The following is a 72,089-nucleotide window of genomic DNA, read 5'->3' as shown; positions in this document are numbered from 1 at the left end:
CCAATGTAGTGTTGCCGCAGCTGGTTTGAACGGTTATAGCAGTTGCTTGTAGGTGCTGTGTTTCAAATCTGTTGAGGAACGAGTGTTTTATACGGTTTTTGATTAGGATACCAGTCCCGCCATGAGCTTTTCCGTCTGGATGGTTTGTTGCATAGAAGGTATATTTTGGTATTTGAAAATTATTTTTTGATGTTAAATGTGTTTCCGAAATCAGCAAAACGTCGATTTCACTTGAGTCTAGGAATAGTTGCAGTTCATTTTTGTGCTTGGAGATGCCGTTAGCATTCCAAAGACATAGACGTAGGGAAGCCATTATTTATTCTCGATAAGCTTCTGGATAAGCAGGTTTTGATTCCGCATCAGTTCGCGCATACAGTTTTGCATGCACGTCATAAAAGTGGTCATATTTTGATTGAGTGAGATCAATAGGGCCTCTAAGCCACTTGGAGTTTGCTGGCCAAGCTCTGGTGCGCTAGGTTGCGGATTCTGTAGATGGTGGAGTGACGGGGTCTCTTTTGCGGGCTCCGTCTGTCCAGTTCGGAGCACACTAGCGAAGGATACACTAGGACTGTATGTAGCAGGCATGTTAGATGATCTAACAGCCTTGTTGATATAGAGAGCTATATGATATAGTGGTCCGATCCTAAGGATTTTCATACTTTATCTTACCCGGGTAATAAAAACCCCAAAGAAAGATTTCATCCCGATACTCTTAAGACGGCTGAGTAAAACGCATACGCACAGACGGACGGACAGATGGACATGGCTATATCAACTCAGCTTCTCAGGTCGTAAACGCATCCTTCTGTGCGTTACGAACATCTGACCAATATTACAATACCCTCTGCAATTGTATAAAAAGTAAATAAAAATGTATCACAAAATATATAATGAATGAATGCATAGCAACTAGAATCACTGTCTGTTCAGCTCTCTAAAGTGGGAGAAATATGTGCATACGAAACCAGATTGAGCAATGGAAAAACAGTTTTAATTGTGGCAATTTATATTTCACCGAATCAATCAATAAATAGCATCACGAAATTCATTCATGAAAATTTATTAAAGTATACACCAGAAGTATCGCGGATACTTAGAAAAGATTACGATAAAGTTCCAATGATTTTAAGTGGCGATTTTAACGTAAATTTTGCATTGGACACAGCGGTTCCTTTAATTGACTTTCTCAATACAACATTCAGTTTAAAAATGTGTAACAATCGCACTGAATCAACAACACGATCAAAACCAACAATTGACGCGGTATTTCAAAGATATGTTGACAACATCGAAACCAAAGCATTTGTATCATATTTTAGATATCATAAGCCACTCGTATCATTTGTTGAAATTGAAAACATTGAAGATGAATAATAATAAAATGAAGAAAATAAAATATGACCTTTATAGCAATATTATAATGAACCTATAATTATCCCGCTCCTAATGCTGCTTTCGTCTCATTCTCTCTCAGTTTGTTTTACGGAAGGTTTCACTTTTATCGTGTCTAACCGTTAGACGCACATTTTTTTTTTTTATTATTTTAACGTTTAACATATATTTGTTGAATCTACTCTTAAATTAGAGCCTAACAACAAGTATGAGATATTTTTTTCTTAATCTAGTACTTAAGATAAATCCTGGGGATATTGCAGGCGGCCCTAGTCACTTGTTATTTGGTTGGTCTGTCATTTCTTTTAAGACGAATTCTATTATTAGTTCGCGTAAGGGAATTGGCAAGAACATTTGGGTGTGCATCCAGTTTCGCAGAATACTTCAGTTGTTGACAACCTATTTCAGATTTTACGCTAGTTATATTTAGATCATTTTGAATGTTGTCGTACCACGGAGCCCCCGTGATTGATCTTAAAATCTTCGACTGCGCCCTTTGTATATTGCCGACATTGCTGGTACTTGCATTTCCACATAGTACAGCACCGTAAATCCAGATGGGTTTCAGTACGGAGTTGTATAGGAGGACTTTATACTCCAGACGTAGAGGGGACCGAGCATTGATGATCCAATGAAAGCTGCTCGCTTTCAGTTTAAGCTGTGACTTTTTTGCTTCAATGTGCTTCCACGGCTTGAGGAATTGGTACGTTATTTAGCATTAGAGCTGGACAGTTTCTTCTGCTAAGCGTATATGTGACATGTTTGCATTTCTGCTCGTTGTCACGGATACGCCAGGTTGCTAGCCATTCCTCTACCACCTTGAGGTGTTCCTCTAATTTTGCAGAGGCTTGTATTGGGCATTTGGATCTGCTGAGGATTGCCGTGTCATGGGCAAAAGTGGACGTTGTAAGTCCTAAACTCATTGGTAAGTCTGCAGTGTACAGTAGGTAGAGCAATGGGCCGAGTACACTGCCTTCCGGTACACCAGCTTTGATTTCAAAATCAGCCGAGACGGAGCCATTACATCTTACAGCGAATTTCCTATTGTTTTTCGGGGAAGCCGAACTGGTGTGAAGGGATTGTGTTCTCCGATGCCAGGAATGAGTTTAGTCGGATCTGCAGGACCTTTTTAAAAAGCTTCGAAAGACATGGCAGCAAACTAATTAGCCTATAGGATGATGGCTGGGTTTTGTCCTTTCCCACTTTAGGAATCATGATGATAGTGGACCTTTTCCATGTTCTTGGGAAGTAGCCAATTCTTATTATAGCGTTGAACAGTTTGCAGATGTATTGTATGGCAATGATAGGGAGTTCCAGGATCATTTTCGGTGTGATTAGGTCATGGCCAGGGGCTTTTTTTGGCTTTATGTGGTTTTTAATAACTGCAGTGATCTCGTCCGATTGGAGTTCCGACTACTCACTATCCGTTAGTGTGCTCGAAGGGGGAAGTACAGATGAGTTTGATGTTGGATTTGGCTGGAAAACCATTTTAAGATGTGTGGCAAATACGGATGCCCTCTCTTCGTCACTGCGGGCCCATCCACCGGTTAGACTCCTTATCGGTGAAATTGTCTCTGTAGGAGCGCTTAAAGTGTGGTGGGCTTTCCACAGAGGATGTTTGGTGCTGGTTGGGCTGAGCTTTTCTATGTATTTTCTTTGAGCCCAGCTTTCCTCTTGTCTTAACGCCTTGGAGAGGTTGCGATTAGCATGCCTTAGGCGAAGTTTTGCTGCTGGTGAGCGAGTAATCTGCCATTCTCTTCTTAGACGTCGTTTTTCCGTTACTAATTGTTCTATCCGCCGGTTCGTAGGCCTGTCAACAGGTTTAGTGTAAGAAGAGGCAGGTGGAGTAGATACTCTTGCTGCAGCTGCCATCATAGACTCAAGTGCAGAGACGCACATATCAATGTCCTCTGCAGCATCCAGTTTCGGCGAACAGTCAATGTGGGCACTCATGTACATTTTAAATTTAAGCCAATTTGTTTTGCTGTTTGTAAGCCTATATGGGCGATCAAGTACTTGAGGTCTTGTTAATAGTGTGAATAGCACTGGAGAGTGATCGGAAGTTAAATCTAGCAGTGTATCGACAGTGATCCGATTACGTGGAATCCTCTTGGTTACTGCGAAATCAATCAAGTCAGGCACTTTCTGTGGATCTGTGGGCCAATAAGTAGGCCTACCCGGTGAGACGCAATCCATCTTATTGAGAGGGTTGACTATTGTGTTGTACAACTGCTTGCCTTTAGGATTTACCAGGCGAGATCCCCAGTGCGTATGTTTGGCGTTATAGTCCCCTGCTGCAATGAAGCGATCTCCCAGTGTGTTAAAGAAATCGGTAAATTCCTTTTCAGAGATTGAGAAGCGTGGTGGGCAGTACAGGGCAACCAATGTAGTGTTGCCGCAGCTGGTTTGGACGGTTATAGCAGTTGCTTGTAGGTGCTGTGTTTCAAATCTGTTGAGGAACGAGTGTTTTATACGGTTTTTGATTAGGATACCAGTCCCGCCATGAGCTTTTCCGTCTGGATGGTTTGTTGCATAGATGGTATATTTTGGTATTTGAAAATTATTTTTTGATGTTAAATGTGTTTCCGAAATCAGCAAAACGTCGATTTCACTTGAGTCTAGGAATAGTTGCAGTTCATTTTTGTGCTTGGAGATGCCGTTAGCATTCCAAAGACATATGTAGACGTAGGGAAGCCATTATTTATTCTCGATAAGCTTCTGGATAAGCAGGTTTTGATTCCGCATCAGTTCGTGCATACAGTTTTGCATGAACGTCAAAAAAGTGGTCATGTTTTGATTGAGTGAGATCAATAGGGCCTCTAAGCCACTTGGAGTTTGCTGGCCAAACTCTGGTGCGCTAGGTTGCGGATTCTGTAGATGGTGGAGTGACGGGGTCTCTTTTGCGGGCTCCGTCTGTCCAGTTCGGAGCACACTAGCGAAGGATACACTAGGACTGTATGTAGCAGGCATGTTAGATGATCTAACAGCCTTGTTGATATAGAGAGCTATATGATATAGTGGTCCGATCCTAAGGATTTTCATACTTTATCTTACCCGGGTAATAAAAACCCCAAAGAAAGATTTCATCCCGATACTCTTAAGACGGCTGAGTAAAACGCATACGCACAGACGGACGGACAGATGGACATGGCTATATCAACTCAGCTTCTCAGGTCGTAAACGCATCCTTCTGTGCGTTACGAACATCTGACCAATATTACAATACCCTCTGCAATTGTATAAAAAGTAAATAAAAATGTATCACAAAATATATAATGAATGAATGCATAGCAACTAGAATCACTGTCTGTTCAGCTCTCTAAAGTGGGAGAAATATGTGCATACGAAACCAGATTGAGCAATGGAAAAACAGTTTTAATTGTGGCAATTTATATTTCACCGAATCAATCAATAAATAGCATCACGAAATTCATTCATGAAAATTTATTAAAGTATACACCAGAAGTATCGCGGATACTTAGAAAAGATTACGATAAAGTTCCAATGATTTTAAGTGGCGATTTTAACGTAAATTTTGCATTGGACACAGCGGTTCCTTTAATTGACTTTCTCAATACAACATTCAGTTTAAAAATGTGTAACAATCGCACTGAATCAACAACACGATCAAAACCAACAATTGACGCGGTATTTCAAAGATATGTTGACAACATCGAAACCAAAGCATTTGTATCATATTTTAGCTATCATAAGCCACTCGTATCATTTGTTGAAATTGAAAACATTGAGGATGAATAATAATAAAATGAAGAAAATAAAATATGACTGTTATGTATGTGACCCATCTCTAAGAAGCTGTTATCGCGGCACTGTTAAAAAGGTCTGTTAACAGCTGCACAGTCAGTCGTTCTACTATGTGCGTAAAGTTAGCCACACTGTTAATGCCGAGTTATCCACAAACCTCTGTTAACCCACTGTTAATTTTTTTGAATTTTGAATTTTCAATTTTCTGGGTAATTATTAACTATTTTAAATGAAATAAAGTTTAATATTATAAAAAATACATCAATCTACTGTTTTTATTCACTTTTGGGGGATTTCGAACATTATATATATATACAATTTGTCTATGAAAATGGGTATTTTACGTATTCGTTTAGCACAGCTCCAAAGGCACAGCTCAATGACAATTAAATGACAGAATTTTCCCCAATTATTCATTTATATCCCCAAGAAATTTCAATAAAAACGTGTGAACAGTTTTCGAGAAAATTGCATTTTTGTTGACCACCCATGTTTTTCCCCATACAAAATATGCGCCAACTTTGACGAGTTGCACAAAATTTCCAAGAACACAGCTCAATGGACATTAAATGCCAGAATGATCAATGGACTTTTAGGAATATGTGCAGAGAGTTTCATTGAGAATGTGTGAACAGTTTTCGAGAAAAATGTAAAAATATATGGGTACCTCGATGAAAAAAACATTTTTTGAGCAAAGACAATTCGCCTCAATTTTCTTCTTCTTCCCCTTTTTATATCCCCATACAAAATATGCCAGAAATATGCGCCAACTTTGGCGAGTTGCACAAAATTTCCAAGAACACAGCTCAATGGACATTAAATGCCAGAATGATCAATGGACTTTTAGGAATATGTGCAGAGAGTTTCATTGAGAATGTGTGAACAGTTTTCGAGAAAAATGCATAAATGTAAGGGTACATATTTGTTCAGCAAAGGCAAGTTGCCGCTCAGTTTTGAATTTCGCCATTCAATAGAGCGAATAGGGGGATCAGGCACATATGGTGCCGATGAAATAATGGGTTTTGCATTGTGGTACACGACTGCAATAAAAACATGTTATTTTTTCTTAATAATAATATTAGATATTTTTATGTAGGCTTTTCTTAAAAATATGAATAAACCTAATGAAATATGGAATTGTTAAATTTGTGTTTTTCATTTAAGGGAGAATTGTAGTAATGTATTTACATATATGTATATATATGTACATACATATGTATGTATGTATGTTTGTGCAAGTGGAAACAAATTTGCTGCAAACAAATAAGACTTGCACCATTGTATCATACTAATAATAGTTTTTCGTAATTTATTTAAATAATTAACAAAACAAATTCAATCGCACTATTGCAAAACAACAGCTTTCTCTATTATGAGAAAGAAATTAGAAGCAAAAAAAGAAAATTTTTATTAAAAATAAACAATCGCCTCCGCCAGGATTCGAGCCTCTACTTCTTTTATACATGCATATAAAAACAATGCGTATAATCAAAAAAATTATAAATTCTCCACTAGGATTCGAACCCATATACATTCTGTATATACGTATCATATATTTTTATATATACTTAATTGCCCTATGAAATTCTCGTTTTTCATTTACTCACAATTAAAAGGTCACTATTTGACTTTTCACCAATGGTTTTATAGGATGAAAAAAAAAAACGAAAAAAAAAAAATATATATATTAATTAATACAAGTATAAAAAAAAGAACGACCCACGCGGGGTACGAACCTAGACACAAATTGTACAGCCTTGGAAACAACTGATTTGCTAGCAGCACCAAACTACTTTCTTTTTTTGGGGTTAAAGAAACCTAATAAGATAATGGTAAAATATATATCTAACATATAAAAACAGCAAAAAGCCGGTGCACAGTGGTATGTGTTCAAGAAACGTCTTTCGAAATAATACTAATAAAAATGATACGAAAAAAATTGTGATTTTGTAAAGGACAACTCTTAACCCCAAAATAAGAAAGTAGGTTGGTGTTGCTAGGAAATCACTTGTTACCAAGGCGGTGCAATTTGTGTGTAGGTTCGGACCCCGCGTGGGTTGTTTTTTTTTTTTATACTTCTACTAATTAATATATATATATATTTGTTTTTTTCGTCTTTTTTTTCTCATCCAATAAAACCATAGGTGAAAAGTCAAATATTGACCTTTTAATTGTGAGTAAATGAAAAACAAGAATTTCATAGGGCAATTAAGTATATATAAAAAATATATGATACGTATGTATATACAAAATGTATATGGGTTCGAATTCTAGTGGAGAATTTATAATTTTTTTTATTACACGCATTGTTTTCATATGCATATATAAAAGAAGTAGAGGTTCAAATCCTGGCGGAGGCGATTGTTTATTTTTAATAAAAATTTTCTTTTTTTGCTTCAAATTTCTTTCTCACAATAGAGAAAGCTGTTGTTTTGCAATAGTGCGATTGAATTTGTTTTGTTAATTATTTAAATAAATTACGAAAAACTATTATTAGTATGATACAGTGGTGCAAGTCTTATTTGTTTGCAGCAAATTTGTTTCCACTTGCACAAACATACATACATATGTATGTACATATATGTACATATAAATACATTACTACAATTCTCCCTTAAATGAAAAAGACAAATTTAACAATTACGTATTTCATTAAGTTTATTCATATTTTGAAGAAAAGCCTACATAAAAATATTTAATATTATTATAAAAAAAAATAACATGTTTTTATTGCAGTCGTGTACCACAGTGCAAAACCCACTATTTCATCGGCACCATATGTGCCATAGTCCCCCTATTCCACTCTATTGAATGGCGAAATTCAAAACTGAGCGGCAACTTGCCTTTGCTGAACAAATATGTACCCTTACATTTATGCATTTTTCTCGAAAACTGTTCACACATTCTCAATGAAACTTTATGCACATATTCCTAAAAGTCCATTGATCATTCTGGCATTTAATGTCCATTGAGCTGTGTTCTTGGAAATTTTGTGCATTCTTCCAAAGTTGGTGCAAAATTTTAGAAATATTTTGTATGGCGAAATAATAGTGGGAAGAAGCAGAGAGCTGAGCAGCGAATCTCAAATTGAGTCGAGCGGATCAAAATCGAGCGGCGAATAGCCATTGCTGGAGCGAAATTTATATCTTCGAGGTACCCTTACATTTATGCATTTTTCTCGAAAACTGTTCACACATTCTCAATGAAATTCTATGCACATATTCCTAAAAGTCCATTGATCATTCTGGCATTTAATGTCCATTGAGCTGTGTTCTTGGAAATTTTGTGCAACTCGCCAAAGTTGGCGCATATTTTAGGCATATTTTGTAAGGCGAAATTAAAGGGGGAAGAAGCAGAGAGCTCAGCAGCGAATCTCAAATTGCGTCGCGCGGATCAAAATCGAGCGGCGAATTGCCATTGCTGGAGCGAAATTTATATTTTCGAGATACCCTTATATTTATGCATTTTTCTCGAAAACTGTTCACACATTCTCAATGAAATTCTATGCACACATTCCTAAAAGTCCATTGATCATTCTGGCATTTAATGTCCATTGAGCTGTGTTCTTGGAAATTTTGTGCAACTCGCCAAAGTTGGGGCATATTTTAGGCATATTTTGTATGGGGATATAAAAAGGGGAAGAAGAAGAAAATTGAGGCGAATTGTTTTTGCTCAAAAAATGTTTATTTCATCGAAGTACCCATATATTTTTACATTTTTCTCGAAAACTGTTCACACATTCTCAATGAAACTTTATGCACATATTCCTAAAAGTCCATTAATCATTCTGGCATTTAATGTCCATTGAGCTGTGTTCTTGGAAATTTTGTGCAACTCGTCAAAGTTGGCGCATATTTTTGGCATATTTTGTATGGGGAAAAACATGGGTGGTCAACAAAAATGCAATTTTCTCGAAAACTGTTCACACGTTTTTATTGAAATTTCTTGGGGATATAAATGAATAATTGGGGAAAATTCTGGCATTTAATTGTCATTGAGCTGTGCCTTTGGAGCTGTGCTAAACGAATACGTAAAATACCCATTTTCATAGACAAATTGTATATATATAGAATGTTCAAAATCCCCCAAAAGTGAATAAAAACAGTAGATTGATGTATTTTTTATAATATTAAACTTTATTTCTTTCAAAAATGTTCATAAATAGCTGAAAAATTGAAAATTAAAAATTCAAAAAAATTAACAGTGGGTTAACAGAGGGTTGTGGATAACTCGGCATTAACAGTGTGGCTAACTTTACGCACATTAAAATACCCATTTTCATGGACAAATTGTATACATACATATATATAGAAAGTTCGAAATCCCCCAAAAGTGAATAAAAACAGTAGATTGATGTATTTTTTATAATATTAAACTTTATTTCATTTAAAATAGTTTATAATTACCTAGAAAATTGAAAATTGAAAATTCAAAAAAATTAACAGTGGGTTAACAGAGGGTTGTGGATAACTCGGCATTAACAGTGTGGCTAACTTTACGCACATTATTGTTAAAGGGTTATACCAAAACTGAATATGTTGAAGAAAATAAAAGAGAACTAAACCAAAGTACATAAATGGGAATATGAATCTAAAGCTAAATACATAAGAAGTAAATATGTAAGGCGTATGGTCATGCTATGGGCTCTTGTTTAGACGCTGTGTCAGCATATTTATGTTATATGGAATTCGTCACATCGACGTTGCAGCTGCACAGATTGTTCTAAGACTTAGTGCGAGGGCAGCTCGTTGAATTGTTTGTTAACTTGCACTCATTGCATTCATCGCTTGGAGCCGGGTCAGCATGTTTCCCATACTGACCGCTAATATACATATGTGCATGCATAACTCACACTCTCTGCCCGTCTTACATTTTGTTACTTTACTTATGTATATATAATGTTTATATTAAACGGCTCTGCCGCTGCGCCGACAGCTAGCAAGCCTTTAGCTAAGAGAACCAAATTCATACAATAAAAGACATTCAATCAATCAACACCCACTGATAATACAATGATATCTCGCTCACTTTTACAAATACACTTAAGCGACGCCACCAGCCCAGGAAAACTCGTTTAAACGAATATTTTGCGATAATTTTACACCAGGTGAAACAAATATTTCAAATTTCGAAAGCCAAATGTACGTCTATTAAATTGTTTTTACATGCCTCATACCATATCCTATCTCGCACACTCTACAAACACACGAGCACTCTAGTGCCTGAGGATATTGATAGAATTTTTTTTCTGCTTCCATTAGTAGAAGGTATTTTACGTTCAAAAACGCATTCACATGTTCCTTGAACCTTAAAATAAGCCTAGGAATCCGCAAGTGATGCTATTTTTATACCATACACCCACAGGGTGAAATGGTATATTAAAGGCAGAAGGAAGCTTCTCCGACCCTATAAAGTATATATATTCTTGATCAAGATCGACAGCCGAGTCGATCTAGCCGCCAATTAACTCCATACATTTACATACTACACGAATATACATACCAAATTTGATGGCTCTAGCTCTTATAGCCTCCGAGATCTGCGTGTTCAAACAGACGGACGGACGGACAGACGGACATGGCTAGATCGACTTCGCTGTTGATTCTGATCAAGAATATATACACTCTATAGGGTTGGAGAAGCTTCCTTCTGCCTGTTACATACATTTTGGCGACTTTAATATACCATTTCACCTTATGGGTGTATGGTATAAATATGTCATTCGACGGGAAATTCAACTGACTTTCTTTCGTAGTTGAAGGAAAAAAGTACTTTAGTATGAATTAGTGTCGTAAAATGGACTCGCCCAAAGGACCAAAAATTTCCATAAAAAAATCAGATTTTTAGTTGGCTCCAAATCGAAAGTTGGGGCTAAATCAAAAATTTGTGGTATGGGGTTTACGTTAATTTTGCTAGATCTACAATATATGCCCCCCAAAAAACAGACTTTTATTTGTTCAAATGCACCTAAGACCATTCTTACGGTTCATAATCTGAACACAATAACAATAACAAATTACAGAAAAAATTATTTTAGAAAGTTTTTAGGAGCCGAGAAAATCAAAAACAAAAAAAACCAGAGGGCCGGGGCTAACTTCGACCGCGTCAAAGTTTGTATACCCTTGCAACTTTTTTGGTAACTCTTTCCTTACCTATTAGCCATCAATGTGGAAGAACGTTTTATATAAAAAGGCTTATGTTTGCGAAAGAATGGCCTACAATCATAGGAAATAACGAAGATATTGATCAAAGTCACTGTTTTCCACCGATCGTTCCTATGGGAGCTATATGATATAGTCACCCGATCTTTATCAAATTCGGCACAGTCATTAACATATATATTAAATTAAGAAATGTTTAATTTAAAAGCAATCGCGTTAAAAGTAACGAAGTTATTTACAAAAGTCACTGTTTTCGATCAATCGTTCCTATGGGAGCTATATGATATAGTCACCCGATCTTGATCAAATTTGGCATAGTCGCTTATAGGCGTAGTAAACTCTCTAATATTAAGTTTCACGACAATAGCTCAGAAAATAACGAAGTTATTGAGAAAAGTCACTGTTCGTGACTTTGGGGTTTGTATGGGAGCTATATGATATAGTGGTCTGATCCGAGATATACAACCCCTGCAGTATATACAAGCCTACGTGCAAAATTTCAGCTCTGTAGCTCTTACGGTCTAGGAGGAGTTTGCGTTGATCCAGACGGACGGACGGACGGACGGACATGGCTATTTGTACTCGTCTCGTCGTGCTGATCAAGAATATATATACTTTGTATATTCGGAGATGCTTCGTTCTATGCGTTGCACACTTCTGACCAAAATTAATATACCCTTTTTGCAAGGGTATAACAAAAAACAACCGTCTTAAGTTCGTGTCCGCCAATGTACGTACATTTGGTTTTTAAATTTTAAAATATTTGTTTCACTTGGTGCATGGTACACCGAAGTCGGCGAATCGACTTACTTCATTTCGGTTGTTCTCGTGAGTAGAGCGTTGGGAAAAAAAAACCTTCAACAATTATTTGGGAGCTATGGCTATAGTCTCCAAGATTTAGGTGTTCAAACGGGTGAAAAGAACAGACATTAACCAGGCTGTTGATGCAGATATAAATACTTTTGCCTGTCGGAAAAGCTTCTTTTTGTCTGCTACATACATTTTGCCGAATTGAATATATGTATGTGATGCATGTAATAGTTTCAAATCGACTTTTTACACAACTTCGCACTTCGGCTGACGACCAACAAGAGAGCGTCCCAAGTTCAAGCCGATTGCCCAGCGAATACTTGGCCCGAGCCAGACCACCCAGCAAACAGCCTAGGATGGTGCGTTGCCAGCTAACTGGTATATCTATCTCTTACAATGCGGCCCTCTTGTTCATCCTCATCTGTCCCAGATGATAACAGCTAGAAATTTTCAAAAACAAAACGTCAAAACTTCATATTATTACAACTTGTTGATGTGATATTTGGTCCTTCGACTCTTGTCGCTTTTCTCGCGTCATAGCGGCAATTTCGTTTAAACGTCCTGCGACGAACTATGTCCTCTTGACCACTACCATATCTTCCACTCTATAACCGTGCTTAGCTCGACGTCTTTTATTGAAGTTTTTTTATAGGCTTGTTGAGTGTTTTCTATGATTTCTTTTTCTTGACTACTCGTCGTTAAACTGAGAAATAAGCTCTTCATTTAGGACCTCTAAAAATCTTCCATCCGCGTTTTTTTTTTTTTTCATTTTGGTCCCAAACATTACTTCAAACGGTGATAACTTCAACGATGCATGCAATTGGGAATCAATGGCTTTCTGCACATGTGGCACAAACTTGTACCGTTTTGCCGAGTCATGAGCCGACAGCTTTGCGATGATACTCAGGATCGAACGGTTTACTCCTTCATTTTAGCCGTTAACTGGGAAACCTAACACAGCAGACCAGTCGGTCTTTTTAATAACTTCTTCATAGCCGGTTGACTTAGTGGGGAAAAGCCATACAAATTTAGAAAAACCATCCACAGCCGTCAGAACATATTTGTATTGCTTTGCTGTCGCGTCCATCGGACCCAAATGATGTACATATGTACATATGTGAAGCGTATGCAGGTAAGATTCAACTTTTTACTGAAAATAATAGGCTACTTGTTTTTTAAGATGTGGGATCCAATATTGCTGTTGGATTGAGTGCATCGTCTTCGCCGTCGAGAAATGCCCCCCTTCATGCAACCCTTGAATCTCGTCTCGTTCCATAATTCTTGGAACAGCCAACAATCATTGCCATTTACGACTTAAAAAAGGAGACCCACTTTCAGTTTAAAATCTTAATATCCTATTCTAGCTGGGCTTTTCTTATACGAGTAGTTAATTCCGTTGTTACGACCATGCTTGTAAGCGGAGAACGGCTAAGGAAGTCCACGTGTCTCATCTTATCTTCCGGCGAGACTTCTCTTGGTATATCACTTTTAGTATTTATCTGCTTAATCGCCGCACAGTCAAGAGCAAGATAAAATTTCAAACCTAAGAGATAGAGTGGAAACTTCTTGAATGCTTCGACCCCCAGATAATAGCTATGACGCTTGGACTCTGCTTCTGCGTTTTTTCTGCTCCAATAATAAACTGGGTGACTTAACGTGCTACTAGAGGTGGAGAACTATCGATAGTAGGCACCATCGATAGTGGACGATAGTAAATTTTAAACCAACGATAGTGGTCGATAGTGCCATCGGCCCCGTAAACAGTAAACTGCTGCAGTGGGTGACTTGTCCAACGTAGCTGCTGCGGCTGACGCTTCGGGACCGCGGCCTCTCGTCGGCATACCACCAAAAAAACATATATTTGTTTCTAGGCTAGACCCTGTTGTCACATCTGATGATGTAATAGCCTATATTCGGAAGAAAGTTAACGTCTGAAATATTGCGGTGGAAAAGTTTAAATTTTCTTATTCTCGGGACATTTCGTCCTTTAAAATCAGTGTTTCTGACAATATCTTCGACACTATATGTCGAGAAGTCTTTTGTCCGAAACATATAATAGTTAAGGAATATACTTTAAAAAAAAAAAAAATCGGCAACCGAGTCGCCTGCCAACAAAAACTAACACTATTCCTGCCACATCAGCATCTGCTGGTGTGTCAAAAAACTAGCTTCGTCCCTTAACCTGGGTTACCAGAACGTTAGAGGACTGAAATCTTAACTTCCTAATCTCTATGTAGATAGTCTTTCTTTTGAACATAACATTCTAGCTTTTACAGAGACGTGGCTAAAACCGGATATTGCTGTTGCATCGGTTTTTTCCACAAACTTTTCTATATTCAGACGTAACCGGATTTCTCGCATAGGCGGTGGCGTTCTGATAGCTGTTGATGCTGCTTTATCATCTGAAATGATTCAATTCTAGTACCCAGGAGATTGAGTTTGTCGGTGTTAATGTAAATTTTAAATATTTTAATGCTTTTATTACTTGTTCCTATATTCCAGAGACGTGGCTAAAACCGGATATTGCTGTTGCATCGGTTTTTTCCACAAACTTTTCTATATTCAGACGTGACCGGATTTCTCGCATAGGCGGTGGCGTTCTGATAGCTGTTGATGCTGCTTTATCATCTGAAATGATTCAATTCTAGTACCCAGGAGATTGAGTTTGTCGGTGTTAATGTAAATTTTAAATATTTTAATGCTTTTATTACTTGTTCCTATATTCCACCATTGTCAGACATGGTGGTATATTTAAATCATTTAAAGGCAATTCAGTTTGTCTCCTCTTTAGTTTCCAGTCAAGACAAGCTCATAGTTGTAGGTGATGTTAATTTATCAGTTTTAGCATGGTCACCAAGAGATGAATCTATCATGTTGCTGCCCTCTATGTCACATGACCTTTTTAGGCCTCTTGGCCTTTAAGGCTTATCTTTATCCCAAGTCAATCCTGTCTTGAATTCTAATGGAAAATCGTTAGATATTATTTATTATTGTATTGGATTCTTCTTATTGTGATGTTTCTAGGATCGAACCATTTGTTCTTCCCGAAGACAAATTTCATCCTTCATTAAATTAAAAAATTGATCTGCCCTTGCTTCCACCATTACTTCGTTCAAATGAGTTACCTCTAACTTGGTGCTTTCGTAAGACTGACTTTGCCAGCCTTAATGAAAACATTACTACTACCGATTGGTCTTATCTGTACAATTGTAGAGATATGAACTCAGCTGTTCGTTTTTTTTATGATACTCTGAATTCACTCTTTGATATTTGTGTGCCTCTTGGTAGGCTGGAGCGGCTTAACAAACCTCCCTGGTTCTCTCGAGAGTTATCCAATTTGAAAAACGTGAAGACTCGATATTATAAAAAGTTTGAAAAAACACGTCGTTCATCAGATTACGCTCTGTATGCAGTCGCTCGTACAAAATTCATGATGCTTAACACACAATGCTATAAGAATTATCTTCTTTTCTTCTGACCCTAAACAATTTTATAATTTTGTTAATTCTAAACGTAAGACCTATGTGCACCCATCTTTTTTGTCTTTTCAAAATAAATGAAGCAAGTAAGTCGACTCGTCGACTTGGGTATACCATACACCTGGTGAAACAAATATTTCAAATTTCGAAGACCAAATGTATGTCTATTAAATTGTTTTTACATGTCTTATACTATGTGCTATCTCGCTCACTCTACAAACACACGAGCACTCTAGCGCCGCCACTAGCCAACGGCCAATTCTGGCCTTGTGGACCGCTTAGTAAAATACGTTCATACTCATATTTTACATGTTTCTAGTACGATTTCAATAAAATTTGATAGTTTGGTAGAAATAGATAAGATAAATTAGTCTGCCAAATTTAAATACGATAGTCAAAAAACTAAAGGAGGAAATAGTTTTTTTCTAAATTATGGAGGCGGAAGTGGGCGTGGCAAAATGTGAAAATATCTAAATTCTCTGCGCATACTATGCCAGTATACATACTAAATTTGGTGACTTTAGCTTTGTTAGTTTTTGATAAAATCAGTTTTGTTTAATTTACGAGGGCGGAAGTGGGCGTGGCAAAATGTTTAAATAGCCAATATCTGCGCGTCTATTAAGCTAGTCTACATACTAAATTTGATGTCGGTAGCTATCATAGTTTTTAAGGAAATCACTTTTATGTAAATTCCGCGGGCGGAAGGGGGCGTGGCAAAAAGTTTAAACAATTAGTTTCTGCGCACTAACTAATCGGGTATACAAACTAAATTTTATGTCTCTAGCTGTCATACTTTTTAAGAAAAACAGTTTTATGTGATTCCTGGAGGCGTAAGGGGGCGTGGCCGAAATTCCAATTAATGCTGAACATGTGCATACTACACGAGTATACATACCAAATTTGGTGGCTCTAGCTCTTATAGTCTCCGAGATCTGCGTGTTCATACAGACGGACGGACGGACGGACGGACGGACGGACGGACAGACGGACATGGCTAGATCGACTCGGCTGTTGATCCCGATCAAGAATATATATACTTTATAGGGTCGGAGAAGCTTCCTTCTGCCTGTTACATACATTTTGGCGACTTTAATATACCATTTCACCCTATGGGTGTATGGTATAAAAAGCGAGCACTGATCAGGCAATTGCCGATATGTTTGCGAGTTTTTTCAAAACAACCTATTCTTCAACGGAATATCGAGCAAGTCCGTATCCTTATCATTTAAAAAGGGCTAATTGCATTTTCAATCCAGTGATTGATGAAAGTTCTCTTCTTAGCGAACTTAAACTAGTTAAACCTAATTATTCTCCGGGGCAAGATGGTCTACCTGGATGTGTACTCAGGTTCTGTGCAAACGCATTATGTAAACCCATTTTAAAATTGTTTCTATTGTCTGTCGAATCTTCCTCTTTTCCATCTATTTTGAAAGAGTCGTATATTATTCCTCTGCATAAAAATGGCAAAAAGTCCGAGGCCTCTAACTATAGGGGTATCTCAAAATTCTCCGCTATTCCGAAAGCTTTTGAGAAAATTATAACTTCTCAATTGCAACATTTTTGCAGCTCTATTATTTCGCCATCCCAACATGGGTTTGTGAAACGTAGGTCTACAACCACTAACCTTATAGAATTTACCTCTATAATTATCAAGGGGGTTCAAAAATGCTAAACAAACTGATTTAATTCAAAAGTTTAAGTTTTCTAGGCCTCGCGAAATCTCCTCTTTTAAAATTACAGTACCAAATGAGTACTTCTCAGCTGTGGTTGACCCTAAATTTTGGCCAGAGGGCCTAGTTATACACGAGTTTGCGCCCAATAAGCGCTCTCGTCGGTTGTCTCTCCACCTTCCTAATTTATCGTCTGCTTCAAAAAACGAATAACGTCTAGACTTTGCATTCATTATCAAAATGTAAGAGGACTTCTTACCAAGCTCTCGAACCTGTTCTGTGATAGCCAAACCTTTTCGGCTGACATATTAGCTTTCTCTGAAACTTGCCGTAACTCCTCTGTTTTGGATAATGAAATTCTTTCTAATAACTTTATTTCTTATAGGCTTGATCATGTTGGTCGTCGTGGCGGTGGAGTACTCATTGCTGTCAACTCGAATTTGTGTTCAAGTGTTGTGCCGATTGATCTCCCCTTAGGTGTTGAGTTTATTTGCGTCGAAGTTACATGTTCTAACTTTGTCAATAGAGCATGCAGCCTTCTTGGCTTCATTAAACGTTGGGCCAAAGAATTTGATGATCCCTATGTAACAAAGGTTTTATACGCTTCGTTAGTTCGCCCTACTTTAGAATATTGCTCCCCAGCGTAGTATTGAATCGGTACAGAAGCAATTCCCTTAGTTTGCGCTACGCGGTCTAAATTGGGACCCGGGTCTTCGCCTACCTTTTTATTCTGACAGACTTCTTCATATTAACCTTCCTTCACTTTATAACCGTAGGCTTGTTTTTGGCATTCTCTTTCTCCATAAACTAGTCAACGGCGAAGTCATTTCTACCAATTTACTAGATACGCTATATATTTGTGACCAGAAACTTTTTTCCTATTCACCTTAGTAGATGTCTGACAAACTACCCTCTTCACGAACCTTTCCGTGTTCTTTGCCAATCTTTTAACAACCTTTCTCACCTTATCTCTCCTCATCTTTCTGTCACTTCTCTTCGCGCTATACTTTTTAATCATCTACAGCGAAACCAATGAAAATATTCTGAACTTGGATTGTCTGCAACTCATCCCTGACCACATTGGCTGTGAATCGGGGCATAGCTGGCACCTTGTGCAAATAAAACACCTCCACCGGGTCGGGGATGTTTAGTTGTGTATAAGCCAAGCTACCTTCTTCATTTAATTACTATCTGTCTTTAGCTTAAGCCTTTTCGTCGACTGCTGTGTTAGTTGACGTAAATAAAACCAGAGGGCCGGGGCTAACTTCGACCGCGTCAAAGTTTGTATACCCTTGCAACTTTTTTGGTAACTCTACCATTACCTATTAGCCATCAATGTGGAAGAACGTTTTATCTAAAAAGGCTTAAGCTTGAGAAAGAAAGGCCTACAATCATAGGAAATAACGAAGATATTGATCAAAGTCACTGTTTTCCACCGATCGTTCCTATGGGAGCTATATGATATAGTCACCCGATCTTTATCAAATTCGGCACAGTCATTAACATATATATTAAATTAAGAAATGTTTAATTTAAAAGCAATCGCGTTAAAAGTAACGAAGTTATTTACAAAAGTCACTGTTTTCGATCAATCGTTCCTATGGGAGCTATATGATATAGTCACCCGATCTTGATCAAATTTGGCATAGTCGCTTATAGGCGTAGTAAACTCTCTAATATTAAGTTTCACGACAATAGCTCAGAAAATAACGAAGTTATTGAGAAAGTCACTGTTCGTGACTTGGCCGTTTGTATGGGAGCTATATGATATAGTCACCCGATCTTGATCAAATTTGGCATAGTCGCTTATAGGCGTAGTAAACTCTCTAATATTAAGTTTCACGATAATAGCATAGAAAATAACGAAGTTATTGAGAAAAGTCACTGTTCGTGACTTTGGGGTTTGTATGGGAGCTATATGATATAGTGGTCCGATCCGGCTGAATCCGAGATATACAACGCCTGCAGTATATACAAGCCTACGTGCAAAATTTCAGCTCTGTAGCTCTTACGGTCTAGGAGGAGTTTGCGTTGATCCAGACGGACGGACGGACGGACGGACATGGCTAGTTGAACTCGTCTCGTCGTGCTGATCAAGAATATATATACTTTGTATGGTCGGAGATGCTTCGTTCTATGCGTTGCACACTTCTGACCAAAATTAATATACCCTTTTTGCAAGGGTATAAAAATAAATGAATAAATAAATAAATATACACGGACTTCAGCAAAGCCATTGATTCTGTTAATCATACTCTATTACTTTCTAAACTGAATGACATTGGATTTCCACCTCTTTCCCTTTCTTGGGTTCGAGAATATTTAACAAATAGAAAACAGAAGGTACTTTTGAAGTTTTCTTTTTCCAATTCCATTCCTGTGACTTCTGGTGTACCTCAAGGTAGGCATCTTGGCCCTCTGCTTTTCACATTATTCATTAACGATCTTCCATCAGTCGTTGTTCATTCGCGTGTGCTTATGTATGCTGACGATGTCAAGCTTTGTCTTACTTATAATGATACAGATTCATTTAGTCGGCTACAAGGTGATCTTAAAAACTTTCAATCCTGGTGCCAGTTTAATCTACTAAATCTTAACACTACCAAATGACTTTTTTTGTAAGTCTCCTCAACTGATCACTTATTTTCTAAACAATAGCCCTTTAGAACGTCTAAATAATATGAATGATTTGGGCGTACTTATGGACCATAAGTTAAATTTTAACACCCATATTTCCACCATGAGTGTCCCGGGTTCCAATAAAAGATGGTCAAAAGAATTTAACGACCTCTATACAACTAAAGTTCTTTTTACTTCGCTTGTCCGTCCTATTTTAGAGTATGGAACTTGCATTTGGTCACCTCAATATGAGTCGCACCAGATTAGACTTGAATCCGTTCAAAAGCAGTTCTTGCTATTTGCTCTTCGTGGCTTAAGCTGGGATCGCAATGTAAATTTGCCTTCGTATTCTAGTAGACTTCTCTTGATTAACCTTCCGTCCCTAACTAACCGTAGAATTATGCTTGGTGTCATTTTTATGCACAAGCTCTTAATTGGTGATATCGACTCGCCCGAGTTATTAGCTCAGGTAAATCTGTCGGTACCATGTAGACGGAGTAGACATCCTTTGATACCTTTATATCTTAGTCGTTGTTCTTCTAACTATGCCTTGCATGAACCTTTTAGGGTCCTCTGCTCTGATTACAACCTTCTATTCCCTGTAATCGGCTCAGAGTTTTCTATTAATATGCTTAAAACATCTATCCTATCCCAATTAGTTAATAGATAGCTATAGTATTATTTGTTTGTCTGTTTTTCTATTGTGTATTTGTCCACGCGATTCGTGCCGTGCGACGAAACGAAACGGCTGCACCCCTCGGTCGGTCGGGTGGGTTGTGGTCAGTTATCTGCTTGGGCTCGCGCGTAAAAAAAAAAAAAAAAAAACTCATGCAGTGTTTCACTGTTGTTTCTCTTTCTTTTTTGCAACAGCTGATGAATGTCAACTATTGTAGTTGCGTGCAAACGGTTCGGAAATGCACATAGCAGGAGTCGAAAGACAACCTTGACAACAAATTTCAGGGCCTGCGGCGAAGGTCTTTAAGTGCACCAATTGTATAAAGCTAAAAGTACCATATTATTATTATTTTTATTTTACGCTATATACAAGCAGCTGATGCAGTTATTATATCTATGTCTGTATCTGTATGCGCTTGGGCAATGAAAATGCGAAAAAGTCACAACGCTTAATTAAGCTGAACTTTGCTCGAAAGTGCCAACAACAGCAAAAACATGCCAACAACAGCAAAAACTGTCTGATTAACTGATTGACTTACTAACAAGTTAGTTCGGTTCTGTCGTTATATATACATATATATATTATAGAATGCAATGCCGGCTGTTGCTCTTCTCTATGCGCAAATGCAATGTTTGTGTTTTTTTTTTTTTTTTTATACCATACACCCATAGGGTGAAATGGTATATTAAAGTCGCCAAAATGTATGTAACAGGCAGAAGGAAGCTTCTCCGACCCTATAAAGTATATATATTCTTGATCAGGATCAACAGCCGAGTCGATCTAGCCATGTCCGTCTGTCCGTCCGTCCGTCCGTCCGTCCGTCCGTCCGTCTGTATGAACACGCAGATCTCGGAGACTATAAGAGCTAGAGCCACCAAATTTGGTATGTATACTCGTGTAGTATGCACATGTTCAGCATTAATTGGAATTTCGGCCACGCCCCCTTACGCCCCCAGGAATCACATAAAACTGTTTTTCTTAAAAAGTATGACAGCTAGAGACATAAAATTTAGTTTGTATACCCGATTAGTTAGTGCGCAGAAATTAACTGTTCAAACTTTTTGCCACGCCCCCTTACGCCCCCAGGAATCACACAAAACTGTTTTTCTTAAAAAGTATAGCTAGAGACATCAAATTTGGTTTATATGCTCGGTTAGTTAGCGCGCAGAAACTAATTGTTTAAACTTTTTGCCACGCCCCCTTCCGCCCGCGGAATTTACATAAAAGTGATTTCCTTAAAAACTATGATAGCTACCGACATCAAATTTAGTATGTAGACTAGCTTAATAGACGCGCAGATATTGGCTATTTAAACATTTTGCCACGCCCACTTCCGCCCCCCGTAAATTAAACAAAACTGATTTTATCAAAAACTAACAAAGCTAAAGTCACCAAATTTAGTATGTATACTGGCTTAGTATGCGCGCAGAGTATATATATTTTCATATTTTGCCACGCCCACTTCCGCCTCCATAATTAAGAAAAAAACCGATTTCCTACTGTAGTTTTTTGACCATCGCATTCAAATTCGGCAGACTAATTAATCTTATCTATTTCTACCAAACTACCAAATTTTATTGAAATCGGACTAGAAACATGCAAAATATGCGTATGAACGTATTTTACTAAGCGGTCCACAAGGCCAGAATTGGCCGTTGGCTAGTGGCGGCGCTAGAGTGCTCGTGTGTTTGTAGAGTCAGCGAGATAGCACATAGTATGAAGCATGTAAAAACAATTTAATAGACATACATATGTACATTTGGTTTTCGAAATTTAAAAAAATTTGTTTCACCTGGTGTATGGTATACCCGAGTCGACTTACTTGCTTCATTTTTTTATAAATAGGGGGAAAGCATTGAAAGCCGAAGTGTGGGACTTGGTATCGACCTTGGTTAGTGGTCACCGCACCGCACTAAAACCTACCCTATGCTCCGTATCCCTCTCGCGGAACCAACGCTGAAGTACTACTTCACGAGGGGGAGATGGCACGTATGCCTCGTCTAGAGTTTACCTAGAACTGAAGTTTTGGTTACGCTGACGTTCAGCGCGACGCAAGGATTGCATGATGACTGCTGCCATGTGGCTAACAGCTAGCCAATTGTTTTGCGAGCTAAGTAGGATATCCATAAAGTCGTTGACTATAAATGGCCTCCCAATGCGTAGGCTTAGCTCTTCCCGTTCAGCAGAATATCTAGGACAGACAAACAGGACGTGTTCTGCGTCTTCTATATTCCCCGCACAGTGTGTGCAAAAGGGATCCGTCTCATGTTTAAACCTATGCAAGTAGGATTTAAAGCATCCATGTCCCGTCAGTAACTGTGTCAGATAGAAGTCTGTCTGGCCATGTTTGCGATTAAGCCATGGCCGAATGTCAGGGAGAAGGCACCTTGTCCAGCTCCCATGGTTTGAGTCACGCCATCTGCGTTGCCAGTTAGTCAGAGTCGTCTCTCTTCTAACTGGCGGCGGATCTCTAGTTCTAGCCTCGTTAGCCAAGAGGTCTAGTGGGGCCATATCAGACAGCACCAAGGCGGCATCTTCGGAGACTGTCCTAAACGCGCATATGGTCCTGAGCGCGCATGTTCGGTACGACGATCTGCAGTCCCGGCTGTAGGTGGGGGATGACATCGCTGGTGCCCATATGGCGGCGGCATATAGGATGATGGACCTTACCACCGTCGAGATGAGCCATCTGCTTCGTTGCTTGGGGCCGCCGACGTTAGCCATGAGCCGAGTTATAGCTGACGTGGCCTTCGCAGCTTTATCTGCGGTATACTGCAGGTGGGCTTTGAATGTTAGCCTATGGTCCATCATGACTCCAAGGTATTTAATGGCAGGCTTTGATGTTATTGAGCATCCGGCGACTTCGATCCTGGCTGTTTCCACTTTTTTCCTGCTGGTTATGAGCACGGCCTCGGTTTTGTGTGCGGCTATGGATAGTGAGTTTGCCTCCATCCATTCCAGAATCCTGAACACTGCTGCATTGGTGTTTTCTTCCGCTTGCTGGATATCCTTGGACACAGTGACGATGGCGATGTCGTCCGCGAATCCCACTATGCGAGTGTCAGTTGGCATGTCCAATCGCAGGACAGTGTCGTACATGACATTCCACAATGTTGGCCCGATCACTGATCCTTGGGGTACTCCGCCTGTGATGGTGTGCTTCCGTGGACCAGCTGCTGTGTCGTAGAGTAGCACCCGATCCCGGAAATAGCTGCATATCAGGTTAATGATGTACTCAGATATGTTTAATCGCTCTAGGGACGCGATAATGGAGTCCCAGCTGGCCGAATTAAAAGCATTCCGTACATCCAACGTTGATATAAGGCAGTATTTTTTGTTGCCGCCTTTCCAGCGTTGCCCTTCGATGGCTTTAGCGGCTATCTCTACCACCGAACTAATGTTTGTGTGTGTGTGTAAGTGTATGCGCGCGTGCAATAGTGTGACCAAGCAAATCGGAAAATATCTAAGCCGATAGTATAAAAGCTTTAGCTAACTGCCTGCTAAATATAAGCACTTTAGGTTTTTCATAATTGCAAATATTATCGGATTCTAGAAACAGTTGGGATGCACTACCCTTTTAAGCCATATCATAGCAATATTTCTGCTTCTCAGTAAGATCGTAAACTTCAACATTTCTTTCAAATATTTCCAACCACTTTTTCCATCATATTCGCCCACAACTTTTCCAAAATTGTCCGCAGAAATTTTCATTTGACCATCATGCTTCTCATTAGAAAGTACTTTTAGGCTCAGCAGCTGTATTATTTGTTCCATTTTCGCCTCTTCAGACTGAACAGCTTCCTCTATTTGAAATTCATTTGGACACACTTTAAGTTCATCTGTCATCTCGATTCGAACTGGAATCGGCATTGTGTGTTCAGCTTTCACGCTCATACTTGGTGTTTTAGATCAGAGCCCGGCACTCAAATCCCCCGGGGACGAACACGTTCGGCTCAGCTTTAAGCTGTGTATCCACACTCAAATTTGTATGACAAACGTGTTGCGTTTGAAGCAAATTTTGAACGTGGAAAGTGTTGTTTGCAGAATTTTTGTGTTTGAAGTGCGCGCTTGACGAAAATAGAACCGGTTTTATCTTCGACATGTTTGACGAAACTGCTTTGTTTGTCATATAAATTTGAGTGTGGATACACAGCTTAACCGAACGTCTGCCGAAGTCCTCACACAAAATGAAGCAAGTAAGTCGACTCGTCGACTTGGGTATACCATACACCTGGTGAAACAAATATTTCAAATTTCGAAGACCAAATGTATGTCTATTAAATTGTTTTTACATGTCTTATACTATGTGCTATCTCGCTCACTCTACAAACACACGAGCACTCTAGCGCCGCCACTAGCCAACGGCCAATTCTGGCCTTGTGGACCGCTTAGTAAAATACGTTCATACGCATATTTTGCATGTTTCTAGTCCGATTTCAATAAAATTTGGTAGTTTGGTAGAAATGGATAAGATTAATTAGTCTGCCGAATTTGAATGCGATGGTCAAAAAACTACAGTAGGAAATCGGTTTTTTCTTAATTATGGAGGCGGAAGTGGGCGTGGCAAAATATGAAAATATATATACTCTGCGCGCATACTAAGCCAGTATACATACTAAATTTGGTGACTTTAGCTTTGTTAGTTTTTGATAAAATCAGTTTTGTTTAATTTACGGGTGCGGAAGTGGGCGTGGCAAAATGTTTAAATAGCCAATATCTGCGCGTCTATTAATCTAGTCTACATACTAAATTTGATGTCGGTAGCTATCATAGTTTTTAAGGAAATCACTTTTATGTAAATTCCGGGGGCGGAAGGGGGCGTGGCAAAAAGTTTAAACAATTAGTTTCTGCGCGCTAACTAAACGAGCATATAAACCAAATTTGATGTCTCTAGCTATTATACTTTTTGAGAAAAACAGTTTTGTGTGATTCCTGGGGGCGTAAGGGGGCGTGGCAAAAAGTTTGAACAGTTAATTTCTGCGCACTAACTAATGGGGTATACAAACTAAATTTGAAGTCTCTAGCTGTCATACTTTTTAAGAAAAACAGTTTTATGTGATTCCTGGGGGCGTAAGGGGGCGAGGCCGAAATTCCAATTAATGCTGAACATGTGCATACTACACGAGTATACATACCAAATTTGGTGGCTCTAGCTCTTATAGTCTCCGAGATCTGCGTGTTCATACGGACGGACGGACAGACGGACATGGCTAGATCGACTCGGCTGTTGATCCTGATCAAGAATATATATACTTTATAGGGTCGGAGAAGCTTCCTTCTGCCTGTTACATACATACACCCTATGGGTGTATGGTATAAAAATACCTCAAGGTTCGTGGTGCTGTAATATTCAAGGTCAAAGTCAGAAAATATTTCCAAGCATGGATTTCTTTTACAAATGGAGCGAAACCCGGTAGTTTTTAATCACAAAAGGAATTTTTCATTTTTTTGTTTTGTAACATAATTACAAAAAGTAACAAATACGAATTTTTAAAATTTTTTTAGGTTAATTTTGAAAATTTACTTTTGATGATTGATTTTTTCAAAATAATTTTCAATATTTACATCAATATCTAATAAACTCAACATTTCGGGACTATAGTTGCTATTTTCCAAATCCTTTCGTGATCGCACGTGTCTGAGTGATGCAATAAGTGGGTCTGCATAGGCTGCCAGCATGTTAAAAAGGTCTTCATTTTGTCTAACACGAGAAGTTTTTAATGTATTAGTGTATCTGAACCTTTTGTATTCCTTGTTATACCCTTGCAAAAAGGGTATATTAATTTTGGTCAGAAGTGTGCAACGCATAGAACAAGGCATCTCAGACCATACAAAGTATATATATTCTTGATCAGCACGACGAGACGAGTTCAACTAGCCATGTCCGTCCGTCCGTCCGTCCATCCGTCCGTCCGTCCGTCCGTCCGTCTGGATCAACGCAAACTCCTCCTAGACCGTAAGAGCTACAGAGCTGAAATCGATTATCGTTAATAAAGGTTTTTGTCTATTTTTTTTTATTTATATAAAAATAAAAAAAAAAAAACAACAAAAACCAACAAGAAAAAAACAAAACAAAGAAACATTATTTATATTATTATTAGGATAACCCCTTAAGACTTCAAAAAAATAAAAATAAACAAAAAGCAGAAAAAAAAACAAAATAGAAATAAATAAAAAAAAAAAAGAAAAATAGACAAAAAACCTTCGTCAACGATAATCGACTTGGGATTCGAACCAGGGATATACCGATCGCCAAGCGAACACTCAATCGGCACAGCCACCGGGATACACACAAAGCTGATGCCAATATTTCTTGATATTCTTTCGACAGGGGCATATCCTATTCGCATTGTCGCTGTTTTGTCGAAAATTAAAAATTTTGGTCGAGCGAGCAATTGAAATGCGATGTTGTACAACTTCACGTCACACACACACTACGAAGCGTGAGCATGTACCGACGAGTGTACACATACATAGACAGAACGAAATCACAAGCGACATAGGCCTACCTTCGTCGTTCTGTAGTCTGTGCTACACTAAATTATTTTCGTAGCTGCTTGGCCCTCTCCCCACTTTACGCTCTCATTGAGAGTAAGAGCGTTCGGGTTTTCCCGAAGTTCTCTGGGGTTCCATGACTAGGCTAGCGTTTGCAATCAAAAAAACATGAGTTTGTCCCATCTATGTGTTCTATGGTTAGTGCTATTATCGTGAAACTTAATATTAGAGAGTTTACCACGCCTATAAGCGACTATGCCAAATTTGATCAAGATCGGGTGACTATATCATATAGCTCCCATACAAACGGCCAAGTCACAAACAGTGAGTTTCTCAATAACTTCGTTATTTTCTGAGCTATTGTCGTGAAACTTAATATTAGAGAGTTTACTACGCCTATAAGCGACTATGCCAAATTTGATCAAGATCGGGTGACTATATAATATAGCTCCCATACAAACGAGCAAGTCACGAACAGTGACTTTCTCAATACCTTCGTTATTTTCTGAGCTATTGTCGTGAAACTTAATATTAGAGAGTTTACTACGCCTATAAGCGACTATGCCAAATTTGATCAAGATCAGGTGACTATATCATATAGCTCCCATAGGAACAATTGGTCGAAAACAGTGACTTTTGTAAATAACTTCGTTACTTTTAACGCGATTGCTTTTAAATTAAACATTTCTTAATTTAATATATATGTTAATGACTGTGCCGAATTTGATAAAGATCGGGTGACTATATCATATAGCTCCCATAGGAACGATCGGTGGAAAACAGTGACTTTGATCAATATCTTCGTTATTTCCTATGATTGTAGGCCTTTCTTTCTCAAGCTTAAGCCTTTTTAGATAAAACGTTCTTCCACATTGATGGCTAATAGGTAAGGATAGAGTTACCAAAAAAGTTGCAAGGGTATACAAACTTTGACGCGGTCGAAGTTAGCGCCGGCCCTCTGGTTTTTACATTCCTGTGCCTCTTCGGACAGCTCTCCAATTGGTAAACACTGATATTCTATTAAATACTTTCCGTGAGCCGAAATCCTATGCACCGTTGGGGTAAGTTTTTTTTGTGGATACAATTCAGTCAAAAGTTGAGCAGATTTTGAAGTACATTCCTCAAATACAAATACGGATACAATTCAGTCAAAAGTTGATCAGTTTTTGAAGTATATTCTTCAAATTTTCCACCATTTAACATTGCCTTGCAATTTATAGCATTAAATATAACAGCCAACCTTTTAATGATCTCTTGACTAACACCTGTTATTAAAGGTGACATTTCACCATTTTCAAAAAATCTCCTTGAAGTATTTCCATCATTCGTGTTTCCGTGTGCGTGTTTTGGGCAGTCAACTTTCAGTGCTAGCTTCCGAGAGAATCCAGCTTGTATTATCTCCTTCCTACTCTGAATATCCTCACGAGGTGTATTATCCGTTTTGTTTCTCCTGGCCGAGGAAGTGTGTAAGCTAGCTTCAGAATAAAATCCATTCACTTTATTCTGCAATGCAACTTATGAAGTCAAAAAAAACAAACGAGATAAATATTTATCACTTTATATTATATTTTTTGAATTAATTAGGTAGAACGTAAAATCGGTATTACCCTTTATGTACAAATTAGGTAAAAAACCTAATATTTACATCCAATTAGGTAAATGGAAAAAAAGGATCAACCTGCAACTAGGACCAAAAAATCCAAGATTGATTGTTGAAATCGCCCAAAATTCAGTTTTAAAGTTGAGATTTTTTGTAAAAGTTATCATTTATTCCCATTTACTAAAAATGTCTTAAATTTGGGCGCCTCTGGCACCCATTAATCTCAACCTATCTCAAAATTTTTTGGATTTCTAATCTCTGAAGTGTTCCCTATCGATTGCATATATCATTTTTGCCAAACGCGATCATGAAAAAATTGATTTTTGCCAGGAACTAGGAACTGTGGCTTTTGGTCAGGTTCGGAAGTCGACGAAGGCAGCAGTCGGGAAAATAGTCGCAGCAGAACAGATTTACTTTTACTACTTTGCTTCTACATGAAAGTACACATTCTTAATATTCCTTTCTTAAATGTAAAGGGCTTTGATCTTGAATTACAATTTGTTAATTTTAAAATCATTTGTAATCAATTTTTTTTTATTTATTTAATTTATGTCAACTAACACAGCAGTCGACTAAAAACACCCGGTGGTGTTTTATTTGCACAAGGTGTCAGCTATGACCCGATTCACAGCCAATGTGGTGTCAGTGTTGACCTGCAAGCAATGCAAAGTCCAAAATATAATCAACAGTATAGCGCGAAGAGAAGACACAGAAAGATGAGGAGAGATAAGATGAGAAAGGTTGTTAAAAGATTGGCAAATAACACGAAAAGGTTCGTGAAGAGAATAGTTAGTCAGACATCTACTAAGGTGAATGGGAAACAAGTTTCTGGTCGTAAAGGTCGTATCTAGTGGATTACTTCAAATACAAGCCTACGGTTGTAAAGTGAAGGAAGATTAATAAGAAGTCTGTCAGAATAAGAAGGTAGGCGAACTTATGCAATTGCTTGTGAACCGATTCAATACTACGCTGGTGATCATCATCCTGAGGGTAGGACGAACTAACGAAGTGTAGTTAAGTAGGGGTCATCAAATTCTTAGGCCCAACGTTTTATGAAACCAAGAAGACTGCATGCTCTATTTACAATTGAAGGATATATGAAAATTAAATTAAAGTTTTGGGTCAAACATAACGCCAAAGTCTTTAAATGATGGTACACAATCTAACAGAACAGACTTGATAGAGTAATATGCTAGGAACGGAGACAAACGACTAAATGGCATAAAAGAGCACTTTGAGGCATTAAGTTGTAATTTATTAACGTGGCACCAATCACAGAACGCATCGAGATCTGATTGCAAGTACTGTTGGAAAGAAGGATCATTATAAAAATAACAAATCTTGACATCATCCGCAAACATGAGCACGCGTGAATAAGCCAAGGCCAAGGGCAAATCATTAATAAACGGGGTAAACAACAGTGGGCCCAGATGACTGCCTTAAGGGACACCTGAGGTAACTCGAACAGTTTTAGAAAATGAGGAACGAAAACACACCTTTTGGGTTCTGCAAATAAGATACGATTTTAATCAAGCCAACAGTTTCGGGGAAAAGCCCATAATGTTAAGTTTCGTAAGAAGCATAGAATGATCAACCGTATCGAAAGCCTTACTAAAGTCGGTATAAATAACATCAGTTTGACACTTTTTTACGGAAGCCGTGATGTACAGGGGTAGTCAGTTGTAAAAGGTTGGTAAGCGACGAACGACCTTTAATGAAGCCATGATGACAAGGAGAAATAGTGAATCTGGATAGGTGTTGAAGGGAAGACGTAACAATTTTTTCAAACAGCTTAGGTATAGCAGAAGGTTTGGCAATGCCACGGTAGTTAGAAATATATGGAAATACTAGAAAACCCGGCAAACGTTGTTTTGCCATATAAATAATTTTCTAGTAATTTCTAGAATATAAAAATAACAAAAGGCAAACCTTATTTTTAAATTATTATAATTTATCCCTTAATACAATATCAATCTCTTAATGCTACAGCGTGAACAATATTTTTTGTTATTCCATCTTTAGCTAACACAAACAAACTGGATGGTTTACCCACTCGAGGGCATGCCACGTATAATTGTCCGTGTGAAAAACATGTTCTCAAATCTAATCCACAAACAGACATCGTGTGACCTTGGGATTTGTTGATAGTCATTGCAAATGCCAATCTAATCGGAAACTGAATACGTTTGAATTAAATTGACATGTCACGATGTCATTTGAAAGCATGAATTGAATCTTCAAATTGACTTCAGGAACACGTTAGAATCTGGATCCGTGCCGATAAGTATGCCGTTCAATGGTTCCGATGGTGTTTCAATTTCAGGTAGTTGCACTTTTCCTGACGCGCAACACATCCCAGTTGGCTCATTTTTGAATTTCAGAGCATGACAATGCGGACATTCCTTTTCCATAGCACCAATTACTACTTTTGAATGAGCATAATATTCAATATCGGGCTCATACTGAAATGCTAGTCGAAGAAATGAATGTGATGTAAATGCTCGAAGTAAATGCTTGATGTTGGTCAATCCCTCTACGTCTGTTGGCTACGAATCTGCGCGCTTCTCTTCGTTCCAATTGTCTTTGTTGGTTTCGCTCATCTCGTACCTCTTGTAATTGTGATGCACGTAACTGCGCCATTCTTACACGGACATCTGCATTACTTTGTTGCCTTTCTGCATCTGATCTTATTGCTCTTCTATCTTGCATGCCTCTAGATCTGTTTGTTTGACGACTCAAATTAGCCCCCCTGCGTGTTCGTGGCATTGTTGTAATAAATCAAGTTGGAAAACTGATTGGTGTATAACGTGTATTATTTTTTTGATCAATAATTAGCGCAGCGAGTTGTAACAACGACTGAACTCGAGACGCACAATTCTTGTGCGCGCCTTCCACCGAACCACACTCGGCGACAGCGACAGAACGCTGGCGCCCCGCTAAAACGGTTCTTCTTAAACCACAAATGCGCCGTCATAATGATGAAATTACTATTATTGTGAAATACCCGAAAACACAAACACACACTCTCACACTCACGCACCGACATACATATATGTATTTTGTTCATAACATGAGAACACTGAAAGCTGAGTGAAAAATTGTGAGAGGACAACGCATGCGACAGAAGCCGATTTTTGCATTCTTCTTTCTGTCGCATCCGCAAACGTTTCTTGCTTGTATGCAAGTATTAGTGTGTTAAACAAATAAACATTTATTAAAATTATTAAATTATTTATTATTTGGGTATAAAAAATAGATGTTGGCCGATTCTCAGTCCTACACGATCTGCATAAAAAATTTCGTGAGAATCGGTCGAGCCGTTTCGGAGTACTTTGGTAACAAACACCACACTCGAGAATTTTATATATGTAAATATAGATAATTTATATATATTTGTTGACCTTTTTAAAAAGCGGAATAATAAAAGACTCCTTCCAAACATCAGGAAAGCTACAAGTCTCACTCGATATAAAGAATAACCGAGATAAAGGCTTAGATAGGGAAATCGAACACATTTTAAGGAAGCAACTAGGTATATTATCAGGCCCAGGTACGAAGGAAGACTTCAAAGATGATAAGCTAGAGATAATACTGTCTTCAGTAATACTAGGAAAAACATACAATTTAAATGTGGAATTGAGAAAGGATAGGATGTGGGATCCGAGGCAGTAGTAGAATAAGTCGACTGAAAGAACTTAGCAAACAGATCTGCAATATCTAAATCATTATTAGCAGACTGGTCGTTAAGTCTGAAGGTGGAAGGTAGTAGTAATAACAGAATAATTTAACATGTTCAAAGTTTGTTTTCTGCAACTCAATTTAACTCTTTACTATAATTTTTCTTCTTCTTCCCCCATTCCCTAAGCAAAGCAACGCACGCATACACATACAGTTTATGTAGACGATATACATAGAGATACATACGGGTATACACGTCGCTCCCTGTTTCTGGTCGCCTTTAAACCCGTGTTTTATCCTACAAAAGTGTAATTCAGTGGTAATTCCATTAAACGTGAAGCGCTACTTACGGTTCTACTGTTACCCATTTCTCCTTGTCTCCAGGATCTGGAATCTTTTGCTGTTTTCGGTCGGTCTCAAGAAACCCCGCTGTCGTTGGTGGCCAAAGGGGATCGGTGGACGCCCCCTCCGTTTCACGACTTTCGTCGGTGAAAGCGAAGAGGAGTGGGAAAAGGAATAGCTTATAGCAAAAACAAAGATAACTTCATCCACTCACCATCTGTACACAAGGGAAAATAAAACTACAAGTGGTGTGGTTGCCAGCTGAATGCCGGCCCTGCCAAGCCGCTCTTGGAGACCCATCATCAGCCACTTAAAATAAATTAAAATAAATTCATTCATTTTGTATTTGTATCTGTTTATTCAAGTGCTCAATAATTATTATTCTGTACTTGCCACACCCCCTGTCAATCTTTCGACCTTGGGGCAATACAGGCAAGGTTGCTTCCCCACAGTGTGGAGGGATGCACCGCAGCCCTAACAGAACGTCTTTCAGATATGGTCGGCTTGGCAAAACATATTTTTCATCTAATGTTCGTACAAAATGCTTAATGCAAGTCAAGTACCACCATGCGAGCAAGAGACTTGTCAATCTGTGCCTTCTTGGTCGATGTGGAGCCGTAACATTCGCTGCGAGCAAACAAAATGCTTCACTGTATTGGTACTCCTCTGTTCGTTATTAACAAATGGGTGGACTCGTCTTAGATGTTCCATCAAGTTAGATGTATTGCCACTTGTGCGGTATTCTCTTTGGCAATGTCGACATTTGGCAAACATTTTATGTTTTGATCGGTCAAAATGAAACCAAACTTCCGACACGCATTTTTTTCGCTTATGATCGGGTTCTGCAACAGCATCGTCATCAGTTATATTAGAAGGCTTTGGTGAAGAGCAAGCAGAATCTTTTTCTAAAAAATAACAGAATGTATTAGAATTAGACTACAATTACTTTTGCATAAAAAGACTTACTTGATGTAGCGACAAATTTGTCCATTTTTAATGAGGAACTGCCAGATAGAACAAGAGGTTGCCTGGTTTCGTTCGCTTTAATATTAAATTAAAATAGTTATATACATATGTATGTATATAAATATAAATAAAATAAAAAGACTAAATTTCTGACTTACATGCGAAACTTCTCAAGTTTTTCTGAAGCGTCGATCGCGTATATCGACATCGGCAAATTTCCATCGATACTATCGATGGTCCCACCGATGGTTCTCCATCTCTAGTGCATCAGCAGCAGCAACAGCATGAGCAGCGGCACAGTACTGACTGGCAAATAGTGGCACCTAAACCAGCAAAGCGATCAGTCCCGAAAAAGCGACCTGTTGCTATTCTGGTACAAAGCAAGGGCGGCATGTCATACAGCGATATGTTGAAACTAGTGACCAGAAGCCAGGACGCAAAGTCAGTCGCAGGCTGTTGGCGAAAGCGTACAAAAGGTGAGGCGTACCGCAAAAGGCGATCTCTTGCTGGAGTTAAACCAAGTCGTCGCTGAAAATGTCAGCAAGATACAGCACGACATCGGCACAGCACTCGAAGACCAAGTCGAGGCTAAATTGTTGGCAAATCTTGTTATAATGTACGACGGCATTCTGCAGATCCCTCAACCACAAGGATGCGAAACCATCGGAAACGCAGATGACATGGCGTTAGTGATTGTAGCTAAGGATCTTGCTCCGACTGAAGCGATTGTATCCTGCGCAATTGACAAAAATCAGCCGCCGCACACCTAAAAAGGGGCCAGCTCTGAGGCGAGAATTCGGATTTTTGCGACTTGGCAAAGACGCTGGGGTGCCTCTAGCAAGAGAAGGTGGACGCATCTCCTCTTCCCAAGCGTAAAGGAGTGGATAAAAAGAAAACATGGCCAAGTTTTCTTCCAACTCACACAACTGCTATCAGGTCACGGATGCTGCAGATTATATCTTCACCAGCAGCACAGTCGAAGACGCAAGACACATTCAATTCGAATGCGTCAGATTCAATAACGAGCGACAAAGGCGACACCTGACAACTTGGTCACAGCGATGCTGGCAGAAACGGCGATCTGGGACGCAGCGTTTCGTGTATGTGTGTATGCACGTACTCTGTCGATGACCAATGAGCGTTGATGACCAATACTATCAAGTATTTCATATCACTACTCCAACTGCTGAGACTGAGTAAAAAGCATACGCAACGACGGACGGGCGGACATTATGTATTTCTACCTGATTGTTATTTTGTTTGTCCTTGTCCTGTTGGGAATGAATGTTGGGAAAAATTAGTTTTTCTTCTTTGTCCACAGAAGGTTTCTCCGTTATTACGCTTGAACTGACCGCTCTGTTGTTCTCTATTAATGTTATTACGGTTATACGGTTTTTATTGTAGTTACTTTTCTCTCCAATTTGTTGATTTTGTGCCATATTTTGCTTTTGACCCTTAACATTTTTTTAAGATTTAAACGAATTTTGATTAGTTTGACTCCAGGGTCTAGCTTGTCTCTGGTTTTTAAAAATTTGTTTTTCACCTACTGCTAACTCGTAGGCTGTAATAACATCTGTTGGGTCTCTTCCTCGGATAATAGGACCTAGTGGTCTTCGTAACCCTCTTAGATATGTGGCTAAACATTGCTGTATAAAAAAAAATCTTTCTTTGTTTCCCGCACTATTTAATTGTTTTCCTTCTCGTCAGCAATATTTATTAAGGCCCTCTGTATACTGGTAACTTTTTCGTAAAGGATTTCTACAGGGTGACTTTGTGTTGTTAAAATACCCAGTTCAGCTATTTTTTTTTTAGCGTTTAATATATTTGTTGAATCTACTCTTAAATTAGAGCCTAACAACAAGTTTGAGATTTTTTTCTTAGTCTAGTACTTAAGATAAATCCTGGGGATACTGTAGGCGGACCTAATCACTTATTATTGGGTTGGTCTGCCATTTCTTTTAAGACGAGTTCTATTATTAGTTCGCATAAGGGAATTGGCAAGAACATGTGGATGTGCAATCAGTTTTGCAGAATACTTCAGTTGTTGACAACCTATTTCAGATTTTACGCTAGTTATATTTAGATCATTTTAAATGTTGTCGACATTGCTGGTACATGCATTTCCCTATAGTACGGCACCGTAAGTCCAGATGGGTTTCAGTACGGAGTTGTATAGGAGGACTTTATACTCCAGACGTAGAGGGCACCGAGCATTGATGATCCAATGTAAGCTACTCAATTCAGTTTAAGCTGAAGTTACCCTTCTGTCTAGGTGGATGCCAAGGTAAGTGACATCCACGGCTTAAGGAACTGATACGTTGTTTAGCATTAGAGCTGGACAGTTTCTTCTGTTAAGCGTAAATGTGACATGTTTGCATTTCTGCTCGTTGACCGGGATACGCCGGGTTGCTAGCCATTCCTCTACCATCTTGAGGTGTTCCTTTTATTTTGCAGAGGCTTGTATTGGGCATTTGGATCTGCTGAGGATTGCCGCGTTATTGGCAAAAATTGACATTGTAAGTCCTAAACTCGTTGGTAAGTCTGCAGTGTACAGCATGTAGAGCAATGGGCCGAGTACACTGCCTTCCGGTACACCAGCTTTGATTTCAAAATCAGCCGAGACGGAGCCATTACATCTTACAGCGAATTTCCTATTGTAAAGGTAAGATTCCATGAGTTTGTGGGTGTACTGTGGGAGTTTTGCCGGATTTTGAACATCAGAAACTCCAGCCAAACTTTATCGAAAGCCTAGGCAACATTTAGAAAGACAGCCGCACAGTATTTTTTTTAGTTCGAGTGCTGTTCGAATTTTGGAACATTTTCGGTGTGATTAGGTCATGGTTAGGGGCTTGGTTCGGCTTTATGTGGTTTTTAATAACTGCAGTGATCTCATCCGACTGCTTGCCTTTAGGCTTTGACAGGCGAGATCCCCAGTGCATATGTTTGGCGTTATAGTTCCCTGCTGCAATGAAGCGATCTCCGAGTGTGTTAAAGAAATCAGTAAATTCCTTTTCGAGATTGAGAAACGTGGTGGGCAGTATTATTATTAGTAATAGGCTTGTATATTATCTTTGTAATTTATTTCACATATGTAAATATTGTTAAAGTGTATAATTTTTTTTATACCCTTGCAGAGGGTATTATAAAATTGGTCAGATGTTTGTAACGCACAGAAGGAGACGTTTCCGACCCCATAAAGTATATATATTCTTGATCAGCATGAGAAGCTGAGTCGATATAGCCATGTCCGTCTGTCTGTCCGTGCGTATGCGTTTTACTCAGCCACCTTAAAAGATATCGGGCTAAAATTTTTTTTCTGTGCTTTTTATTATCTGGCGCTGATCAAGTATGAGAATTATCAGGATCGGACTTTTATATCATATAGCTCCAGAACAAACATTTTCATAAAAATTGGAGTATCGCTATGAAATTACTTACATACATATGTGATAATATTGGATATAAAACCCCAGATCCCAAAATTTGAATGTGATCGGATAAATATAACACAAGTTACAGTCAATATAATAATCGGCTCTGCTCCCAGCTCTGCCGGCAGCGCCGCTTGCTGTCTACTACGTCTTTCGTCATCAACAGAGTACAGCCATACAAACACAGATGCAACGCTACATAAAGTGTATGTGTATGCGTGCGTTGCTTTGCTTTGGGAATGAGGGAAGAAGAAAAACAAATTGTAAAATAGAGAGTAAAATTGTTTTGTTTGTATATTGATGAATTGAGTTGCAGAAAACAAATTTTGAACATGTAAAATTATTATTACTAAGGACTGCAAGGGTATATAAACTTCGGCATAGCCGATGTTAGCTTCTTTGATTTTTATTCATAATTTAAATATTGAACTACTCATTATTCAAGGTTTTAAAGGTGTGTATATATCATTTGGGAAAAATTTTTAGCCAATGTGTTTTTTTCGTTTAAAAGTGGGCTATAAATATGATAAGCACTACAATGGTTTTTTATACCATACACCCATAGGGTGAAATGGTATATTAAAGTCGCCAAAATGTATGTAACAGGCAGAAGGAAGCTTCTCCGACCCTATAAAGTATATATATTCTTGATCAGGATCAACAGCCGAGTCGATCTAGCCATGTCCGTCTGTCCGTCCGTCCGTCTGTCCGTCCGTCCGTCCGTCCGTATGAACACGCAGATCTCGGAGACTATAAGAGCTAGAGCCACCAAATTTGGTATGTATACTCGTGTAGTATGCACATGTTCAGCATTAATTGAAATTTCGGCCACGCCCCCTTACGCCCCCAGGAATCACATAAAACTGTTTTTCTTAAAAAGTATGACAGCTAGAGACTTCAAATTTAGTTTGTATACCCCATTAGTTAGTGCGCAGAAATTAACTGTTCAAACTTTTTGCCACGCCCCCTTACGCCCCCAGGAATCACACAAAACTGTTTTTCTCAAAAAGTATAATAGCTAGAGACATCAAATTTGGTTTATATGCTCGTTTAGTTAGCGCGCAGAAACTAATTGTTTAAACTTTTTGCCACGCCCCCTTCCGCCCCCGGAATTTACATAAAAGTGATTTCCTTAAAAACTATGATAGCTACCGACATCAAATTTAGTATGTAGACTAGATTAATAGACGCGCAGATATTGGCTATTTAAACATTTTGCCCCGCCCACTTCCGCCCCCGCAAATTAAACAAAACTGATTTTATCAAAAACAAACAAAGCTAAAGTCACCAAATTTAGTATGTATACTGGCATAGTATGCGCAGAGAATTTAGATATTTTCACATTTTGCCACGCCCACTTCCGCCTCCATAATTTAGAAAAAAACGATTTCCTCCTTTAGTTTTTTGACTATCGCATTTAAATTTGGCAGACTAATTTATCCTTTCTATTTCTACCAAACTACCAAATTTTATTGAAATCGGACTAGAAACATGTAAAATATGCGTATGAATGTATTTTACTACGCGGTCCACAAGGCCAGAATTGGACGTTGGCTAGTAGCGGCGCTAGAGTGCTCGTGTGTTTGTAGAGTGAGCGAGATAGCACATAGTATAAGACATGTAAAAACAATTTAATAGACATACATTTGGTCTTCGAAATTTGAAATATTTGTTTCACCAGGTGTATGGTATACCCAAGTCGACGAGTCGACTTACTTGCTTCATTATACCATACACCCATAGGGTGAAATGGTATATTAAAGTCGCCAAAATGTATGTAACAGGCAGAAGGAAGCTTCTCCGACCCTATAAAGTATATATATTCTTGATCAGGATGAATAGCCGAGTCGATCTAGCCATGTCCGTCTGTCCGTCCGTCCGTCCGTCCGTATGAACACGCAGATCTCGGAGACTATAAGAGCTAGAGCCACAAAATTTGGTATGTATACTCGTGTAGTATGCACATGTTCAGAGTTAATTGGAATTTCGGCCACGCCCCCTTACGCCCCCAGGAATCACATAAAACTGTTTTTCTTAAAAAGTATAACAGCTAGAGACATCAAATTTGGTTTATATACTCGTTTAGTTGGCGCGCAGAAATTAATTGTTTAAACTTTTTGCCACGCCCCCTTCCGCCCCCGGAATTTACATAAAACTGATTTTCTTAAAAACTATGATAGCTACCGACATCAAATTTAGTATGTAGACTAGCTTAATAGACGCGCAGATATTGGCTATTTAAACATTTTGCCACGCCCACTTCCGCCCTCGTAAATTAAACAAAACTGATTTTATCAAAAACTAACAAAGCTAAAGTCACCAAATTTAGTATGTATACTGGCTTAGTATTCGCGCAGAGTATATATATTTTCATATTTTGCCACGCCCACTTCCGCCTCCATAATTAAGAAAAAAACCGATTTTCTCCTGTAGTTTTCTGACTATCGCATTCAAATTCGGCAGACTAATTAATCTTATTTTTCTATTTCTACAAAACTACCAAATTTTATTGAAATCGGACTAGAAACATGCAAAATAATCGTATGAACGTATTTTACTACGCGGTCCACAAGGCCAGAATTGGCCGTTGGCTAGTAGCGGCGCTAGAGTGCTCGTGTGTTCGTAGAGTGAGCGAGATAGCACATACTATGAAATGTAAAAACAATTTAATAGACATACATATGTACATTTGGTTTTCGAAATTTAAAAAAATTTGTTTCACCTGGTGTATGGTATACCCGAGTCGACGAGTCGACTTACTTGCTTCATTTTATAAAAGATCCCGAAGTTTTCATCCGATCGGATAAATAAAACACAAGTTACAGGCAATAAAAATCGGCTCTGCACAAACGCTGCCGGGAGCGCTGCCAGCAGACAACTACGTCTTTGCTCGAATCATCAGAGCACCCGCATACACACAAAGACGCAACGCTTCACAAACTGTGTAAATCAAGCTTCTTTGATATTTAAATTTGATTTTAAATATTTTAAAAATTTACGCCATCAATATTTTCGCAATCAGCCATTACGCGTCTGCGATAATACTTTGTTCATTTTTATAATCAACCGACATAAAATAAACATTAGCTTACCAAGTCTTTGGCTCAAGAATGATTTCTACTTCTAATTACATACTGTAGCGGACAGTAGTAGGTGTCACCCGGTCTTGATCAAACTTGGCACAGTCGTTTATACATAGGTATAATTAACTCTCCAATATTAAATTTCATGGTTCATAGTTGAGAAAATAACAAAGCTATTCAAATAAGTCACTGTTTGTGACTTTGCCGTTTGTATGGGAGGTATATGATATAGTGGTCTGATCCGACTGAATACGAAATAATTATACAAACTGTGCAATATACAAGCCCACATGCAAAATTTCAGCTCTGTAGCTCTAGGAGGAGTTTGCGTTGATCCAGACGGATGGACAGACGGACGGACATGGTTATTTGAACTCGTCTCGTCCTGCTGATCAAGAATATATATACTTTATATGGTCGGAGATGCTACCTTCTATGCGTTGCACACTTCTGACCAAAATTAATATATCCTTTTTGCAAAGGTATAAAAATGTTGTGTGACTACCTACGACCGCTATGCATTCAGACACTACTGAACCAATCCGCCCAGGACAATGGGCGAGCCTTGGAGTCGAGTCCAAGCTGAATGGAGCACTCTATTGCACGGATTTATAGAAAAATTGGTGGAGAGTATGCCCAGGAGCAATAATAGCGTGATTAAAGGCAAAGGCTTTTTGACTAGTATTAAAAAAATTCCTGAACCTATAAGTTTTGTTATACGAGCAAAAGTGGATACATGCTCATTTTTAAGTTTTTTCAGGATTATTTGAGCTAAACAAAGGATAATAAAAAAAAATTCTTGTTCTTCGTTTTATATATTATTAATGAATTTTTGTTGAAAATTTGGGATCGATTAATGCATTTATGTGGGTTTTACAGCCACTCAATGTCACAGTATCAAAACATGTATCCACATGTGCTCGCCACTGTATGTGATAATATAAGGCAGCGCTGCTTGCTGTCTACTACGTCATACGTCATCAATAGAGCACATGCATACACACACAGACGCAACGCTACATGAACTGTATGTGTATGCGTGCGTTGCTTTGCTTAGGGAATAAGGGAAGAAGAAGAACAAATTATAGTAAAAAGACTAAAATTGTTTTGTTCGTATATTAATGAATTGAGTTGCAGAAAACAAATTTTGAAAATGTAAAATTATTATTTCCAAGGACTGCAAGGGTATATAAACTTCGGCATAGACGATTTTAGCTTCTTTGATATTTTTATATCTTCTTTTTGATCTCTTTTTTTGAATTTTTTTATACCATACACCCATAAGTGACTTGGTGACTTTAGCTTTGTTAGTTTTTGATAAAATCAGTTTTGTTTAATTTGCGGGGGTGGAAGTGGGCGTGGCAAAATTTTTAAATAGCCAATATCTGTGCGTCTATTAAGCTAGTCTACATACCAAATTTAATGTCGGTAGCTGTCATAGTTTTTAAGAAAATCAGTTTTATGTGAATTCCGGGGGCGGAAGGGCGCGTGGCCAAAATTCCAATTAACTCTATACATACATTTACATACTACACGAGTATACATACCAAATTTGGTGGCTCTAGCTCTTATAGTCTCCGAGATCAACTCGGCTGTTGATCCTGATCAAGAATATATATACATACCTACTTTATAGGGTCGGAGAAGATTCCTTCTGCCTGTTACATACATTTTGGCGACTTTAATATACCATTTCACCCTATGGGTGTATGGTATAAAAATTTATCGCTGGTTTGTTTTTTCTATCTTTCTCTTGCATCAGATTATCTGCTGTACTCGTCTTCTTGATTTGAGGCAAAATTTTTGTCAATTTTCATTTTGCGCAGTGTAAAGCAAGATTCGCACACAAGCAAGTGCAGATATACAACTATATTTTTTAGTGCTTTCTTTGTGCCGGGCCCTGATGTAGATTTGCTTGAGGCGAAATGCTGCGCATTAGAGGCGCCGAATGTGCTTGTCCCCCCGGGGGATATGAGTACCGGGCTCTGCTCTTTTTCATTGATCAGATCGCGATAAATTTATATACATATATATTTTGTATTTCTATAATAATCTTATAATTAGATGTAATAAATGTATCCAACTAATCAGTTTCTTGACACAATATATTAAAAATAATATAACGAGAGAAGCAGTTTTTAACTCATTGTCATTCACTTTTATTGAAAATAATTTATAAAAAATTCAACACTTGTGACATTTCAATCAGCTGTTTATTATGCGCAATGTCTTTGTTCAATATTTGGAGTCATAAGTACATATGTTCACTTATGTTAAAAATGGTAACAAAACAAAGCCGCTTATAAATTTGTCCCAGTGTGATCACTCTTTCGATTTGACGCAGAAATTTTTAAGCTTTTTATTCGAGCCGCTGCCGCTTCGAATTATTCGCTCTGGTGTGTGGGATGCATATTTTGCATGTTTCTAGTCCGATTTCAATAAAATTTGGTAGTTTTGTAGAAATAGATAAGATTAATTAGTCTGCCGATTGAATGCGATAGTCAAAAAAATACATGAGGAAATTGGTTTTTTCTTAATTACTCCAGACCGAGAGCCTCGAAGTTGAGCGAATGTCTAGCCCGCTGATATAGCCGTCTCGCTCGAAGACAAGCCCTTCTGGCATCAGCGATTGCCTCGTTCCACCAGCAGACTGGGGTGTGGTGGCGCGAGAATGACCCTCGCTGGGCCATGCTGGCAACACACGCTTCATCGAGTCTCGACATGATCAGGTTTGCAGCCTCTTCTGCGTTTGTGTTGGGGCACTCCGTGAGTCCTTCCAGGCTTTCAGCGAACAAAAGCGGGTTGAAAGCGTCCACCTTGAAGGATTTCTGAAGCGGTAACGTTCGCGCTGTCGGATGCCTGTTTCTGCCTACGGAGAATGTCACAATTTCATGGTCGCTGGCAGAGTATGCCACGCCTACGCTCCAAACAGCCGAAGCAGCAATACTGTCGCTGGCGTAGGAAAGATCCACCACCGATCCTGTGCCGGCCCTTCGAAAAGTGTGTTGTGTGCCGACGTTAAGCAGAGATATGCTTAAGTTGGCAAAACCTTCAAGAAGAATACGGCCACGGGCGTCAGTACGGGTGCTGCCCCACTCGGTGGCCCACGCGTTGAAATCCCCACCGATGATGAGGCCTTGGCGTCCTCTTGCGTCGTTCGAGATGCTGTCTAGAATGCTTCCGAAACGCTCCAGTGACAGGCTGGGTGCAAGGTAGCAGCTGTACACCCAGTTTCTGCCGATACGCGCTCTGACAAAGCCGTCCGCAGATAGGACGTCCTGCATGACTAGCACGTTACTACCGCAGCACCAAATTGCTGCTTTGCCGCACGCTGCCTTGGCCCAGCGACCACTTTCTCCTACTCTGTAGGGCTCACTCAGTAGAGCTATATCCGCCGACAACTCACGCACAGTCTGCTGAAGCAGGTCCTGAGCCGCTATGCAGTGATTCAGGTTCAACTGCAAGAACTTCAAATGGGGCTGAGTCATTTGGCGTCTTTCTGCATCCTCTGGGCACCACTGGATGGGCACGCGCGGCTACCCGCTATGTGGTTTAAGGGGCTCAAGCCCATCTCGGCACATAAAAAGCACTTGACGGCGGCCGAGCAGTCTGCAGACTTGTGACCAGGATTGCCACACCTGAAGCAGCAATTTGACCTATCTGTGTCGCTTGGGCAGTTTGCGGCGATGTGGCCAACACATAGGCAACGAAAACAGCGCGGAGGTTGCGCTTCTAGTTCCTTTATTCGGCAGCTATCCCATCCAATTCGAACTCTGCCCACCTCTAGGAGTTTTAATGCCACTGCCTCGGGAGCACAGACCACGGCTGACATCGTATTCCGGAAACTAGACCGGAAGCTTCTTACTCTAAGCGACGTCGCCTCGACTTTGGCTTGGTCAGCCAGCTTAGCCACTAATTCCTGGGGCGTCGCTTGCTCGTCCATGCCGTGAATGGCTACAGCCTTATGGCGGGTTAAAGCTTTCACACCTGCCTCCTTGCCAAGGACTTGACTGATCGCCTCCTTAAGGGACTGGGTTGTGTCCGCTGTGCATTTCCGGAGTTCCAGAAGAAGCCCATCTTTAGCGGTGCGTCGAACTCGCATTACGTGCTCACGGACGTGATCCAGCTGCCCGTCAGTGCGCCTCGTCACGCGCTCTTAAACTTGGCTATAACTCAAGCCTTCGTTCGCCTGAATTAGTAGCGCCTCCGGGCGGGATTTCTGGAGTTTCCCACTGATTTTCGCTTTAGGCTTGCGGGAGGACCTCGAAGGGCCCACCTTTACCCATTCTTGGCTGCTTTGGGCATTTTGCTGTGCCCTAGGCTGCTCCACATCAGTCGGATGTAGCTGCTGGTGCTGCATGGCTTGTTGCTGTGATCCACTTTGACTGGATTGGCTCTGCTGATGGAGCTGTTGCTGCCCCTGCTGGTACTGCGCCGTCTGAAGCCGTGTAGACGACTTCTGTGGGTGTTGGCGATTCTTCTGTTGCGTATTCTGCTGGTGTGGCCTCGCTTGGTGACGACCTGAGTCCTCGAATGGTGACGTTTGACACAGCTGCTGCCTACTCACACGTTTAGGTGGAGACATGCTGCAAGTGGCACACGCCAGTGGCAATTGCGAGATCGGCCCTTTGTCTTGGAGCAAGGCGATCACTGCTACGTGCAGTTCTCGCAGCCGAGCAACCTTCTCCCTAAACTCGTTAGTGATGCTGCGGTTAATTTTGCCACTAGCATCCTTATCTCTGATATAATGGGTAGCAATTGAGGCCAGAATATGGCCCATTTCCTCCAACTCGTTGCAAGTAGGCCGCACCTGCCCCACCTTGCTTTTTTTAATGCAGGCCCCGTTATTGGCTGCCTCGCCATCGGTCCCCTCAGCCCCAACAGATGGGCTTCTAAGCCTTTTCGGCGTTGCCTCGTGAGCATCCGCTACTAGGGCAGCGTCTGGTGTTGCCACAGGTACCGACGGGGCGGGTGCAAGAGGTCTTCCCACCTGCTGCCGCTGCGGTGGCGGCGTCCGCTTCATCATTAACTCGGCCACGCGTTCTAGAGGCAATTTCCCTCGCAGGACAAGAATTTCCTCTTGCCGCAACGCTGGGAGTTATGCCGCTCCAACTCGGCGGCGACACCAACAATTGCCCCTATTGACGGCGACACCAACAAAAGCCTGAGCATGTACCGACGAGTGTACGCATACATATGCAAAACGAGAGCACAGCGACACAGACATGCGCTCATCGTTCTGCGATCTGTGGCAGACTGAATTATTTTCGATGTGTAGCGACACTGCGGCCGCTCTCTGGGGTTCTACGCTGTTCGGCTTTTGCCGAAGTTCTCTGGGGTTCCACGCTCAGGCTAGCGTTTGTAATCAAAAAATCTTGAGTTTGACGCATCTATGTATTCTATGGTTAGTGTTGATAGCTTAATCAAACGGTGAACTATCTACTCTCATTCTCACTGGCTGCTTCGTGTGTCTCTATCCCTTTCACACATGTAACTGTAGTGTGCAAATGTAAAACTAAAAAGACGCGTGACACCCTAACTACGTACATATGCGACCTTTAAATACCCTAACCACAACTATGCATACATATAAAAAATTTCACTCCCGTGTGGACTCCAATCTATATACTATATATAAATAAATATACATACATATATAGACTTTAATTCTTTCCCTCATAATACTCATGAAGGTACCTGCTCGGGCGCCATCTGTAAGGAAGCTCTGGCTGGGGTACAGTTTTCAGTCTCCAGAGTCCCGTCTACAGAACATTTACTTGATCTGAAGACCTTGGAGAGTATTAAGAGATGAAATTGAGACCACATAAAGGGCGAAAAGGAAAGGGAAAGGGGTAAGAAGAGAGTCCAAGAGGAGCAGCAACGAGGGTATAATAATATTTGCCTTTTTTTTTTTTTTTTATTCTAAAAAATTACTAGAAATTTATTTCCATGGCAAAGCAACAGATTTTCTAGTTGTTAATATATATTTACGGTTAATTTAATATAACGCGTGTTTTTTTACGCTTTTGGTTTTTCACGTTGGCAACACTGACATACCGCATGATGTTCATGACAGCTGTGAAAGTGAAAAATGCTCAGTTTAGTTTGCCATTTCATTATGGAAAGACTTACGCCCGAACAACGTTTACAAATCATTGAAATTTATTATCAAAATTCGTGTTCTGTGAAAAATGTGTTTCGCAAATTACGTCCATATTATGGTCGACACAACCGACCAACCGAGCAAGCTATAAAGGCAATTGTGGACAAATTTCGCACACATTTTACTTTATTGGACATTCAACCATCGAATCGTGTACGGAGAGTGCGCACAGAAGAGAATATTGCAGCTGTAGCGGCCAGTGTCAATAAAGATCGTGAATTGTCCATTCGTCGGCGAGAGACAATGGACCTATTGAAAGATGAGTTCGGTGAACAATTAAATAAATTGGACCTTCCGTGTTGATCACTTGAAACGCAGTCGCGGCCAACATTTACATGAAGTCATTTTTAAAAAGTAATTGGCAGAGATTGTTTTATCATCTCAAAAAAAAATTTAACAATAATATTCAAATTTTGTGTGTTTCATTTCAATTTTAAAAACTAAACGCTTAAAAAAACACCCGTTATATCTATGTGAATTAAATCTAATGGCTGTTGTGGTATTTCGGGTTCTTAAAATGGGACTTTTTGGTGTTGTCTGTCATATTTCATTGTTTGACATGTGTCGCAATTATTGATTGTGAAATGGTCTGTCATGATTTTAAACTGTTGGCCAAAAAGATAGGGTCGGAAATGTTTTATTGCCCAAATTATTCAGTATCCGAAAAGGTTCTGCTAGCAAATGACACAGGCTTGTCTGATCCTAACGTTCCTTGAGATAATACTGCCCCCAATGCAAAATCACTAGCATCCGTTGTTAGTATGAACGGTTTAGTAAAATCAGGATATATCAAAATTGGGTCGTTACATAAAAGAGACTTGCAAGTTTCAAATCTTGATTTAAACTCTTCATCTATGCATAATAACTTTAGCTTTTCCTTTTAATTGTTTATTTAGCAGTTTAGTTATTTTAGCAAAATCTTTTATGAATTTTCAATAATAACCCATTAACCCCAAGAAGGATTTAATTTGTTTTTGCGTCCTGGGTAAAGGAAAATCTATTAAATCTAAATCTATTAATGAAAAATATTTTTATCTTTAATGGTTTTTTCATTAAGTTTCCTATAATCTGCCACTAATCTCCATTTCCTTTGTCCTGTTGCATCTGCTTTTTTTGTACTAACCCTATAGGCGCACTTTAGGAGGAATGGCTAAGTCTAATGATTTTTTGATTAAGGAGTTTTTCTATCTGTCATTAATACCATATCTATATGGTCATGTATAAAGAGGAGTATCGAATTTTGTGTTTAACGCTGTTTGTGAATGTTAATTGGTTCTTATCATCGTAAAATATTTCCGCAAATTCTAAACAAAGTTTCTTTAAGACTTCGATTTCTTCCATGTTTAAATGATTGGTTCTTATTTTTTCTTGAAAGTTAAATGAGCTTGCTGTTGTATTTAATTCGTTTTGAAAAGCCAAATTTACCTCAAAGTATTGTTCATTTATGTATGGAGTTATAGTTGATAATTTCCATCATGCTAAAATTGTTCGTTGCCGAATATAACCCATTTGAAATAACTAAATCGTTGCCTAATCGAATTTCTGGGGAATAGAAGGTACCCTCCTTCAAACTTATAGGTAAAGTGGAAGGATTTGTTTTTGCAATAGCAAAGTAAAAAGTGGAATTTAAAAAAAAAAAAAATTTTGAAATTCATTTATTTAGGTCTAAGGAGATTTGTTCTAACTACTTTTTGAGAGTTTCTAATCTACCTTCAAAGAGAACGGTCGTCTCGCGCTTGATTAAAGTTATTTTGTAATCTCCGCTTTACACGTGTATTCGCTTTTATGCTAAACAACATAGCACACACCGGTACTTTCGGGCGCTGCTTGCAGTGCAACTTGTACAAAAACAAAATCAAATCAATAGACAAATCAATACGATAACCATCTGTACAAAAGCAACAACTGAAACTAGCACTGAACGACAAGATTGTTTACCCAATGGTAATAAAGCTGAAACTATCAGCGAAGCTGCTGGAAAATTGCTCGATGCCCAAAAAAAGAGAGAGGGGCTAAGAGAAAAAATGATAAAACTCTTTCACCCATATCCAAATCTAAGAGGGCGAGTGGACGGGTTATGGTCTCCACCGCTACTACAAGTCAACAAGCAAACTTCGCTAACAGATATGCCATTCTTGATACAGATATTGACAGCGCTGAGGAAGACAGTGCGAGCCTGATGAATATAGAAAACGCCGCTGAAAACAGCCCCATGGACGAAGCAACTAATAGTGGCCAGAAGTCGCAAAATGAGGCAACAAGCCCTAGTAATCCTCTTAAGGGCCTTCCAAAACCACCGCAAATTGTTGTCACAGCCAGCAATATAAATGACCTATTTGAAGTAATTAAGGAAGTAACAGATGTGAACAAAGTCATTGTTCAATGCAACCAAGGGGAAACGATCCGAATTTTTCCCAAAGACAGCGAAACTTACAGAGCCATTGTCAGCCATTTGGAGAATATTGGACTTGAATATCAGACTTTTCAAATGGTAACTGAAAAGCCACATAGAATTGTTTTAAAAAAATTTAAACTTTCCTCGCAGATCAATTGGATCCACAAAAAAAAAAAGAAGCTTCATTAAGCACCCAAATGATTTCTGCCCCTCCATTCGAGCTTAATAATATTGAACAACAACAGTTTCCCACTTTACGATCGAACCAAAGAGCTACAAGGCCAACAATACAGCAACAGCAGCAACTACATCAAAACCAGCGTAACAACGCAGGTGTATCTTATGCTGATGTAACAAAACGCAATTTAAATGCAAGCACAAGCAAAGAGGGACCTGCACAGCAACGTCTACACTCCCCAGGATACACCAAGCATCAGCAACATGACCTGCATAACCAACAACAAAGCTTTTCCCAAGTCCGGGCTCTACTGCAAGAACAGCAGAATCAGTTCATGCAATGGCAACAACAGCTCCAACAACAGCAGTTTCTTTCATGGCTACAGCAGCAGCAGCAACAACAACAACAGCACTACAGTCAAAACAACCAACGTATTCGAAAACTGGAAAATATGGTACTGGAATCAACTAATATAATTAAGCAATGGACGGAGGACGGACCTAATCCTCAGTTCCAAAACAACGCATCAGCCGTACAATGATCCCGCTGAAGGTTCTTATCTGGAATGCTAATGGCATTTCAGGGAAGGCAAAAGAAGTAGAACTCTTCGTGCACAACAACAGCGTTGACATTCTTCTTTTGTCGGATGAAAAGGGGCAATATGATAAAAATATTTGGTTACGCCTTTTACCCTGCTTACAAACCATCGCGAAATAATAACAGCGTTGGAGGGGCAGCAGTTCTGGTGAGGAATTCTCTTCGCCATTTTCCACAAAAAGTTATTGAGACACGTAGCATACAAGTGTCCTCAGTTAAAGTGGGCACAGGGATGGGAGACATAGAATTCAGTGCTATCTACTGCCCCCCAAACATTAGGATTCTGGAACAACACTTTGTCAACATACTAAGAGACGGTGGCCAAAGATATTTGGTTGGTGGTGACTGGATCGCACGACATTGGTTGTGGGGAGACACATACAATTCACCCAGGGGTCGCGAGTTAGCAGAGGCCATATCTGCTACTAGTGCCAAGATCCTAGCAACTGGGTCACCAACCAGGTACCCATATGTGCCGCATCATACGCCCTCCTGTATTGACTTTGCAGTCTACCACGGAATACAGCACTGTCAGGTAAACATAACCCAGAGTTGGGATCTGGAATCGGACCATCTGGCTCTAATCGCCAGTATACACACAGACTGCTATAATACCAATCTAAGCCCTCGCCTTATTACCAAAAAAACCGACTTGCTAGCCTTCGAACAGCATTTGGAAAACTCAATCCAGCTAAACACTACACTTAATTCTGGAAAGAGATATCGAAATGGCTGTAGATTACATAACAGAGTGTATACACAGGGCTGCTGCCGCTTCAACGCCTATTGAGACTAATGTTAAAGGCAATAAATATGGTGTTGCACTAACAAGAGAGGCCAGAGAGCTTCTGGTGCAGAAAAGGAGGCTCAGAAGGCGCGCAATTAGAACCCAAGACCCTTGGGACCGTATCTTGTGGAATCGAGCTGCAAAACAATTGCGAACCGTAATAAGGGATCTGCGTAGCAAATTCTTTGAGCAGAAACTGGCTTCCATGGATTATACAGTGGATGCTAATTATTCACTATGGAAGTGCACAAAATCACTCAAGAGGCAACCATTTAGACAAGTTCCTATCCGATGTCCCAGCGGTGAGCTTGCTAAAAGCGAAGATGAGCAGGCCGATTCGTTTGCGCAACATTTAGAAGCTCGGTTCACGCACTACCAATATACCACAGACGACCAGGTTAGCGAGACTAGTGAAAGCCTGCAGACAGCACTACAAATGTCTTTACCCATCAAGCCTGCAAGAACGGAAGAGATTGCTGAAGTCATCAAGGACCTTCCGAGAAATAAAGCTCCTGGCATAGACCGGATGTGCAATGCCACTCTAAAAGCGCTGCCAACACGGGCTCTTATCTACATAGCGTTAATATTTAATGCTATTCTAAGAGTGCAGCACTTTCCTAAGCAGTGGAAAATGGCTGCAATCATAATGATCCATAAGCCTGGTAAACCAGAGAACGATCCTGAATCGTATCGGCCAATAAGTCTCCTCCCCTCACTCTCTAAAGTATGGGAAAGGATTATTGCGAACCGACTGAAAGACATCATTAATGAACGCCATATCTTGCCGGATCACCAGTTTGGCTTTCGCGAGGGACACGGCACTGTGGAACAAGTTCATAGATTGGCAAAACATATACTACAAGCCTTTGATGACAAGGAGTATTGTAACGCAGTCTTCATTGATATGCAGCAAGCTTTTGATAGAGTTTGGCATATGGGTTTGCTGAGCAAAATAAAGAAATTATTCCCAGCACCACACTATAGTGTCCTTCGATCATACTTAGAAGGCCGGCAGTATATGATTAAGGTCAGGAACACATTCTCCAACGCTTACTTTATGAGAGCTGGAGTCCCACAGGGCAGCGTACTGGGCCCACTACTCTACTCAGTGTATACTGCAGACATACCGAGTCCTAACGAAAATCATATGGTTTCCCCCAGCAAAGCTCTCCTTGCCACTTATGCGGACGATATCGCCCTTCTATACAGCTCAAAATGTCGCTCTGAGGCAGCTTCTGGTATGCAGGAGTATCTCAACACGTTCTCAGCTTGGTGTAAGCGGTGGAACTTAAAAATCAACGCACAGAAGACTATGAATCCCTGCTACACACTAAAAACGCTCAGAGGCAACACACCGGCTATTCAATTAGAAGGCGTAACTCTCGAACAGCCCTCGCAAGCTAGATATCTTAGCATCACTCTCGATAAACGCCTTACATTTGGCCAACATCTTAAAGCTACAGCAAAAAAATGTGGCCAAAGAATGCAGCAATTAAGGTGGCTGATTAATAGGAAAAGCTCTATGTCGCTCAGGGCCAAAAGAGCAGTATATGTGCACTGCATTGCTCCAATCTGGCTGTATGGCGTGCAGATCTGGGGAATTTCGGCTAAATCCAACTACAAACGCATACAGGTGCTCCAAAATCGGACTGCGCGGCAAATAACGAACTGTCCATGGTATGTGCGTGGATCCACATTACACCGTGACCTCAACCTGCACACAGTGGAGGAACAGATCGGTAGACACACCAGCAGATATAGCGACCGGCTTAATAGGCACCGCAGTATCCTCGCAAGACGGTTACTACCTGCCAGGCCTCTTAGACGGCTAAAAAGAAAGGGCTTCGCCAAAAATATTAGCTAACCAACATCAATAATAATATTTATAGTCCTCTTGGGTGTACCAATGAGGTTTGGTCCTTTTATATCATCTACTTGTGTTGTTATGATACTATTTTTGTATGTATGGATTCAGCGCTTAAATAAATAAAAGAAAAAAAAAAAACTCTATACATTTAAATACTACACGAGTATACACGTTAAGCACTTCTATCATAACAAGGAGTTAAGTATTTATACCATAACAGGGAAGACATAAACCCAAGTCCGTCAACACATGCCCATTAACCGCATGCTCATTGGCCGACCCTATTTCATCATCACATGCAATACCCATTGGTCAACCCCACTCAATTGTCACATGCCCTTTTGTCGCATGATCGCCTATCCCAAGTAACAGTCCGATCGCTAGGATAAACAACAAGCCTGATACCCAGAACCACTCCGCAAATTTCGGCAATAAACAAAGAATGGTCCTGAACACTTGTGTAAATAACGAATTGTCCCACGCACTTAGTGGACTAATGGACGCCGCCTGCGACGACGTCAATTATCCAAGCCTTCATCCAACATAATCAAATCATAGAAAATCAGTCTTAAGCGTAAGTTCAAATCATCCGGTAACTTCGCTTTAGCTCCGCAGAATTCACTCAGTCAGAATCTTTCAGTTATTATTAAATTTTAAGTAATTGTAAAGTGACTTTAAATAAAAAATTTTTTTTTTTTTATACCGTAAGTGAAGGAAGTGTTTAATTGGCGCCCGAGCAGGGACTCTGCCATATAAAACTTGATCGAGTGTTAGTGAAAGATACCAGTGGTCGTGACCGAGAAAACGCGTTAAATGCCTTAAGTGTCAACGAAATAAAAACACTATATCGAACTACACGAAGAATCAGACAGGGTCAAATTATTCGCTGCAATTTCCTCCAAGATCCGTTCAGCGGAAAACTGATAACCCAAAAGTGTTTGCCCAGTAGCGTTAGTACCTTCAACGTTGGAAAAGAGAGACCTCCCACAAGCCGATCAGTAAAAGCACCGAAGATGTTACTAATAATGTAAGTTAAGCAAATAAATAAGTTTAAAAGAAAGAAAATCAAAATAAGTGAAAAGAAAAGAAACAAAGTTAAAATTTAAAAAAGGAAGAAACAAAGGGAAGCAGAAGATAACATTTTTATAAAATCCTTAATAAATTTTTTTCCCACTCAAAAAAGAAAAAGAAAAGGAATAAAAAATTGAAAAAGAAACACTGGGTTATTCTCCCAAGACTATGGAAGCCATGGCAAAACAGGTCAGAGATAGGGCTCTAGATACCTTCATCAGAGGTCTTAACGAAAATCTCTTAGACAGAATGAGCTTAGCTCAACCCAGAGACAACTGAGGCATACATTGCAATTGTGGGAAATGTTAGATAATAAAAAGGCTAGGAACATTATCAGCCATCGTAGCACTCGTCCACCCGTAGGACCGAAACCTCTGCAATATGCAAAATATAACTTGCAACCTCAACAATCATACATACCGGCAATTCCACCCAAACCTTATAATAATAAGAACTTTTATAATCAAAAACCAATGCAAAACGTGTTCCCAAAACAAATTCTCCTGAAACTAAGCCGGCACCAACTCCAATGGATGTCGACGGCTCTATTTTAACAAAAAAAGTTAACTACATGAACAAGCCAAGCGTTAATTCACCACAAAAATTTGCTCTCAAAGGAATCAACCAATCTACTACAAATTTTACCAATAAAGGACAGAGGCAATTCCATATCGAAACTGGTATGTCAGGTGAACAATATATCACCTACCGCCTCAAGAAGAGCATTACTTACAAGAAGACCTTTTCGAAGGTTCGTGAATATCAACAACCGTTAATTTGTTGGGTTAAAGTGTTCCTCTTTGCCATACTTTGTTGTCCGGGACAAAGACGGAACCGCATACAATTTCTTAATAGATACCGGCTCGAACAAAAACTATGTCCAACCAGAAATAGCCAAAAATGTCAAAACGGATGAACACAAGTTTTACGCGAACACCGTAAGTGGTCGCATTCTAATCACCAGCCATATCCATTTGGGTTTATTAAACGAACCCAATAAACCTATAACTTTCTTCCTATTACCTAATCTGAATCCGTTCCATGGAATTCTAGATATTGACACACTAAGGGCACTAACCATAGAACACATAGATGAGACAAACTCATGTTTTTTTGATTGCAAACGCTAGCCTAGTCATGGAACCCCAGAGAACTTCGGGAAAACCCGAACGCTCGTACTCTCAATGAGAGCGTAAAATGGGGGAGAGGGCCAAGCAGCTACGAAAATAATTTAGTGTAGCACAGACTACAGAACGACGAAGGTAGGCCTATGTCGCTTGTGATTTCGTTCTGTCTATGTATGTGTACACTCGTCGGTACATGCTCAGGCTTCGTAGTGTGTGTGTGACGTGAAGTTGTACAACATCGCATTTCAATAGCTCGCTCGACCAAAATTTTTAATTTTCGACAAAACAGCGACAATGCGAATAGGATATGCCCCTGTCGAAAGAATATCAAGAAATATTGGCCTCAGCTTCGTATGTATCCCGGTGGCTGTGCCGATAAAGTGCTCGCTTGGCGATCGGAATATCCCTGGTTCGGATCCCAACTCGTACTCGTTAAAAAGGTTTTTCTTTGCCTATTTTTTTATTTATATAAAAATAAACAAAAAACATAACGAAAAAAATAAAGAAACAAAATAAAAAAAATAGACAAAAATACCTTCGTCAACGATAATCGAGTTTATTTCTATTTTGTTTTTTTTCCTTTTTATTTTTATTTTGTTTATTTTTATATAAATAAAAAAATAGGAAAGGTAAACCTTTTTAACGAGTACGAGTTGGGATCCGAACCAGGGATATTCCGATCGCCAAGCGAGCACTTTATCGGCACAGCCACCGGGATACATACGAAGCTGAGGCCAATATTTCTTGATATTCTTTCGACAGGGGCATATCCTATTCGCATTGTCGCTGTTTTGTCGAAAATTAAAAATTTTGGTCGAGCGAGCTATTGAAATGCGATGTTGTACAACTTCACGTCACACACACACTACGAAGCCTGAGCATGTACCGACGAGTGTACACATACATTGACAGAACGAAATCACAAGCGACATAGGCCTGCCCTCGTCGTTCTGTAGTCTGTGCTACACTAAATTATTTTCGTAGCTGCTTGGCCCTCTCCCCCACTTTACGCTCTCATTGAAAGTACGAGCGTTCGGGTTTTCCCGAAGTTCTCTGGGGTTCCATGACTAGGCTAGCGTTTGCAATCAAAAAAACATGAGTTTGTCCCATCTATGTGTTCTATGGTTAGTGCTAAGGGAATTAAACGCCATCATTGATGTAGGGAAAGATCTACTATATGTCAACAACTCTCACGTTGTTAAAGTAAAGCAGATGCGAGCTCATCAGGTCCATACGATCAAATCAGATGAGCTCACCAATCAGCAGAAACTAGGGTTGAAGGCACTCCAAGAGGAGTACGAATCGCTTTTCGCAGACCCAAATAAAAAGTTGACTTATGCTACTAATGTCCAAGGAGAAATTCGAACGACAACAGACACTCCAGTCTACACCAAACATTACCCATACCCAGCTTCTCTCAGAGAAATAGTAGAAGACCCTCACGATCGCCCTATAATTCCCATGGATGGTCCCTAAAAAGAGCGACAGCCTTGGAAATAAGAAATATAGGATGGTCATTTATTACAGAAAGCTCAATGCAGTTACAGTTTCGGATAAGTATCTTATCCCCGAAATCGGAGAAATGGTTGCGCAGTTGGGCAACAATAAGTATTTTTCTGTTCTCGATCTAAAGAGCGGATTACATCAGATTTCCCTTAAGGAATCTGATATTGAAAAAACGGCATTTTCTGTAAATGGAGGGAAATACGAGATCACAAGGCTCCCCTTAAGCCTAAAAAATTCCCCATTAATATTCCAAAAAGCTCTCGATGACATTTTGAGAGATCTCATTGGAAAAATTTGTTACGTCTACATTGACGATATAATAATATTCAGTAAATCCGAGGAAGACCATTTTTGCCATCTAGATCTAGTATTTTCTACCTTGTCCAAAGCAAATATGAAGGTCCAAGTAGATAAATGCAAATTCCTAAGACCCAGTGTTGATTTCCTAGGCGTAGTAATTCCAAAGGAAGGGAGCTAAAACCAATCCGGAGAAAATTCAAGCCATTAAAAAGTTTTCTAAACCAAAGAACCTAAAACAACTAAGGTCCTTCCTGGGATTAGCTAGTTATTACAGAAGATTTATCAAAGATTTTGCTAAGTTAGCTAGACCCTTGACCGCGTTATTGAGAGGAGAACATGGCAGAGCTAAAAAGAATGTCTCAAGCAAGATCGAAATCCGATTCGGTGAAGCCGAACTCGATGCCTTTGAGAAAGTAAAAAATGCATTAGTATCACAAGACGTGATGTTAGCATATCCCGATTTTAAGCAAGAGTTCCATCTAACCACTGATTACTCAAACTTAGCACTAGGAGCTTCTCTAGAACAGAATGGTACCCCCTTAACATTTCTTTCCCGCGCGTTATCCAAAGCTGAAGAAAACTATGCCACAAATGAAAGATAAATGCTAGCAATAGTATGGGCATTGGATAAGCTAAGGATGTATGTATACGGCAAATCCAAGGTGATCATTTACACTGACCACCAGACTCTCACTTATGCTCTCAGCCCGAAAAATAACAACACAAAGCTGAAGAAATGGAAAATTTACCTGGAGGAATATAAATACTAGTTGAAATATAAACTGGGTAGCTCAAATGTGGTAGCAGACGCACTCTCTAGGAACCCTACCAGCATAAATGCTAGTAGTACGTCAGCTGCAGTCCATAGTGATGAAAGCTCAGGTCATGAACTCATTACAGCAATGGAAATTCCCAATTGTTTATCCTCACTGGTGATAACGAATTCACCACCTTTGAAATACCGTTCCCTATATATCACAGACATACAATAGTGAGAAGCATTTTAGGAATTACAAGGCAAGATTCACACATACTCAAACTATAGATGTTCATGATCAGATTCAACAACAAGATATCATAATAAAAGAACACCTTAGAGCACATAGAAATTCCGTTGAAAACAAAAAACAAATTTTATCTGAATATTTCTTTCCGGGTAAGAAGAAAAAGGTAGAAGCAATGGTAAACTCTTGCCAAACGTGCAAACTCTCTAAATACCATAGACACCTTTCGAATTAAGAAATACAACCAACTTCTATTCCGACATATCCCTTCGAAAAGCTAAGCTAACCTCGACTATGCCGAAGTTTTTATACCCTTGCAGTCCTTGGCAATAATATTTTTACTTTTTTAAATTTCTCTCCCTGCACCTCAATTCATCAATACACTAACAAAACATTATTACTCTTTTTACTACAATTTTTTCTTCCTTTTACATCTTTCCCTAATCAACGCACGCATACAAATACAGTTCATGTAGCGTTGCGTCTGTGTGTGTGTATGCATGTACTCTTTTGTTTTGATGATGACGTAGTAGGCAGCAAGCAGCGCTGTCGGCAGCGGTTAAACCGATATATTGACTGTAACTTGTGTTCTATTTATCCGATCAAATTTTGGAATCTGAGTTTTTATATCCAATACTATCATCATAGTAAATTTCATGGGGATACTCCAATTTTCATGAAAATGCTTCTTCTAGAGCTACAGTCTGTCAAGAAACACTTTACACAGTGGAAAAAAGCTCAATTTTTTGACTTTACGTAAAAAAATAAGGGGTTTTGTTTAATTTAACTAATTTTTTTCAATGGTTAACTGTTTAATAGGTATTTTTAAATCAAATTATAAAAAACAGAAACAAAAACAATAAGGGTGAAACTTAAAAAACAACAAAAACTTAGATTACACATATTTGACACTGTCAAGAAACTCTTTACACACTTCATATATCTTGTTCTAAATTTAAAATGTAAAACTAACTATAGCTAATTTTTAAAAACTTAGTATTTCGTATGGCCCCCCCTTAGCATTATGTACATGTAGAAGTCTTCTTTTCATAGAGTTGACCAAGTTTTGAATATAATCTAGGGGTATCTTTTGCCAGCCTTCCATTACAAAAAGCTTTTAGCTGTCCACGGTTTGTTGGATTCCTTTTTCCAACCTTTTTCTTTAAATAGGACCACGCATGTTCGATTGGGTTGAGATCTGGGCTTTGAGGTGGTGTTTCGAAGACCTTTCCGCAGTTGTAAGCAGCCAATTGCGTACATTAAACTCCTTATGTTTTGGATCGTTGTCCTGGTAAAATTTAAAAGTTGGCCGATTTTCGGTCATAAAGCCAAATTTGTTTGCACTTTGGTGTAAATTTGACTTCAAAATTTGCAGATATTGCTCGGCATTCATGGTGTTTTCAATGAATACCAGTTCACCGACTCCTTGGCTGGATATGCAGGCCCAAACCATAACCGACAGTTTTCCAAATTTGACTGTTGGAATGATATTTGCTTTATCGTAAGCTGTAGAGACCTTTCGCCATACTTTGAGCGGACCTTCGTTGTAATACAACATTATTTTGGTCTCGTCGCAAAATATAACATCCTTCCAATACTCCTCTGGGTGCCTAAGCATAGTAAGAGCAAAAGAGAAGCGCTTTTCCACATTGGTTGAGGACAGCAAGGGTTTCTTACGTGCCACTTTCGAAGAATACCCATGCCGTAGAATGGCCTGACGGACCGTTTCGTGGGACACATCCACGTCACACTCTTCTTTAAGCTCCTTGGCAAGAGTTCTTGTCGAAATTTGGGGATTCGCTTTGATTTTTCGCATCATAAGGCGGTTTTCCCGATCAGATATGATTTGTTTCCGGCCACCTACACCCTTTGCTTCAAGTCTTCCCTCGTTTTCAGCGCGACTGAGAACGTTGTATATTGTTTTTCTCGACACGGAAAACATTTCCACTATTTCTGGAACTGATTTGCCCAACTGCCGATTGTACAAGATCAATTGGACAACATCGAAGCTTAATCTCTTTCCCGGCATTATTAATCAAAATTTTAAATCCTTTTTTTCATGTGTACTCAGCCAAATCTCGCACAAAGTGAAGAATAAACACAAAAATTCATAGCGATTCTAAAAGCATAGTTAACGGTAAAGCCCCGTTATTTCTTAGAATGAGAGCAAAACCGATGAAGAGAACAAAATGTGTAAAGAGTTTCTTGACAGTGTCAAATATGTGTTATCTAAGTTTTTGTTGTTTTTTAAGTTTCACCCTTATTGTTTTTGTTTCTGTTTTTTATAATTTGATTTAAAAATACCTCTTAAACAGTTAACCATTGAAAAAAAATTAAATAATTTAAACAAAACCCCTTATTTTTTTACATAAAGTCAAAAAATTGAGCTTTTTTCCACTGTGTAAAGTGTTTCTTGACAGACTGTATATGATATAGTTGTCCGATCCTGACAATTTTCATACTTTATCTACTCCGGGATACAAGTAGCTCAAATACGAAGTACGTGAAGTTGATTTGCACAGACGGACGGACGGACAGACTGACATGGCTATACCGCATAGCTCGCAAATAACTGTCGACCGTTTCTCGTTGTCTGTAAATAAGTGTCTTTTCCCGACATTCTACGAAAAGACTCAGCGAGCAACCGATTTTTCGGTTCTTAAATGAGCTCGCTCGCGCTCGGAGCGAAACCGTTTTTTTCTGTACTGTTTTGTTCTGGTTGTTCCAAGACCGTTTCGTCGTGTTCAATCAAGCAAAAAGTCTTTTGCGTATGTATTGGTATACATTCACACGCATAGGCAAGCAAATGGAATATGAAATCAAAATGAAATAAAATATGGTTTTCTAAAAAAAATATGAAAAAAAGACCAAAAAATTTTAAAATAAATTTAAGTTAAAAATTTAAATTGAAAAAATCAAAAAATTATGTTTATTTTTCACAACAACAAAAATAAATGTGAAGACCGTTTGCGTTGAGTTTTTCGGTCAATCGGTCTTTTGTTGACTCACATCGTGCGAGCGTTTCTCGTTTCGCTCTTTATGCACTGCTCATTGAAAGACCGATATACAAAGCGCTCAACGAAAAGAGCTCAACAGAAAATATAAATCAAGACAGCAAGAGTCTCTTGTTCAGAGCGAGAGCGAGAGAGTATGAACTTTTTCGGTTGTGTTCGCAACGAGAACGCAAGAAGGAAAACGGTCGACAGTTATTTGCGAGCTATGCTATACCGACTCAGCTTATAATATATATACTTTATGGGGTCGGAAATGTGTCCTTCTGAGCGTTACAAACATCTGACCAATTTTATAATACCCTCTGCAAGGGTATAATAATCTATATAGATTTATATTCCACCCAAAATAAGATCATTTTAACCGCAATAGACAAATTTTCTAGTTACGCGCAAGTTAAACTTGTAAACTCAAAAGCAGCGGAACACCTTAAAAGTATCCTTACGTGAGTTATTGATAGCCTTCGGCATGACAAAAACCGTGGTAATGGATAAAGAAAAGGCTTTAAATTCTGCATCAATAAAATTTCTTTTGAATAACCAGTTAGGGATACAAGTCCACACTACTCCACCATATACTTCATCTAGCAACGGCCAAATAGAAAGAATACAGAAATAATGAGATGCTTGAAGCTAGCTCCGAAATGGAATTTGAGGATTTAATATTCAAAGCCGTGGATGAGTACAATAAAACTATCCACAGTACCACCAACAAAAAGCCAATAGAAGCATTTTTTGCAACAAATTTAATTTATACACCAGAAAAATTAGCACTCGAAAGGGAAAAGATTTCAGAAAACATTTTAAAGAAGCAAAATAAAGACCTAGGGTACCACAATAAAACAAAAAAACCCGTCAAAATTTACGATCCAGGTGAAATCATCTACTTTTGGATTAATAAACGGCTAGGCTCGAAACTAACGTCTAGATATAAAAAAGAAATAGCAGCCGAAGATCTTAATCCCAAGGCTAAACCAGGTCAGGCAGGATACTTCATAAAAACCACTTGAAGTATTGATAAATATGCTCTTCCGACAGATTGCTTATGTTACCACTTTGCTGTGGTCACACAACCATACTAGACTACACTAAGTCAAGAGTGGCCATGTTGGAAACCGGGTTAGCCGCGCGCCAGCACGGAACCTTTAAAATCGTTCATGTCATCGATTTTGAAAAATATCAAATGGCCATAACCGTCTTAAATAAACAAATCGACAAACCTTTTTTATCCTATGAGATAACTCGGATACAGAATGAATTGAGGAGGCTTCAGCCCATGACATTCAGAAACAAAAGATCGCTCGATATACTTGGTACGGCTTGGAAATGGTTAGCGGACACACCTGATCATGAAGATCATAAAATTGTGGTAGATAAGATCAATGAAGAATTGGAAAACAATAATCGGCAGGTCATAATTAATAATCCAATAGAAAATAAGATAAACGATTTAATTAAGATAACTAATACTATATTAATTAGAGGTAAACCCGAATCCCGAATAATACTAAGTCAAAAGAAATTGAAATAACCAAATTTAAATTGAGTCTTTTAAGAGAAGAAATAACAAATATCATTTACGCAATTGATTGGGCTAAGGTCAATACCGTAAACTTATTAATACTGTCCTTTGCGGAAATAGATTTTATTGACACAATTAAAGAAGAGAGCCTAACATTTATAAACATTGAAGAACTAATAAAGTTTGCCGAGGTCAGCGTAGCCTCAGACGGTAAATCACTCCTTTGTATTGTTAGCCTACCCAGAGTAATTAATGAAACTTGTAAACAAATCCTAGCAATACCAATTAAATTTAAAAAATTTATAGAAGAAATATACTATGAGAATATCATGAAATGCAACAAGATATACTTCGGGTTAACCAATAAGAATAAATGTAAAATTCATAATGGTAAGACAACCTGTAAACTTGAAGATCTGACTGTTTTAGAAAACAGTAAATGTGTATGAGCCTACTTGCAAAGAAGGAATCCACAATGTAAGGTCATCAACAACCAGCACTTAAAATCCCTTGCTGCTGAACCAATTTCAAGGGAACATCAACATCAATGGAGAAAATATTAAACTAGAAGGCACCTTCATAATTCAAGCGGAAAATGTCACAGTCATCATAGTATTTTGTGACGACACGCTTTGAAGTCGAGGTTCAACCGCCGCTGTTACAATTACTATCAGATAAGCAGCAGAGAATCAAAAGGTTATCACTGGAAATTTCCAAGGAGCTACACATTTAAAAAACTAATAATCTGGAGCGAATCCAAAGAAATAAGTTGATTATGTCTTGGTCAAACTGGATTATTCTAACCCTTCTGGCAGCTGCAATGATAACATATTGCATCATCAAAAAATACTGCAGCCACGGCAGGCAACTATGGTCCACCAATGGAAGTCTCAATCGCGCCAGACCAATATGTTGTTGCGACCGAGGACGTCCGCACTTAAAGGGGGAGGAGTTACGCACTTCTATCATAACAAGGAGTTAAGTATTAATACCATAACATGGAAGACATAAACCCAAGTCCGTCAACACATGCCCATTAACCGCATGCTCATTGGCCGACCCTTTTTCATCATCACATGCAATGTCCATTGGTCAACCCCACTCAATCGTCACATGCCAATTTGTTGCATGATCGCCTAACCCAAGTTGTTCACGCCACCGGGTGAACAGAAGAGAGTGAGGGGTAGGGTTTTTTCCCAAAACCGAATTCGGTCATACTGAGGAGGTTGACGAAGGGTTCTCGTGTAAATCGCCATACTCATTCCAGTACGAGATTTTTCCCCGAATACCGGCACCTTTTTCCACTTGCTAAAATATTTAGTTTACCTTTAACCGAACTTTTTTCGTGTGTGAGATTATACTGTAAATAAAAATCATAGTTTTAAACGAAGTTCCCGCGCGTTTTTAATTATTTACCAGCTCACCGACCAGAAGAACTTGGCACCCGCCACCTATTTGTATTTTTATTTGGATACTTTCCCTCCACGAACATTGGTCCTTCGAGCCGGATATCCTTCCGCTCTTCCAGCTTGCATCGGCGGAATTCCTGATAAGTACAACATTTCTTATTAAAAATCTTATTCACATTATATCCCATTGCAAACTTATAAAAATGTGACGTTTCCCGCTCTTCCATAGCGACCTACACACTTTTGTATACTTGTATGCACATACCTGACCTGTTCCAAAGGTTACATGGTATTTCCCGATCATTTGTTGTGTTTATGAAGTGCTTTTTTTTCCATTCTTCGAAATTCTGATTGTCTAAAAGTCCAATTGCATAGCAATACATATGTACATAGATACATACATATGTATATGTAAGTTAGGAGTTTCCATTTCCTTCATAGGTGAATTCTTACCATTTCCTTCCTTAGGAACAAGGATTGGACTTGGGAAACTCTGGGTTTTTATAGTGAGACACAACACAACACTTGATTTAGAACGTTATAAGATTATATTTAGTTGTAGTTGATTTAGTTAGTTCTACCTCTAAACTAAGACTGCCCGCTCTGTCGAGCGTGGTCTGTTAAATATACCCTGAGATGCCCTATAGGCGCTGGCCGCGGCGTCATAAGTTTGTGTTCTTTTAGTTTTTTTTTTTTTTTTTTTTTTTGCAATATTCAGGAGGGGTTGGGGTCGTCTCCAAAGTGGGTCGCCTCTTCCGGCGAATTCTGATTAACGGCAATATTCAAAGAACGCTAAACATAAAAAAGGGAAGTGAAGTGCAATTTCTTTTTTTTTTTTTTTTTTTTTTTTTTTTTTTTTTTTTTAAAATAATTTTTTTTTTTTTTTTTTTTTTTTTTTTTTTTTTTTTTTTTTTTTTTTTTTTTTTTTTTTTTTTTTTTTTTTTTTTTTTGTTTTTTTTATTTTGTTTTTTTTTTTTTTTTTTTTTTTTTTTTTTTTTTTTTTTTTTTTTTTTTTTTTTTTTTTTTTTTTTTTTTTTTTTTTTTTTTTTTTTTTAAATTTTAACGCTTAACTAACAAAAAACATAACATATAAGAACAAAATTTGATTCGGTTGAGTGTAAAAAGCAGGGTGCTGACTTCTCCGGAACTGCTAGTGTGCATTGCGTCGAAGAGCCGTGCACCTACTATAGTGCTGACCTAATCCATTCTTGCCTCCGTTGCTCTCTCATGACCTTTGCTGCAAAGTCGTTTACTGCCGTCCAAATTTCCGCGTCACCTAGCATCTTTCTTACCAGGTTGGAGGGTGTGGCCCCCTCACCTAGCATGGTGTTTAGGGATCTCCTTTCAGCGTCGTATCTCGGGCAGTAGAAAACCACGTGTTCAGCGGTTCCGATGCCACCCCACAAAGCTGCACTCGTCTGCGGCTGTCGTGCCCGACACCGTTTTAGGTAACTTCTGAAGCAGCCGTGTCCGCTCAGTTTTTGCGTCAAGTAAAAGTTTACTTGACCATGACGCATCTTAATCCACGCCTCATTGTTCGGGATCGGAGTCCAGGTCCACCTGCCCTTGGTGGAGGCATCCCTAGCGACTCTGCCACCTAGCGAGGCATCCATGCCATTGCGAACTGCGCTCCGCTTATGTGCGTTGGGGTCCACTCGCGGCCTAAAAACGCCTTCGCCATCTACTTTTCGGCTATGGCACAGTCCCGCAATAACGAAGGCAGCTTCATCCGAAATAGTGCGAAAGGCACTGTAGCTCTTAACAGTCATACCTTTGGCCCAGACAGGTGCTGCATACAGAGCCGCAGATTTGACGACGCTTGTTAGCAGTATCCTCCTCCCTTATTTCGGTCCCCTCGTGTTGAGTAGTATGCGCGACAGGGCACGACACCGTCATCTGTATGGTACCGGATTCGCCTGTCTGCGAAGTGGCTACGTACACAATTGACCAGGTATTGAGGGACTCCAAAACCCAGTAAGCCATCAATTATCCGGCCCCATCTAGCGGAATTAAACGCATTTTTTATATCCAGTGTCACCACCAGACAGTATTTTTTGGAGGCGCCCCTCCATCTGCTACCCGCTATTGCCTCAGCGGCGATGTCTACCACTTTGTGGATGGCATCTATCGTGGATCTGGCTCTCCTAAATCCACATTGCTGATCTGATAGGTCACCACCGGCAACTATTGCTTTGTTGAGACGCACGCTGATGATATACTCGAGAACTTTGCCGGCTGTGTCTAGGAGACAGATTGGCCTATACGAAGACGCCTCTCCGGGAGGTTTTCCTGGCTTCGTAAGTAGCACAAGATCCTGATTTTCCATCTTTTAGGAAAAATGCCCTCGCGTAAACAGGTACTGTACATCTTACAGAAAGTGGCTGGGTGAAGTTCGGCGGCCAGCTTTATCGCTTTGTTCGGAATACTGTCCGGTCCTGGGGCTTTGTTCATCTTAAGTCTGCTTATGGCTTGAGCTAACTCTGAGGTTGAACACTCGCCGTACATCAGGAAAGGCTCGTTAGATTGCTGCGAATGATTGGCTATCTCCATGATGTTGGGAAATAGGGCATCGACTATATTCCACACCAGAATTGTGTCTGTTGGGGGCGGTGTTCTGTTCGCATGCAGGCGCTTCACAATAGTCTGGTATGCTTTACCCCATGGGTCCTGTTCGGCAGTATCGCATAGCGACAAAAAACATTCACGCTTACTGCGTCTGATCTGATTTTTTAGCTCCTTTCTCCGTTGCTTGTATGCGAGCTGCAAGCAGAGGAAGTCCGCTGATCCTCTAGCCCGCTGGTACAGCCTCCGGGCCAGGTGACATGCGCGACGTGATTCGGCGATTTGGTCATTCCAGCAGCACACTGGGGCATGGTGGCGTTTGTACGGCTTCCTGGTTGACATACTTGCCTCGCACGCCTGTTCAACCGTTGACATAATAAAGTCGAACAGTCTCTTCGGCGCTACTTGTCCTGGCTGTGTTCACTCGACTTAACACACTACAGAAACTGCTCACGTCTAGACTCTCCGTCTTATAGGCCTTTTTTAGAGTGGGCTGATTATGCGGGGCTTGACCGGGGCCACCCACATCATATACTAAAGCTTCATGGTCGCTTGCGGTATATTTGTGCTTTTCTCCAGTTGGCTGTTCTGGCGATAGATGTGCTCACGAAGGTCAAGTCGACAATTGACCCAACTCCGGCCCTCCTAAATGTATGTTCTGTTCCCACGTTGAGCAACTCGATGTCTAGCGATGCAAAGCACTCTAGAAGCATACGGCCGCGCGAGTCAGTGCGACTACTGCCCCAATCTATGGCCCATGCATTGAAGTCGCCTCCGATGACCATTTGCCGGCGATCTCTGGTATCGCATACTATGTTGCTTAATGTGCGACAGAAGCTTTCTATAGGCAGGCTGGGAGCTAGGTAGCAGCTACACAGCCAGCTGTTACCTACCCTTGCTCTGACAAAGCCCTCAGAGGAATAGATATCGTCTAGACGCAGTGTGATGTCCAAAATGCGCTTGCCTGCTTCCTTATGCTTGTAGGGGTTCGCTGAGTAGTGCGACGTCAACAAGCTCTTCTCTCACCGTCTGGTTTAGGAAATCCTGAGCTGCGATGCAGTGATTCAGGTTGAGCTGGATAAACCTTAGTTTCGTCATTTATGTTTGTTCTGCATCCTCCTTCCCCATCTAAGTGGACACTTTGAACTGCCAGCATGGTGTCTGGTGTCGCTCTCCCCGTTAGATCGGCAGAGGTAACATGACGGGGCTTCGCCACAGTCCGCTGCTCTGTGCCCAGGTTCTCCGCATCTAAAACAACAGTTCGATCTATCGACTGTGTTGCTACAGTTGGCTGCTATGTGACCAAACTCCAGACAACGATAGCATTTCATGGGAGGGTCTTCGATAGCCTTAACTCTGCAGCTGTTCCAGCCGACTAGTAGCTTACTCAACTGTAGGACTTTCGTCATCATTCTTTCGGGCGCCGTGATGATCGCTGTGAAGGTTCCGTTATAGCTAGGCTTTAGGGTTCTAACAGAGCACGACCCAGCCTCAATTTCGGCTTGTTTTTTCGATGGCCTCCAGGATGTGGTGAGGCTCCACCAGATAGTCCAAATTCCGGATTATCGCCGATTTTATGGACGATAAAACCTTAACACCGGCCTTGTCGCCAAGGACCTGTAGGAACCTTTAGAGACTAGGGGTTAGGGCAGTCACCTCCTAGTTCCAATAGCAGCTTGTTTTTGGCAGTACGGCGCACTTTGCGGACGTTTCCCTGGGCATGCTGCAGTTGCCCGTCGCTGCGTCTTGTGACCAGTGCCAGCACGTCTCTATAGCTCTGACCGTTGCTGGGCTCTATCAAAATGGCTTCCGGACGCTCTTTATAGCGTTTTGGTTGCTTATTCTTGATCCTCTTGGCTCCCACTAGTTGCCAGTCGCTGGCCTTGCCTGCCTCGACAGTATGGATGCTCCTAGGGGCTTCTCCACCAGACTGTTGCAACTGCTGCATGGCTTGTTGTTGAACTCTAGGTAGATTGGCTTGACTCTGATGTTGTTGTGGCTGCTGAAGCCTGGGTGTCTTCTGACGCTGCTGTGCCTTCTGCAGATGCTGGCTCGCCGCCTGACGATTTACTATCGGTAAGCGTTCAACTGGAGACGTTTGGCAATGCTTGTCCCGCTTCGATGGCGAGTTCGCGAGCTCGGTCTGTTGATGCCTGCTCACTCGTTTGGGTGGAGATTTGCTACACATAGCACATACGACTGGCAATGTTGGAATCGGCCCTTGGCTTTGCAACAGGGCCCCCACCGCTGCGTGCAGCTCTTGCAGCCTTGCTACCTTCTCTCTGAACTCATTTGTGATGCTGCGGTTAATTTTCCCACTAGCATCCTTCTCTCTGCTGTAATGTGTAGCAATTGAGGCCAGAATATGGCCCATTTCTTCTAATTCGTTGCAAGTAGATCGCAACTGCCCCACCTTGTTTTTTTTGTGCCAGCCCCGTTTTTGGCTGCCTGGCCATCGTCTTCCTCGGTCCCAACAGATGGGCTTCTCTGCCTTTTCGGCGTTGCTTCGTATGTTTCTCCTGCTACGACCGCGCCTGATGCTGCCACTAACGCCGATGAGGCGGGAACACTAGGTTCTGCCACATGTTGACGGCGCGGTGTCGGCGTCCTCTTTAACATTGCCTTGGCCTCATATTATTGGAGGCGATTTCCCTCGTAGGGCAAGAATTTCCTCTTGCCTCAACGCTGGGAGTTATGCCGCTCCAACTCGGCGGCGACGATGAACAATTGCCCCCTTTTAACGGCGCCAGACAATGAACAATTAGCGTGGAAAATTTGAAATGCGCAAATTTAGGTAGAGTTTGGCAGAAATTATATGGAAAATATAGAAAATATAGCAAATTCTCTATGGGAATTTAATTTATTTTAAATAAATTATTATAAAAAAACAATAAATTGGAAAATAAGATTTCCAAAGGTGGGGGCCGAACTCAGGGCTATTGCACTAGCGGCTGAAGCTCTCCCCCGACGCCAAGCAGACCGTTTGACGCCGCGCGCTTAGAACTCTGCTACTATCAGAGTGTCTGCTAAGACGAATAACAGAAACAGCCTGAAAGTATGCAAAAAAAATCCTTAGCAGCAGAGGCTTGAATTTCGGTCAGCTGTTTTGGGGGTATGGGTGCTCCAGACAGGTGCTGTTAACGCATCAGTTTAATTATTTTCGATGTATGGCAAGCCTGGTAGCAGCTGATATTTTTCTGCGCGTGCCAAAGGAAGCACAGCACAACTGGTAAAAGTGAAAGTGAGAAAGTCCACCTCACCAATACCACTGGAGCTGCGGATGGGCGGGAAAAGAAGAATAGCTCCCCACTCCCCTCGGGCAGGCCCAGGAACAATGACCCAGCGACCGGCAAAAAACGCTCTGGAGTTCGGAATCCCAGCCAGCAGTGATGGAATGGCGGACCAGTGGGCAACTGTGAGTAGGCACAAACACTGTAATACCGGGCACCACCAAAACGACTTTTAATTTCAGGTGATGACCGTTTAATATGCGATTTCTAACGCGGCGACAAGCAAGACACGACCGCACTACACTTTCCAATCTCTAGCTAGAATGTGTAGGGGTGTGTGTGTGGTCAAGGGTTAGTGTTACTTAGATCGAGGGAGGGTATTTTACCCGATACTCGTTCAGGCGTTTATGGTAGAGTGTGCCGATCGAGTCCCTTTGTAATGTGAGAGGCCGGGGTGCGGGGCATGGTCCGGCTTGTAAAGGGAAAGGCGTCCCAGGGGTGCTTGTTATGTGAGAGGAGGAGAAAGAGGCCTCGTGTGAGGATGGGTGTGCTAACTCTTCCCCCCTTAAAAATCGACGTCCCGGAGATCCTTTGTACTTATGGGCGGTGATCCTGGGGGAGGGTGGTGTTTCTGGTTTTTGGAGCACCTTCTTCAGAATCCAACCTATGGAGATGGCGAGGAGTACAAAGATTAACGTCGCGCAACTGGCCGTGATGGTGATCCCTTTTGTTAGAGTGTCGAGGCGGCGTAAATTGTTTATGTGCAAATTGTGAATGTATTCCACATTTAACCTGTGCCCTTCGTTTATGACTTCTGACAAGGTGGAAGGTATTGCCACCATTCTTGTAATCGTCTGGCTTTCGAAGGTTTTATTACCAATTGTCACTGATTCATTTGAGAATTGAATGACAAAGGTACCGTTTAGGTCCGATTCTGCAACGCCGTTTGTCATCTTCCCTATAAAGTTGGTCGTGAATATGGTGCCATCTTCCAGCAATTCGATGGGGCTTGCCGTGTTGGTTATTGAATGGCATTTTGCGGTTCCTCCCTTTATCATCCAGGTGGGTGAGGTCTGATTCCTTACAAATGATATTGCCCATGGTCTGGCAGCTCCTTGATATAATGAAGGTGTCTCGTGGTCCTACCAGGATTTTTCCCGAGGGAATGTCAAGTTGTTGATTGTTTGTTATAGTTGGCCTGATGATCTGCACCGAATATTTCTGTTGTAGTACTCGTGGCATTGCTATGTTGTATAGGAGCAAGGTACCGATCACGAAGATGGTTGGTTGAGCGAATTCAATGGCCTCTATGATGTTATTGTAAGGCAGGCTGGGTATAGTTTTGATGATATCCTGTAGCTCGTCAATGTCCAGCAGGTTTGAGTTTATCACGCCGACTTTAGCGAGTTGGCATGCTCGCACAATTTCGTCCAGCTTCTGTTCAGGCAATAGGATCTTGTTTAGTAGGATGGACAATTCGGAGTCGTTATCCTTGTTGATCGTGTTCAAGGCTCCTGCCAATTCGTTTATTTTGTCGAATGCTTCTTGGATGCCGGACAAGAATTGTTTATTTATGGTAAACTGCTGGGTATTCTCCCTAATTAGAGAATCATGGGTTTGTAAAATCTGGTGCCAGTCAGCTGCATCTGGTGATCCTGCTACCCATTTCCAAGCTGAACCTAACCATCTGAGTGATCGTCTAGCTCTCTTGTTGGAGACCGTGAGTTCCTCGATTTTTGTGTTTAAATCTTTAATTTTGTGAGAGGCCAGTGTTTTTAGGTCACATGAAGGGTATTGGTCCAGGGATAGTGAGAGGTCGGGGTGCGGGGCATGGTCCGGCTTGTAAAGGGAAAGGCGTCCCAGGGGTGCTTGTTGTGTGAGAGGAGGAGAAAGAGGCCTCGTGAGGATGGGTGTGCTAACTCTTCCCCCTTAAAAATCGACGTCCCGGAGATCCTTTGTACTTATGGGCGGTGATCTTGGGGGAGGGTGGTGTTTCTGGTTTTTGGAGCACCTTCTTCAGAATCCAACCTATGGAGATGGCGAGGAGTACAAAGATTAACTTCGCGCAACTGGCCGTGATGGTGATCCCTTTTTGTTAGAGTGTCGAGGCGGCGTAAATTGTTTATGTGCAAATTGTGAATGTATTCCACATTTAACCTGTGCCCTTCGTTTATGACTTCTGACAAGGTGGAAGGTATTGCCACCATTCTTGTAATCGTCTGGCTTTTGAAGGTTTTATTACCAATTGTCACTGATTCATTTGAGAATTGAATGACAAAGGTACCGTTTAGGTTCGATTCTGCAATTGTTGATGTTGTTGTGGCTAATGAAGCCTGGGTGTCTTCTGACGCTGCTGTGCCTTCTGCAGATGCTGGCTCGCCGCCTGACGATTTACTATCGGTAAGCGTTCAACTGGAGACGTTTGGCAATGCTTGTCCCGCTTCGATGGCGAGTTCGCGAGCTCGGTCTGTTGATGCCTGCTCACTCGTTTGGGTGGAGATTTGCTACACATAGCACATACGACTGGCAATGTTGGAATCGGCCCTTGGCTTTGCAACAGGGCCCCCACCGCTGCGTGCAGCTCTTGCAGCCTTGCTACCTTCTCTCTGAACTCATTTGTGATGCTGCGGTTAATTTTCCCACTAGCATCCTTCTCTCTGCTGTAATGTGTAGCAATTGAGGCCAGAATATGGCCCATTTCTTCTAATTCGTTGCAAGTAGATCGCAACTTCCCCACCTTGTTTTTTTCGTGCCAGCCCCGTTTTTGGCTGCCTGGCCATCGTCTTCCTCGGTCCCAACAGATGGGCTTTCTCCTGCTACGACCGCGCCTGATGCTGCCACTAGCGCCGATGAGGCGGGAACACTAGGTCCTGCCACATGTTGACGGCGCGGTGGCGGCGTCCTCTTTAACATTGCGTAGGGCAAGAATTTCCTCTTGCCTCAACGCTGGGAGTTATGCCGCTCCAACTCGGCGGCGACGATGAACAATTGCCCCCTTTTAACGGCGCCAGACAATGAACAATTAGCGTGGAAAATTTGAAATGCGCAAATTTAGGTAGAGTTTGGCAGAAATTATATGGAAAATATAGAAAATATAGCAAATTCTCTATGGGAATTTAATTTATTTTAAATAAATTATTATAAAAAAACAATTAATTGGAAAATAAGATTTCCAAAGGTGGGGCCGAACTCA

The 72,089-nt window shown here is 40.2% G+C and overlaps 3 protein-coding genes across 3 annotated transcripts; all 3 read right to left on the bottom strand.

Moving 5' to 3' along the window:
* Nucleotides 1–23,120: 23,120 nt before the first annotated feature.
* On the bottom strand, nt 23,121–43,655 carry LOC137586392 (uncharacterized). Its single transcript, XM_068302404.1, has 3 exons — nt 42,709–43,655; nt 23,243–23,783; nt 23,121–23,177 (listed from the first exon to the last, which is right to left on the bottom strand). Exons 1-3 carry the CDS (start codon nt 43,653–43,655, stop codon nt 23,121–23,123), a joined length of 1,545 nt encoding a protein of 514 aa, XP_068158505.1.
* LOC137586391 (uncharacterized) lies at nt 43,652–44,269 on the bottom strand. Its single transcript, XM_068302403.1, has one exon. The coding sequence runs from the start codon at nt 44,267–44,269 to the stop codon at nt 43,652–43,654; it is 618 nt and encodes a 205-aa protein (XP_068158504.1).
* Nucleotides 44,270–63,115: 18,846 nt separating this feature from the next.
* LOC137586390 (uncharacterized) lies at nt 63,116–64,873 on the bottom strand. Its single transcript, XM_068302402.1, has 2 exons — nt 64,397–64,873; nt 63,116–63,241 (listed from the first exon to the last, which is right to left on the bottom strand). Exons 1-2 carry the CDS (start codon nt 64,871–64,873, stop codon nt 63,116–63,118), a joined length of 603 nt encoding a protein of 200 aa, XP_068158503.1.
* Between the last annotated feature and the right edge of the window lie 7,216 nt (nt 64,874–72,089).

Source organism: Drosophila tropicalis, unplaced genomic scaffold, assembly GCF_018151085.1.
Source record: "Drosophila tropicalis isolate 14030-0801.00 unplaced genomic scaffold, ASM1815108v1 contig_993, whole genome shotgun sequence".
In the NCBI taxonomy this organism is placed as follows: domain Eukaryota; kingdom Metazoa; phylum Arthropoda; class Insecta; order Diptera; family Drosophilidae; genus Drosophila; species Drosophila tropicalis.
Note: the sequence above shows the minus strand (reverse complement) of the source record. Positions and strands in the feature narration are given on the sequence as shown.

Coding starts and splice junctions, on each gene's coding strand:
- LOC137586390 (XM_068302402.1), bottom strand. CDS start 64,873: ATGACTGTTAAGAGCTACAGTGCCTTTCGCACTATTTCGGATGAAGCT. Junction 63,242..64,396: donor GGGCCACACCCTCCAACCTG/GTAAGAAAGATG, acceptor TGTACTTATCAG/GAATTCCGCCGATGCAAGCT.
- LOC137586392 (XM_068302404.1), bottom strand. CDS start 43,655: ATGACTCAGCCCCATTTGAAGTTCTTGCAGTTGAACCTGAATCACTGC. Junction 23,784..42,708: donor TTCGAGGCTCTCGGTCTGGA/GTAATTAAGAAA, acceptor CCTGATATGCAG/CTATTTCCGGGATCGGGTGC. Junction 23,178..23,242: donor GATGGCTCATCTCGACGGTG/GTAAGGTCCATC, acceptor CCCCACCTACAG/CCGGGACTGCAGATCGTCGT.
- LOC137586391 (XM_068302403.1), bottom strand. CDS start 44,269: ATGCGAGTTCGACGCACCGCTAAAGATGGGCTTCTTCTGGAACTCCGG.